The sequence below is a fragment of the Limanda limanda genome, chromosome 11, assembly GCF_963576545.1.
Source record: "Limanda limanda chromosome 11, fLimLim1.1, whole genome shotgun sequence".
Taxonomy (NCBI): Eukaryota; Metazoa; Chordata; class Actinopteri; order Pleuronectiformes; family Pleuronectidae; genus Limanda; species Limanda limanda.
In genome coordinates, this window is record NC_083646.1 from 28,877,050 (window position 1) to 28,949,138 (window position 72,089).

A 72,089-nucleotide genomic window follows, 5' to 3' on the forward strand; every position below is an offset into this window, starting at 1 on the left:
TGTCCATTCACCCATTCTAACAGCACATCCATGAATGGCTAGAATTGCTGTCACTCTTTGTATTACACCTAGCCATTAAAATGCATTGGTTGGTCCTTTATCCATAACCTGACCTTTGTTACTGCTCAAAGAGAGAATGGAGAATCTTTGGAATTTAGCACTATTCTCCTGTACAGATATCACATAATACAACATTATATACATAATATTACATTACATTTCATTAAGCTGACGCTTTTATCCGAAGCGACTTACAACAAGTGCATTCAACCCTGAGGGTACAGACCCAGGACAACAAGAATCAAGAAAGCACAATTTCTTCAAAATAAAGCAAAACTACAAAGTGCTATAAGTAAGTGCCATTTAAGTGCTACTCAATTGTTAGTTTCAATAATTGTTAGTATTTTTTTATTTTTTTTTATTCAAGGTATTGTCGGAAGAGGTATGTTTTTAGTTTGCGGCGGAAGATGTGTAAACTTTCTGATGTCCGGTCGTCGATTGGGAGCTCATTCCACCATTTAGGAGCCAGGACAGCAAACAGTCGTGATTTTGATGAGTGTTTAGCTCGCAGTGAGGGAGCAACAAGCCGATTGGTCGAAGCAGAGCGGAGTGAACGTGCTGGGGTGTAACGTTTGACCATGTCCTGGATATAGACTGGACCTGATCCATTCCGGATGCGGGCAGCCACTGGTAGCCAGTGAAGGGAGCGGAAGAGCGGAGTAGTGTGAGTGAATTTAGGTTAGTTAAAAACCAGTCGGACTGCTCCATTTTGGATGAGCTACAAGGGTCAGATGGCAGTAGCAGGTAGACCTGCCCAGAGGGAGTTACAGTAGTCTAGGCGAGAGATGACCAGAACCTGGACCAGAACCTGCACCGCCTTCTGAGTGAGAAGGGGGCGTATTCTCTGGATGTTGTACAGCATGAATCTACAGGAGCGTGTTGTTACAGTAATTTTGGCAGTAAGGGAGAGTTGGTTATCGAGTGTGTCGTCGCTGTGTACTTACAGAGTCTCTGGGTTACTGCCGGACACGTCACCAATCTTCTTGGATCATGTCAAGGAGAAGCCCAGAGTCACAAATTACAACACATGTCGACTTCATAACATGGGTAGAATTTCTCTCTTGGAGGATTTCTTCGACTGAAATGATCAGTGTTTGGTACCTAAAGTGTTCACAGTAAAATCAAGGAATAATTGCATTTTGTTGACTTTAATGTCAATATTAAGTAGTATAAGTGAAATGTCAATAGTTTGAAGAAACTGGATGAAGCCTGAAAGGAGGGAAGGTTTGAGTCCGTCAATGGGAGAAGTGCACTTGAAGCCCAATCTTTTGGGGATTTTTGTATATCCATAAATGGACTTGTTATCTTCCGATTTAAATGTTAACCTTTGAGATGTGGCAGCACTACCTTCATGTAAACTCCGGAGCGCAAGTTCAACAGGTGCTTTCCTCTAGGGAAAAGAAGCGGTTGAACTCCTGCCAGAGGTGTGAAAACAACAAAGTAGCACCTGTAGGTCAACTGTGGGTGAGCCTGCAGGTGCGCCTTCCTCTCAGACATGCAGAACCCAGTTGCAGAATACATGTTATATTTTTCCATTAACATTATCATTCCATTAATGCAATGATAGCAGTTTGACCATTGTCTAGCAGGCTTCTGCCCTATTAGGCAATACTAAAGGTTACATTAGTTCACTGCACATCCTGTATGTGTGTGCGTTAATGCAGCATATATGAGCGCACAAGCAAATGACATTTTGATATAATCACAACAAGTGTCACACCCAGGTTCCTAGCAGTCTGAGAGAGAGCAGGGAGAGAGCAGAGCCTGAGACACACAGGTCCTGAATGGAGGAAATAAGGATCTGGTGGTTCACAGTGTCAAATGCAGCAGAGAGGTCTAGAAGGATAAGGACAGAGGAGAGAGCGGCTGCTCTAGCAGTGTGAAGTTGCTCAGAGACAGCAAGGAGGGCAGTCTCAGTTGAGTGACCTGCCTAGAACCCAGACTAGTGAGGCTCAAGAAGGTTATTGTGGTTAAGATCGGAGGAGAGTTGATTAAAGATAGTGTGCTTCAGAGTTTTGGAAACAAAGGGAAGAAGAGAGACAGGTAAATAACTATAGAGTTATTTACTTCAAAAGGGTCGAGGGTGGGTTTCTTCAGGGGAGGACTTACTCTTGACTCCTTCAGAGAATTAGGGAAACAGACAGTTGACAGGGAAGAGTTGATAAGATGGGTGAGAAAAGGAAGAAGGTCAGGAGCGATAGACTGGAGAATATGAGAGGGGAAGGGGGCAGGTTGTCAGGCTGGCAGAGGTTACCAAGGGTAAGGGAAAGAGGAAAGCGAAGGTGATGAAGTTGATGGAAGTGTAGTTATAAAAGGAGAATTAGAAAATGAGGAGTGTATGTCCTCTATCTTTTTTGTAATGTAGTTGACAAAGTGGCTTGGTAGAAGGGAGGAGGGGGACTGGGGGGTCAAGGAGGTTGGAAAAGATGGAGAAGAGATTTTTGGGGTTAGAAAATGAGGATTGAATTGCAGTTTGGTAAAACGTGCTTTTGGCTTTGGAGAAAGAGGCAGAAAAGAGGAGAGAATAGACTGATAAGCGATCAGGTCGTCCAAGTGTTTAGATTTCCGCCATTTCCTTACTGATGCTCGCATAGTGGCTCTGTCGGCACGCACCAAGTCAGACAACCACGGAACTGGGGAGGACTTGCGGACCTGTCGTGACGTAAGAGGACAGAGAGAGTCAAGAGAGGAGGACAGATTAGAAAGGAGAATGTTTGTGGCAGAGTTAGGATGCATCAGTGAGAATGTTGCGACGGACAGGTACAGAGTCTGTTGATGTGGTAGCTTGAGATAAAGAATTGGTCAGAGACATACATTTATTTATTTGTCCCAAACGGAAGCACAGACATGCACAAGCACACTCATGCAATTGTAGGAGAATGTAACCTCTACTTTTAACCCATCTGGTGTAGGACACACAGAGCAGTGAGCAGCCATGTGCGGCGGCCGGGGAGCAGATGTTGGGGGAGTAAGGTGCCTTGCTCAGGGGCACTAGACAGGGTAGGGAGAATCCTCTTGGATTTTTGGACGGATCAATCCAGGTTTGTCTTTTTGTTTTTTCTCCGTGGAGTCGAACCAGAGACTAACCAGAGACCTTTTCTGCCCATAGTCCAAGTTCGCCTCTCCACATGAAGTGATGTTACAGTGTGGTCAGATGTTGAACAGTTTCTGGTGAAAATATAGTCAAGGTGGTTACCTGCTTTATGAGTAGGAGGGGAAGGACTGAGTGAGAGAGCAAAAGAAGACAGTAAAAGTAAAAGGTCAGATGATTTCTCTAGAGAACAACAATAGTTAAATGTACCGGATGAGTAACTGTCACAGCATGAAATTCAAAAGAGACGTTGGGGTAAAAAGTCGAAGTGGGTAGAGAGAAAAACTCCATTTGCGGGAGATGAGTAAACCTGTGCCACCACCCCTACCAGTGTGTGTGTGGGTGAAATATATAATATTATAGTGGTATATACAGTCATTTAATGTGAGAATGGTAAAAAATTCCTCAATACTGCTCACCTTGCTTTATTGCAGTTACCTGTGTATTCACTCACTTATTCACTTAATAAGGCTGGGATATTTGACAAGATAATGACATCTCTTAAGTGAAAGTTCAGAGGAAGATTTAGCTGGTTTACTGTCAATATCAATCCTGAAAGCTTGGTTATTTCTTCTGGTAGCAATATGCAAAATAGCCATCTAAAATCAACATTCAAGCTACTTCCACAATCACATTAACTGATAATGTTGCATTAGCTTACCTTCTTTACCTTCTTATCTGTTGATAAAGTTTGTTCTTGTTGTTGATGAAGACCGTAGTACAGTACATTACTAAAGGCTCCATTATGCTTCTACGTATCCGTTTCGCGGAGAGGGACGCACGGAGACCAGAGAGTCTTTTTGATTTTTGCTTCTACGACGACAGTCCGTCTGAAAACAATTCACCGCCAAACCCATAGGTGGCGCAACGGAAGATGAGCTCAGAGAAGCCTACCCCATTTCTGGGAAGAAGAAGTCCACTTGTGTTTATTTACCTCTGTCGGCTTGCCTCCCACACACTGAACCATGGCAACTAACAGAACTAAATAAAGTGACACCCAGCGGGTCAAAATGCTGATGTTATCGTTTCTTAGCGCAGCGGTTCCCCGGTCTTGTTTCCCAACTGTGTTGCTGATTCCACAGCTTGAATCTGCTTGAGGCTACACGGAGCTAGCTAGCTTCCCCCCCAGCTTCCACACACAGTCAGCAGGGACTCCTGACACTAACTACTGCCCAGTGTTTGCTTCTAACCTGACGGTATTGTAGAAACAGTGTCATGATAGCAGTGGAATTAAAGTCATGACAGCGGGTTTTTGCAGTGTTACCACCGCAGTTAGCATGGTGGCTAGCCCGCTAGCCTAGCCCGCTAGAGCCGTTTTGAAAGCTCGTTATAACGGTATGTGACCGTGCACACATGCCGTCAGTGCTCTAACGAGCCACCGTCAGCCGGACAACTCTGCTGGCTTAACACACACGTCACATTAATCGTATAATCATAGTTGTGTTTGGGTTTGTTATGAGGGAAAGAAGCAGGAAGTTTGAGGTCCGGAAATTACGTTGTACGGAAATGACGTTGTACGGAAATGATGTCGTTAGCGGACCAATCACAGCCAAGGGCTGTGCGTGGGGTCTCCGAAATAAACACGGACAGTTAGAAAAATCAGAGGTGCACGAAAAGCTGTCAGAGGGCATTCCACGGCGGATAGGCCGGTCCTATCTGTCCGTGTCCGAAAAAACGGAGTAGATAAAATCAGCCTTAAAAGGTAACAGCAGAAGAGCCCCTCACACTATATCAGCAAGAGGTATTTTGGGGAGCTACTAAATGTTTATGAGTCCTTGTATCTATTTTTGGTTCATGGTTGAAAAATGGAAAAGATTTGATCTCAATAATTTTTTTAATTTAATTTTTAATTTTTATTTGGTTTTATTTTCGTCTTCATTGTAATAAATGTTGTAACTAATACAGTTTCCTTAAGGTTTTCACTTACACACATTGATTTGAAGATTAAAAGAAGATTGTATATTGGGAAATTCAAATTGTATTTCTGAGCTAATTCTTGATCTAATTAACTCTCCTCAATATCCTGACAGCTCTGGAACGTTTCCCTCTAAAAGAACTATGAACACGACCCCAGTATTCCAGACAGACTGCCCTGAAGTGAAAGTCCCAGTCCTTCTCTTCCTTACCATGGGATTAGTGAGCCTGGGTGAGAACTTTCTGGTTGTGTTAGCCGTCATACGAAATAGGGATCTTCACTCGCCCATGTACTGCTTCATCTGCAGCCTGGCAGCGTTCAACACCATCGCCAGCCTTACCAAAACCTGGGAGACCTTGATGATTGTGTTGGCCGACGTGGGGCAGCTGGAGAAAAGAGGCTCCTCTGAGACAAAGTTGGACGATGTGATGGACTCCCTGCTGTGTATGTCATTCGTTGGCTCCATCTCAAGTTTCCTGGCCATTGCTGTGGACCGGTATGTGGGTAGGGCTGGGATATGCACACCAAAGTGTTATAGAAGAATGTTTGATACTTTAAGACCAGTAGTGGTATGAATATAATCAACAAGAACAGTAATAATTAGGGCCCAAGCACTGACAATGCAAAAGCCCTATAGAACCTGATGACATTTATATAATTTTTCAGGCAAATTACTTTTGTTTTTCAAGGCCTAGACATGCTCAAAAACTCACCAAATTTTACAGAAAATTTAAAAGTGGTGAAAATTGACATATTCTGGAGTAATTTGAAATAAGCATGGTTAAATGGCTGAACAGTACCACCTAGAACTCGGCCCCTGAGTTTGCTTTCAATGATTTCCACATGTATCATGACGGGGTGAACAAAAAAGTCTCAAGGAGCATTATGAAATACAGGAAGTCGGACCTTTTGGATTTAGTGGCCATTATGGCCATTTATACATGTTTTTTAACCAAATCCTCCTAGAGCTTTCATCAGATCAAATTCAAATACGGTGAGTGTTATCTAAAAAAAATGGGGATTAACACTACCTTGATTTTTGAGTTTTCGTCACACAGTGTGACAGTGGCGTGGCGCCAAATATTGATTACTTGCCATCAAAACACAAGGTTGTTGTATCACAGACATACATGGTCCAATCTAATCCAAACTGGATATGTATGACAAGAGTCACGGCCTGATGACATCTACACAGGAATCATGACTTAAAATCACAGGGTGCACTGGTGTCAACAGGAAATGTCTTGTTTTTGGCACGTCTTAGACTTTGATGTATTCCAAATTTCAGCAAGTCGGACATTTTGAATTGACTGGCCATTTTAGACCATTTCCACATGTTGTATTTGAACAAACAACTCCTAGAGCTTTCATCAGATCAACTTTAACTTCAATGATTGTCACCTCAACAGCATTGAGATTAAAAATGATTCAAAGTTTTAGTGTATGTCACATTTCACGATGTGACCGTGGCGTCAAAGTTTGGTGATTCACCAAAAAAAAGGGATTTGTGATAACTCCTCTTTGCATAATCCAATCAGACACAAAAATCTTTTACACGATTACAGTCCCGCCCTGATCAGAACAATATGTCAATATTGATTCATGATTACTGCTGGCGACAGGAAGTGACATACTTTTATACTTTGATGCACTGCTCTTGGCTGCTTTACAATATACAGCTCAAATGAGCTTATACAAGTCATACGTCCATGGTCAGAATTGTGACATTTCCTCAAAAATTTATGTTTAGGGAAGGTTGATCCTTTGCCACTCCACTATGCATTTTCCAAACACGTACAAAATCTGTCACATAATCGGATTCCGGGCATGAACAGCTCCATGTGTCAATTTTTATTCTGGGTCAAAGCGCCATCTACTGATTCACTGTGAAAAACAAGGTTTGTTTGAAACTCCACTGTGCATTTTCCAATCAGCCCAAAATTCTGTCACATGATCAGAGTCCAGGCATGAACAGCTCTATATGTCAATTTTAACTCAGGGTCATAGCACCACCTACTGATTCACTGTAAAACAGGAATTTTCTTTAAATCCACGGTGTATTGTCCAATCGGCCCCAAAATTCTGTCACATGATCAGAGTCTGGGCCTGAACAGATATATTAGTCTGTATGTAGGGATAGTGATAGCGCCACACACTAGCACAAGTAAGCCTGGTTTTACAACTTTAATTAGATTTACATAACATTTTCACCGTGGGGTCTGTACTGGACCATAATGCATGATTAGTGGGCGTGGGTAGGCGTTGCGAGATGGACACAGGAAGTGGAGCGTTTATTATTCCCGGGGTGCTCAAAACGGGCTCGCTCAGTGATGCTTCGCAGCCCTATTTTCAATCATGATGCTTTAAACTGTGTAAATCAAAGAGAATATGGATTAATTGACTGTTAAGGAAACCAGAATGAATGTGGTCCTACTGTCTATTTTGGTCCCTGAAAATAGTTAACCTTTGCTTCTATTATTTTTTTTTTTACATAAACATTAATTCATAACATCAGGTCTATGTAAAAGGCATTTTTTAGCAGAAAACAGTTCTATATATCAGCTTAAAAGAAAAAAAAAAAGTCTGTTTTGTGTTTTCATTTTTCTTCCACTACAACACATGGCCACAAAAGTCAGTTACTGAAGGTTTAAAGCTTCCACATGACACTCAATGTAACAATCATGATTTAGGAAGACTTAAATCTTTGTTTTCATTTTCAGTTACATCACCATCTTCCATGCACTGCAATATCACAACATTATGACAATGCAACGCACCAGGGCAGTCTTGGGTGTCATCTGGACAATGTGTGGGGTTTCAGCCGTACTCATGGTGAGGTTCTTTGCCGCCAAGTTCACCATGATCTGCTTTGTCGTCTTCTTCGTCGTCTCCTTGGTGATTATCTGCTTCCTCTATGTCTACATGTTCATGCTGGCTCGCATCCATGCCCTGAAGATTGCAGCTCTGCCCACCAGTGGCGTGGGGAAGCGTCGTTGGAGGTGCTGCAGCATGAGAGGGGCACTGACTCTCACAATCCTGTTTGGGACATTCATAGTGTGTTGGGCGCCGTTTTTTGTCCACCTTATCATCATCATGGTGTGCCCGACGAACCCATACTGCGAGTGCTACCGATCACTATTCCAGCTGCACATGGTGCTGGTGATGAGTCACGCCCTGATTGACCCAGGCATCTATGCCTTCCGCAGTGCAGAGCTCAGACAAACCTTCAGGAAGATGCTGCTTTGTTCAAATTGGAAGCCATGCTCATAGAGAACATTTGTCTCTGTTCTCTATGTTGTCTGTACATGCAGATCACTTTATGTTAACTGTTTTGTATGTATTTATATAACATAACATGTCGTTTATTATCCAAAGCAACTTACAATTAGTGTATATGTGTAAAATATATCTAACACAGTGAATGTAAAGTATACAAATATACTAAATGTACATATTCAAGCAACATTTACAACTAAACAATGTCAGTTTGTTCCAAAAGTCATCTCATTGTCCTGTTTTTGTGTATGCATTAAAATGCTTTTGACCAGTCTGAAAATACAAATAATACAAATGACTTGCTTTTCTTTGCAATAACTTATATATATATATATATAAATATATATATATATAAATATATATATATATATATAAAAACACTGCAAAAATGGAACATAGTGTAAATAGTGACCACACAGCAGTGATACAATGTATACCAAAAAAGAGTTTAATGATAAAGTTCAGTCTAGCTTCTCAGTTGAGTCAGGAACCAGACCCACACACACATAGCACTACATCTATTTATACATTCACTTTGTTAAATTCCAAGTGTAAACTTGACATCTTTACTTACATTAGTTTAACATAGTGTGGGCGGGAAGGCAGCACAAGGGGTTAGGGTTAGATACAGAATACAACAGATTTAATTGATAGCAAAGAAGACAGAGCAAGTGACTACATTCACATTCTGCTGGGCTTCTGAGCTTTGGCAGATGTCAGGAATGTTATTGTAAAAAAAATGTTGCATTTGTGGTGCAGAGGGATGGGGGTAGGTTACAGCAGCAGCAGAAAATAAAAGTTAAAAAAAACAGCCATCAACAGTTGAAGCTATCAAAATGTTCAGCCATAACCTACTTTATTTCCCTACAAACAAATAACAAATTAGGTGACATACTGTACATCTGAGGCTATGGACAAATAATGTGTGACTTGTTTCTCAGGTTGCATCAACTCTACGTTGACCAACCAGGCTGTTGTCCCTCTGAGCTTTGTACTGGTGCTCTAATTCCCATATATAGCTACTTTTAAAATCTGTAGAGTTCACACATTAAAGACATGATAAAAAAATGTTTGAAACTAAATTGTTGTTGACTCATGCCTTTGCGATCCGAGCTATACCAATGCTCCAAAGCTTCACTGGGTAGCCTTCATGTGTAATCATTGTTAAAACACAGTTTATGAGTACTTCTATCCAACAATGTCCAAGGTTTTCTTATGATAGTGGGAAAAAAATACAAATTAAAGGACAAGCCAATATAAAGCGTCTGAGGAGTTCGGTCAACATGTGTGCCTTATAAATGGGGGCATTGTCATCCGGCTTCTCCACTCTTTTTTCAGGTTAATATGTCACCTGTCTGTATATATACAGTGGGGTCCAAACAGTTGACCCCAGTATATAAAGATTCTTGAAAAATCATAACCAATCACTGAATTTTAAACAAAAGTTAAAACACAAGAATAAAGCTAGAATGAAAAGCAGAGCATATATATATTTATTTTTCATAACCTCCTTGGAGGGCCATACTAAATTATTTTTTCTCATTAACAAATAGGTCACACCAGGGCTCCAGACTAACTTTTTACATTGGTTGCAAGTGTGGACCAAGTTTTTTTTGGAATCCACCTATTAAACCTTTTCTTGACAGTTTCCATATATGGTATTTGACTTAATTAAGACTGGGTGTCGCCACTGATTTCCCAAATCGATTCGATTCAATATCGATTCAGTTCAAAATATTTCATTGTGCAATACCAAGTTTGGCTGGATATGTACAAGGAAACTTCTATTTGGTGCATTATTACAAATATTAAGGTAGGCCTGTCACAATAACACATTTTTTTGGACATTATATTGTCCAAGAAAATGTTTTGATTAATTATTGTCATACATTTTAAGCCATTTTGTGCCACTGATAATGCAGAAGCACAATCATGCAAGCTGGCTACACCCTTAAACAGAGCACTTAACTTAATTCTTAAGAATATTCAGTTTGACATTTCAATTAGAATAAAATATATTAAACTATCCTAAATACATACTTTAAAACATAGGATAAACCACACATAACCAAAACAATAAATAAAAATGGACTCTCTGGCTCTGTTAACAAAAATGGCTTTGAAGAAATAATTGGCACCGGATATACAGTACCAGTCAAAAGTTTGGACACACCTTCTCATTCAATGGTTTTCCCTCTTTTTTTTTACTTTCTACATTGCAAATTAATATTGAAGACATCAAAACTATGAAGGAACACATGGAATTATGTGGTAAACAAAAAAGTGTTAAACAAACCAGAATATGTTTTTTATTTATAAATGTTTGATTCTTCAGCTTTGCACACTCTTGGCCTTCTTTCAATCAGCTTCATGCGGTAGTCACCTGGAATTGTTTTCAATTAACAGGTTTGCCATGTCAAGAGTTAATTTGTGGAATTTCTTGCCTTCTTGATGTGTTTGAGACCATCAGTTGTGTTGTGCAGAGTAAGGGTTGGTGCACAGCTCTATACAGTGAATAGGCCTATTCGACTACAGTTCTAATCCATATTATGGCAAGAAACACTCAACTAAGTAAAGAGAAACGACATTCCATCATTAATTGAATACAGGAATGTCAGTAAATCTGGGAAATTTAAAGAACTTTGAATGTTATCTCAAGTTCAGTTGCTAAAACCATCAAACGCTATGATGAAACTGTCTCTCATGAGGATCGCCCCAGGACAGGAAGACCAAGAATTACCTCTGATGCTAAACAAACCAGAATATGTTTTATATATTAGATTCTTCGAAGTAGCCACCTTGTGCTTCGATGTTCGAAGTGTTCCCAGAGGTGCTGAGCACTTGTTGGCTGCTTTGCCTTCACTCTGTGGTCCAACTCATCCCAGACCATCTCATTTAGGTTTAGGTCGGGTGGTTGTGGAGGCCAAGTCATCTGATGCAGCACTCCATCACTCTCCTTCTTGGTCAAATAGCCCTTACATAGCCTTGAGGTGTGTTTGGGGTCATTGTCCTGTTGAAATACAAATGCTGGTCCCACTAAGCGCAAACAAGATGGGATGGCATGTCTCTGCAGAATGCTGTGGTAGCCATGCTGGTTAAATATGCCTTGAATTTTGAATAAATCACCAACAGTATCAGCAGCAAAGCACCCCCACACCATCACACCTCCTCCTCCATGCTTCACGGTGGGAACCACACATGAAGAGACCATCCGCTCACCTTTTGTGCGTCTTACAAAGACATGGCGGTTGGTACCAAAAATCTCAAATTTTGAGTCATCAGACCAAAGTACAGATTTCCACTGCTTTAATATCCTTTCCTTGTGTTTCTTGGCCCGAGCAAGTCTCTTCTTCTTGTTTTTCTTCCTCAGTAGTGTTTGCTACTTTGCAGCAATTCAACATGAAGGCCTGATTCACGCAGTCTCCCCTGGACAGCTGATGTTGAGATGTGTCTGCTACTTGAACTCTATGAAGCATTTATGATGCCTCTAATCTGAGGTGCTGTTAATTTGTGGTTTCTGAGGCTGGTAACTCTAATGAACTTATCCTCGGCAGCAGAAGTAATTCTTGGTCTTCCTGTCCTGGGGCGATCCTCATGAGAGCCAGTTTCATCATAGCGTTTGATGGTTTTACGCACTGATTTTGAGGATACATTCAAAGTTTTTTAAATTTCCCATATTTACTGACCTTCCTGTATTAAAGTTATGATGGAATGTCGTTTCTCTATACTTAGTTGAGTGGTTCTTGCCATAATATGGAATAGAACTGTAGTCGAATAGGCCTATTCACTGTATAGAGCTGTGCACCAACCCTGCCTCTGCACAACACAACTGATGGTCTCAAACACATTAAGAAGGCAAGAAATTCCACAAATTAACTCTTGACAAGGCAAAGCTGTTAATTGAAAACGATTCCAGGTGACTACCGCATGATGCTGATTGAGAGAAGGCCAAGACTGTGCAAAGCTGAAGAATCTAAAATATATAAATATAAAACATATTCTGGTTTTTGTATCACTTTTTTGTTTACCACATAATTCCGTGTGTTCCTTCATAATTATGATGTATTCAATATTAATTTGCAATGTAGAAAGAAGGAAAAATAAAGAAAAAACCCATTAGTGAGAAGGTGTGTCCAAACTTTTGACTGGTACTGTATGTTACCAGTTTGGTAACAGGATAACTATGATTAACATGAGCATAAGTTTAAGTTAGTATTTCATCGTATCCAAATGGCATAAAAATTTGAATTTTCTCAATCAGACAAAATAACTATAACAATCATACAACAAAAAGATACATTACCTGATCGCGATGCATCCTGCTAACAGCTGTGTGTCTTTTTTTCATTCATTCCAAAATAAATGCATATGATGGGTGCACAAAGCGGGCGGCTCTGGCTCAGGGGTTATATCAGTCATCCTCTAACCAGAATGTCTGAACCCCAAATTGCCCTTTCTCATAGAGAAAAGTCCTACTCATAGATGCACGGTGTGAATATGTATGTGAATGGATGAATGTAAAAGCTGTACTGTGAAGCACTTTCAGTGGGCATCACAATAGCGCTATAAAAATAAAAAACATTTACCGAGGTTTATTAACAGGAGACAGCGGAAACAGTACCGCTTTTGTCTAGGGGCACCAAAATCAACAAAATCAAAAAATTCTTTGTTGGAGCCGAAATGAAAATTTCCATGTAGCTGCTTTAAATTACATACCTGATTAAGAAGCCTTTCTTTCAGTGACGGTGAATTAGTTATTAGTTAAATTGATTTCTACATAATGTGAACATCCTCTTTCCCGTTCCATAAGGGTTAGGAAAAAAAATGTTTTAACTTTGTACTGTTTTTGCTGAAAAGTGCAATTAACTTTTTTGTTGTTGACAGAATCTCCCTAACTTAAGGTACAGTGTCAGTTTCAGTCAGTGCATCTTACCCATCTTGTCACTGGTGCTCTCAGTCTGTGTCTCTTAGTACTTTAGAGTGCAGATGCTGCTGCATGCGTTCCTCAGGCTGCAACAGCAGATTATCTCTTTAAAAGTTTTCCTCATCTCCTGACTTCTGAAGGCATAAATGAGTGGGTCAATCACAGAATTGCACATGATAAGTATGAGGTACATGTTGAAGTGGGACATGAAGCACACACAGTAGAGGTTACGCGGACAGGAGATCATTAGGATCAGGTGGAGAAAGAAGGGTGCCCAGCAGACAATGAAGATCCCCAACAGTATGGTCAGTGTGATGGCCCCCTTCATGCTGGCCCGCTGGTGGATGGAGTTGTAGCCAGGCAGGGCGGCGATGCGCTTCACGTGCGAGCGGGCCAGCATGAACATGTGGCTGTAGAGGGAGGCCATGATGAGTAGCATTGCAAAGAACATGGAGACCAGGCAGACGATGACGGGGGTGGAGTCTGAGTAGATGATGAAGATGATACCACAGCCTGTGCAGAAGGTCCATATTCCCCCGATGATGCAGCCAGCTCTCTTCACTGTCATTATGTTGTGGTACCTCAGTGCATAGAAGATAGTGACGTACCTGCAGATATTAACATTGATATTGATAATATTGATATCTGAAGTGACCTATAATTTAAAAGCATCTTTAACAAGCCACTGAAGAATTACAGAAACCAATTGACATAGATGAATAGACCTTTGACATGTCTAGAGAACTGAAATGTTAATCTTGTGGACAATAACACTGCTTTATTATTTGCTTTTAATTATTGTTTTTTGTCACCTTTCTGCATAAATATCTCAAATTCTATAACAACTGTCAGATATAGAAAGCAGAAACTTTCTCTGTAATGGTTAAATTAAGGAGTGAATCTCTCAAAAGACATTGCAGGAAGGCTAAGCGAAAATTTAAGAACAACAAAAACAGTGTTTCACTTGCCTCTCTAAAAAACCTGATGCCTATCAGTGTACTTTTAAAGAGGCAAGGATGAATCATTTATCCAGCCAAATAGGGTTATAATCCCAGAAATATTTAAAAAACTTTTAATTCATCCACCTGTCAAACAGACTGCATTGCCACTTCATTTTTAAAATCTGTATTTCCGATGGATTCCAATTGTTTTAACCCAACATGTTTCTTTTATAAAAAAGCAATTAAATCAAATCCCAATCTGGCTTTCGTTTTCAACATAGCACATAGCTCTAGTTAATCACACACAGGCTGTTTCTCAATTTTAATCCTTTTATCCTCAATGACTTCAGCTCTGCCTTTGATACAGTTGACCATAATATCTTGATCAGCTGTCTGAAGAATGTTGTTGGTATCATGGCCATGGCACTGGATTGGTTTGTCTTCTATCTGTCTATTTGGTACATTTTAGTTTATCTTATCTTGCTTTTTATGTTAAAATTACATTTTTTGATTCTGGAAATTCTGTTATATTGTAAATTACTTTATCACTTTGTTTTTGAAAGTTGCTATATAAGTAAAATGTATTATCATTATAATAAGCTGTAGTCACTGAAGACATAATATTCAGCTTAATTTTTTAATAAAGTTAAGTAGAGGTTCAATAACATAAAATCTACATTTGGGATAGGAAACCAAAAACAAGGGTTGCTACTCTTCCAAAATAGACAGATAAGATACATGATTGGCACAGCTGATTATTCAGATGGAGCTGGCCAAAGGGGTGCAATGATAACCCGGCATACAAGAACCAATTAACAGGATTTCCTTTGCCTCCACATTCTCAGAGAGATGTGCTTATCTTCAGGAGATATCACAGACTAAGACCGTAAAACCTACTTTCCACTCTATACTGAAAACCAACCCATTTTATTGAGTGTCTGAAACAAACAGAGAATACAGTTCAACCTTACTGTAACTTGTTAAATATTGTTTTCCAATGGATTTCAATCTGAAAAAATCTCTCCACTGTTCAATGACAAAGAACGTTTAATTTAGAATCTTGAGGTCTGAGATATTTATCTTACTTGCAACTATATTGTGCTTTGAGTGTTCATCAAGACTAGAAAAAGCACTTTATAAATACAAACCATTTACCATTTCCATCAATGATTCCCTACAACCTATACTTAACTGAATTCACCATATTTTTTACATTTGACTATCTCTCATTTTAAGTTTATCTTTCAAATTCGTTTTTTTGCTTTGTTTTTCAGATAGCCAAATCAACATCCTGCTAATCCAAAGAATATTGCATCAAGTTTTTGTATTGTTTATCTATTTTTAAATATTTTATTGCCGAATCACCAACGCCAGTTTTTTCTACAGTTTGTATTAAGAAGTCAAGCATAAAAATGTATTAATCATCCCTGGTCAAGAAGCCAACCTGTTACTAATTCGCGGACTGCAAGCCTGCACCAAATCTCTTTCAGTCGAGAGATGCGCAGGCGAGCCCTCACTCACATCAAGTTGAGACCCCCCCCCCGCAGAACTCCCTGCTGAACAACTGAGGTGATCTCAAAGACACACCATCTAGACCCGATGTGATGTTACCAGCTGCTGAACCATGGTCTGAGTTCCAGCCAAGAAGTTAACAGCAGCACTCATTCAACTAGGCTCCGTCCAATCATCTGATTCTGTACTAATGATTGAGTTTATGTTGTTACTAGAAGTATAATCTCTATTATCACATTCAGCATATTTCTTGTTTTATTATCCTTGTTTATATTCCATTCCCAGTAGATATTAGTAAGTCAATGTCATACTTTCGTATCTGCTTGATGCAGTGTTATTTTAACATAGAGAACGGATATCTAGTGAATCGTGAATTTATGACTGCTCATTCATTCAATTAATATCATCATAACATTTTATTTGTAAAGCCCATATTAGGGTTGTCAAAAAAACCAATACTCACATATTAATCAATTGACACAAAGGCCCAATCCCATTTCACCCCTTAGCCCCTTCCTCTTCATTTTGCACATTCACGTGTAGGGGTAGTCTTTCCCAATAACTGTTTGGACGGAGGGGTAGAGCCAAGGCGTATGGCTTTATACCCCTCCAAACGGAGATTTTTTCAGACCCTCACTTCAAACGGAGGTGTACCCAGAATGCCTTGCGAATCACCAGCAAGCTGGGAGAAAGACCCACAAGGATTTTAAAATTATGATATTGTTTGTGATATCTTTGTTTAAAATCATTTTAATGCATTATTACTTTTTTCACAATAACCCCCAAAAAATAGATCTCGAATGCTTTAGCGTTAGCATACCAACATTAGCATGCACGCAATCTTTTTTTTTTACATGATTATCCCGAATTTTACATAATGTTATGTCGCATTGCCCCTCTTTGAAGACAAACGATGCACTTGATTGAACCCGTGTATGGCAGTGATGTTACTGAATTACCCCTCAAAATACAAAGCAACGTGGCAGGGTTGCCTACAGACCACAGCTAGCAGCCTGAAGCTGTGTGCTTTTGATTCATACATGTATGAGGCAGAGCATCCAAACTTTTCAATTTCTATTGAAAATGCAATTGATTCACCTGCATTAGCACAGATGTTATTTGAATATTAAAGGTTTGACACTTTAATAACTGCAAACAATAGCATTGGTTTATTTAAGATCTCAACAATGTTATTACAGTGACATCCCTGTCAAAACTGTCTCTTCTGTTTAAATCAACGACTTCTGATGTGTGACGATTACTAATCATGTCACGGCTTCCTGAAGGGTTGTCCCAATTCGTACGTGAAGATTTACGGGTAGGGGTAGGGTCAAGGGGTGAAATGGGATTGGGCAAAAACTTCACACAGCAATGCTGCAGACATGCAGGCACACTGCCAGCTGTCCCTCAGACACTGCCGCCACGCACCCCCCGCACTGAGCGAAGCTTCTGGCATACTGACAACAATCCGCCCCGGTCATCAGTCACAACGCGGCCGTGGTTACCGACATGAACGTAATTTACCTGCATTTGATTGATTTTGCCAATAGTAGTGAATTAGAAGTGAGGCGGTATACCTCACGTTTAGTGAGTGGCCCAGTCCTTCATATATTTTTCTGCATGTGGCCCTTGGGAAAAAAACTTGGGACACCCCTGCGTTCACGTTAGCCATTTAACTATTAGCAATTGGCCGATCACCACATTAGCAGTCGTTTAAACTATCATTAAGCTAGCGGATAGCAGCTATGGATAATAATAAAACAACTAACGTAAATGTGGAAGCTAGGCCTCAAACTTTATCAGTCCTGACCATCTGTAACATTAATAGACATTGTTAATTTAACCGGATAACCCAATTGTTTGTGTCTTAAAAGTGTCATGATTCTCTTTAAGTCCCAGATTGAAGCTGAGAAGAGTCGACCAGGAACTGGACAAAAACAGTGATGTTGATGATATTGTCTGTATTTTTCTAAACTTTAGTAGAAAAATTGTTATGCCTCGAATTTTTTTGTAATTTTTCCTCCTTTCATATTGAAAGCTTGTATTTTCCTGGAAATTGGTATAGAGTTTGAAATCGTGAGAACCCAACCCTATATTCATTATTCCCAACTTGTCTCATTTGGCTTAACAAGGTGCAACATCCCCTGTCCTTTACCTCTTATCAAATTATTTAAATTTGCTCTGAGAAGAGTTGGTGCCCCTTTTCATAGCAAGTGCATCAGCCCGCGTTGTCCTCCAGGTGGGCTGTTTAAGCCGATTAGCGTAGAATATTGTTATTTATAGAACTGCGTCGTACAGCTAGGTACTGAAGCAACATATCGTTAGAAAGCTATTCTTTTGATTCGACTGATGTAAACCATTTCAAGATCTGATCACCACAGCTGGTACAATCAACGTCTCAGTCAGACCGGAAATAAAATCAAAACAATCACAAAGTCGATGTCACTCACCTAAGAAGCGTCATACTAAGATCGATAACATCCCAACAAAAACGGTCTTGGTAGATTGCAAAAGGTCCAGACGATCCAATCAAGTGACATAATCAGTCCAAAACACACTATTACATCAAAGAATAGCCACAGTCAGCTGTTGCGTAATCTCAGAGCAGCCAGCAGCTCCGTGTAAACTTTGATTTACTTTCATTTGTAACTTTTGTTCGTATGTAAACAAAGCCGGTATCTTGCTATCAAAATGGTGGCTAGCAGCTCCTATTGGGTTAAGTGAGCTGTCAATCCAAACTTGACCCAATCGGAGCTGGCATGGGATGTTCACAGCCTACAATAGCCAACGAGGCACCTTGTTGACGGACAGAGCTTGCCCCTCTTCTGACGTGTAAAGACTCAGCCAATTGCAACCGATTGCTCTGATGACTGGCCTATCGTGCATGCAGATGTTCTTTTTCACGGGAAAAATATAAGGAGACACCAAGCAAGTCACTGTGCAACAGTGTCCAACTGGTCCCAGAGCATCGTGCGTCTGTGTTTCGTCCCCGGTCGTGACTGCTACATGTTGCTAAAAATATGAAAGATGTTTATTTGTATAAATTTTAAACCATATGACCGGTTTTGTCTCCTTTATATAAAAGTATGAAATTTGCCTTTTTAGCCTGGTTGGTTACCATGGTTACAAAGGGTCCTTTGGAGTCTCCAAAAGGCCTTTGTGGAAAACACCTAGACATGCACTTAGGAAAAAATCTGTAAAATATTAATTTTCTGTGGTATCGTTATCAAATTTGAACCTAGGCTAGTCAAGGCTTCTTGCTGGGCTCCCACTGTGTTTTCAGCTCATAAGTCCCAGCTAGAGTCATCTGCAGGCATCTGTTCACCAAAAAATATTCAGGCTGAAAAAAAAACCTTCTACTTCACTGGGTTCCAACTGCTATCACTCAATGCCAGTAGCACTTAGAGTGATTCTGAGTCACTCTAAGTGGGGGGAGTTCAGAATGATACCTTTCAAAATAGACCAAGACCATGCATGTACTCCAAATGGTTCAAGAACAGCTTACAATTTACTTTGGGTATTCCTCAGACAGGCGTTTTAGGTGAATCTCACCCGCCTCTTAAAAGGTTAAAGCAGCGGTCCCCAACCATTTTGTGCTACGGACCGGTTGGATGTCAGACAATATTTTCACGTACCGGCCTTTAAGGTGTGGCTACGGTGCCTCACTACGGAGGCCCTCTGGTACGGCCTCTGGTGACATCGGTAGGGATGGGTATCGTTTGGTTTTTATCCGATACCGGTTCCTAACCGATACTTTTAAAACGATACCGGTGCCTAAACGGTGCCTGAACCGTTACTTTTTTCAAAAAAGTGCACAAAACGAGGCTTGACTAAGAAAGGCTTTTTTATTGCCAAATATATTAACTGTTTAAAGTAGATTATAAATATAAATAAATACAAAACCCTTTTTAACTTAAAACTATGAATAACATACGAACTGTTAACAAAAGTTTACACTATACTTAAATAAATAAAAATAAATACAAAACACACACACTCTGACACGTGACTCTGACTTCGGTGCCTGAGCCAAATGAAGACTGAGGGTCGCTTTCCTGTCACGCGGAGACCCCCGTGTCTCCGCGGCGGGGGCTGTCGCAGGGGGGCTTCGGCCCCCCGCCTTCGCCCCCCTAAAATGCAAACGCTTTTATGAAACATTTCTCGGCGTGGTCTTCGCTCCTCCCGCCCCGAGCCTTTCCAAGCCGACCCGGAGCCGGTCGTGGCGCACCGCCACGGAGGAAATGCGCACGGCGGGGGCCAGCCGGCGCCGGGGAGAGGTCTCACGAGGAGATCCTCCCCCCCCCCACCACCACCTGCACGGGAGCCCTGACGCACACGGGGCGCGGGCAGCGCGGGGACAAGATTTTGTCCACCGGCAGCCGCGCCTGTGGGGGCCCAGCGGCCGGCGGGAGCCGCCGCTTCCCGTGAAGGAAGGAGAGGAAGTGTGAGGAGGCGGGACGAGCGGAGACCTCAGTCTTCCATTGGCTCAGGCACCGAAATGAAGCACCGAAATCTCCGTTGCATTTCGGTCCGGGTAGGTACCGGTTGTATTGGAACCGGTTCCATATTGGACATCGGTAGATTTTTTTTTATTCAACGAAATTAACAAATTGTTAATACGCGGCCTCAAATTAATTATTGCTGTTTTTTTGGTTATTTAAATTAAAAATGATTTTGTTAATTTAAAAAAATTCCACCGATGTCCCTACAGATATGATGTTGGAAATGGCAACTTTTAGTGCTGTTGTGGCGATCTCAGGGTATTCTGCCGTGAATTTAATCCAGAACACAAGCAGAGTTGTTTTCTCGAACATACTTTTAAGGCCGCCGTCATTTGCGATCTCCACCAGCTGATCTTCTTCTTACACAAACATGCTGGATTCACCTTGTTTGTTGACAAATGGTTCCGACAAATGCCGTGTGGGTTTGTGTTCAGCGAAAAAGTCACGTGACCGACACAAGCGTCTTGACATGCGTAAAGCATGAGTCATAATTGAGAGGATCCGGTCATTTTTCAAAATAAAACGCCGTTCAGAATCAGATAATAAATAAAACGGAAATAATGTTGTTTAAGTTGTTTAGTCTTTCTGTGCGCCCCCGTACCAAATGACCCACGGCCCGGTACCGGTCCCCGGCACAGGGGTTGGGGACCGCTGTCTTAAAGTACTCAGGAAGGTATGTGGCTCACTTACGCTCACATGTGTATCATGAAGAGACACAGAAAAGATCATCTTCCCACTCTTCGCCAAACCTAACAGAAAGTTAGTCATTTTTGATTGAACATTCATATTAGGCATGATTTTGGGCGTTTTCACACATACAGGTATATTGTCCAAACAGCGTCACACTTCACATGTACAACAAAGGTCCTTCTGTGAACAGATCTTATGATAATATTTAATAATAGTCAAAGCACCCTCAAGCTGTAAAAAGAATTGTCATGGTTTACATTTTGGTGTCCTGCGACTAGCCCGTTTACCTGATACATGTGTAACTTGGTCGGAAGAGACTAACGAGTTGATGAGCCGATTGATGAGTTTTTGTCAGGGGGCGTGTCCATTGCAATTTGGATGTCTCTGCATGAACCTTCAGGTAGGCCTTACATGTCAAGGTTAGGCTATTGTTATTGTTAGGCCCATACAGACAATCATTATTACTATTTTATCACTAGGCATTTCTGATATTCTCCTCCCCCTCCCCCTGACCTCTCTCCGCACTGCTCTACGAACTAAAAATTATGGATTTGATCAGTTGGTCTCTCAACACAATTGACACCATCTTCTCGACGAGAAACTCAGGTTTGGGGGAACCTGTCTGTCCTGCCGGGACGTTCGCAGCTGGTTACTCGAGGGACGCGTGGGAGAAGTGGCGTGTCGTGTGCCTAGCTGCCCTTTCCGTGGAGGACGTTGAAGACATCTACCTATTCGGAACCATGATTACAGGCTTTCTGCTGATTGGATTAAGCGCTGCCCTGGTTTATCGATAAATAAATGAAACGGTGACAGCTGTCAAAAGCCCCCTAAAGCTGCCCATGATGATTGATGCGCTGGGCAGAGCTGTTGGCACTCAGACCGCGGCTTTTAACCGCTAGATAGATAACAACATGGAGAAGCTCATGGCTCTGCAAAGGAAATTGGATCGATTCGGAGACCTGTTGGAAAAATTGGAGAAAGTGAAGAAAGAGTAGACGCTCAAATTGGAATGCGGCTACTTGGAATTCCAAACACTCCCAATCTTATCTGCTTTCGGCCCCCCCCAGCCAGCACGGGCCTGGCCAAGGTCGTTGCTGGAACAACAACTCCCCTGAAGAGCGCTGCAGTGAGACTCTCTTACATTCCCTTCCCCCTTCCCACAGACACCTGTGGATTGTTGTCCCTGTCTAGGACCTTATCAAGGCTGTCTCCATGGCAACGACAATCTTGCGAACTGAGAATCTGTCTGATGTGGCCTAGGGGAAGGCGACAACCCAGGCCTACTTATACACAAACTTTACATACATACACACGTACATACTACACACAGATATACACCCCCCACAACCCCCATCCCACGCCTTCGTCTGCTTCGTACCCCCAGTGTGACAGGCGGGTCTGTGACCAGCAGAGGTGTAAAAAGTACTGAAATATTGTACTCAAGTAAAAGTACCTTTACTTTGATGAAATTTTACTTAAGTACAAGTAAAAGTACCCATCTAAAAATCTACTCAAGTAAAAGTAAAAAGTAGTTCATTTAAAATGTACTTTAAGTAAAAGTTACTTAGTTTCTTCCAACAACTTGATGGGGGTCGCTCCTATACAGTGCAAAAAAAGGACAAGGGGTCATAAATCCTATCCAACAACAGTTATTTTTAATTAAAGGAGAATCTTTACAAATATAAGTGCAATGACATTAAACATGTCAAACATTAAACATTTAACATGTCAACACAACATTTAAGAAATTTTGGGAGGACATGTCAAGTTCAGTTCATTTCATAGTTTTAAGGTGGAAAGTGAGAATGAAAGACTTAACTTGTTTTTTGGAGAAAACTTTATCCATCCATATATATCAATCATGTTTTTTTTTTAAATTTTATTATTGCTAATTTTGTGTGTTTATTTATTCATACTCTGCACACAAAAGGCACAACAAATCAAAGTTTTGATACATTTATTTTGAAATGGTTTCTCTTTTAGTTTGAAGAGGCACTTCCTGAAAAATACGGAAAAGATCGCTACTGGCAGGTGTGCCTGGCTGTTGGAATGGACGCGTTCACTGTCTACCACTGCAGTGAGAATTGCCTTGCGCCTTGAACTATGTTTTTTTTTTACTCAGTAACGGATGTCATTTCCAATGTAGCGAAGTACAATACTTTAGTCAGAATCTACTTAAGTAAAAGTAAAATTACCCATTTCAAAAACTACTCAAAAAATTACAAAGTACACAAAAAAACTACTCAATTACAGTAACTTGAGTAAATGTAATTCGTTACTTTACACCTCTGGTGACCAGCGCCTATGGCTGCAGGACCGGATGGCTGCTTATCAGGCTGGCTTACCTCCATCCCCACACTGGCTGGGTTCAGAACACCCAGTCACTGGCTTACCTCCATCCCCCCTTCCCGTTGCAAGTCATGTTCAAAATGTATGTGCTGTGCTGTATGTGCTGAGGTGTTTTTTTCCTGTTCCCACACTGTACTCCTCTAGGAGCATAGTCTGGGGGTTGTTTTTTTTCTCTCCTCTCTCCCCTCATGTTATGCTGTAATCTTTCTGTAACCATTCTGGCATTTCATTGCCTCTGTTCTTGTACTCTGCTATATGACAATAAATTTGACTTTGACTTTGATATTCGGCGTGACACAGTGTCATTTGACATAGGTATTGCGTTAAGTTTAGCAGCTGCACTCTCTACTATCACTATTCTACACATGTCTTGCGCGGCCGGCAAAATCAGTGTTTCTGCAATTGTATGGGGTTTGCTAAGCTTAGCAATTCTATGAGCAACTACATACGATGCCTCCAGACACTGCTTGGAGATGGTGGCTTGTTGTTGCTGGAGGCCATCAGGTTTAAGTTTAAAGAAGTCCATAGGCTTCTCTTTCAAGTCAGGGTGTTTGGTGTCGAGGGGCCTTTTTAATTTGCACGGCTTCATGCTGTCATTTGCCAGCACCTCAGCACACAAAACACACTGAGGACATTGCTCAGTTATGAATCGAAATTGTCCATAGTACAGTTTGTGTGAAGTTAATAAAGTTTTAATTGCAACGTTGTGGTCTCGTGAGTGTGTTTGTATGTGTGGCTGTGAGCACACGAATAATGAATAAGGCTGTGCTAGGAAATGGTTCCAAACAAAACTAACAGTACACAATGTAGACAGGGACAGCACAGAATAGTATTCAAGTGCTGGTGTTTTATTTGTTGCAACACGGTGGATGATTGAAGATGTAAAGGTAGGTGTTAAGGAGAAAATGGCTAGCTGCAGTTGGAAGACGTTAGCTAGAAGGCTAGCTCTTGGGGCTACGAGCTTTCTAAAAAGACTGTAGAGCAAATTACTCCTTAGATTAGGCTACGAATAGGCCTACTGCACGTGCAGGAAGGTATTACTAAGGAAGGAGTGAGTCTTTTAAAAGACTGTTTATATTAATTTTTTTTTTTTTCTCCGTCTGTGACATCGCGCCCCCCCTGGAGAGTGTTCGCGCCCCCCACTTTGAGAACCACTGATCTACAGAAACCTTGTTACTACTTTTACTTCCTCTAGAATAGGTTTGATCGTCTTTTGGTGCTCCGCCAGGGCAGTGACCGGCTCCGGCAGGGCTGAGCACATTCCCAATCCATTAATTCCCTGTGGACAATAAACAAGGTGCTCATGCAGGACCTCGGTTCAGTTCAGTCTTTATTATTCTGTCTTAAATTTGGCATCATGTATAATTTAAAAAAATGTCTTTTGACTTTTGTACTTTTCATTTCAGAGCCTTTACTTAGATACTTTTTCTTGAGTAAAGGAGTTGTATCTGAACTTCTACTAAGGTAAAACATTTTTTTACTTTTGCCACCTCTTGACCTTCAATAGATGTAACTTTATCTGTTTAACCATCTATATTATCTGTATCCGTACTCGGACGTGGGCTTAAACCGGAAACGGGCGAAACCTTACCAAAAGTTGGTATTTTAAGCCTAACATGGATATGGGTTGATCATAAGTTGCAATATTTACTTGTTTATTAGACAATTTTTTACAGAACAGCCTTAGAATTGAGCTTCAGGTCAATGTTATTTTTTCACAAGATTAGGAGAACTATTCAGAACAAGTTTTTTATAAACTTCATTGAATAAACTCCAGTGAATCAATGAACACATCACATGCAGTATTAAGAAGTATTAAGTAAAATGCAGGTTTTCATACTCAACTCAACGAGTTTCATACTTACGACCTGTTAAAGTAAAACACAATGTTAATTATGTGGGGTCTGTGTGTGGTGTGGCTGTGACAACAATATTGTGTTGTGTGGCGCTGCTGGTCTAGCAGCAGTGAACTTTTTATATGCTCTGTGTAGGGGAGGAGCTCTGTGTGTTGCTGGCCTATAATGGAATGATGTGGACACAGCTATCCAAAGGGGATTTTCATTCATCACGAGTACACATTTTACAGGGTTAGGGTTAGGAAAATTGGCACATTCATTGGTAATGATGTAAAAGTAATGCCCAACAAATATGACCCCAATGGGTCTATTGCCAATGGTGGCGCTATTACATTTGACAGGCCACCTTCCTCACACAGTGAGTGTGATTAACTTAAAATTTAGCATACATTCCTAATCAAGATGTGCTAAAAAAAAAACTTTTTAACCATAACTGTCTACCGTGATGGATTTTTTTATAATTTGCTAAACATTAGCAAAAGCATTGTGAGACTGAGATGCACATTTCTATTGGAATTGAGCGGGATTGGTCAAAATTGCTTTTAGCCAAGGGCGGGGCTTAGCGGGAAATTGGCTCTTTTAATATATGTCCAATCATCATGAAACTAATTAAATATGTTTATATTGTATTGGAAAATAGAAGTGATAACGCATTTTGAATTATGCACAGGAAGCAACAAAAATACCCAAAACATGTACAGCAGGAACCAAAATCTAAAGTGCAACATTGATCAGAGGGTGGCTGGAGGAACACAATGGTATATTTTTGCTAAAAGGACAAACACTGCATGCTGCTATCTGTTTAAATTTGTTCACTTGATTTGTCACTCTGATAAATCGTGTTTTGTTCTAACAATTTGTTGTCAAATGTGCATTAAGGCTTAATTCCCATATGATTACCTGAGAAAATGTGAAATTTATGTAACAGGTGCACTTTTGAACACACAGAACGACTCTTGCAGGTTTCCAGTGTTGTTACAAAGTGGTGTTAAGTCTTTACAATGAGCAGGACACACACACCCGAAAAACATTTAATTTTGTCCTACCATCAAATCTAATCAGAACTAGGGCTACGTTGTAACACTGGTGGGCCCTAGCACCCGCAGGTTGAAGCCTTTATCGGTCGGTGGAGAGAATGATCGCTGACCAAGCGCACGTCTCCGCGTTGCATGCGTGTTGTGCACTGCGGCAAGGATAAATGCTTCACTTCCTGTGTCCGTCACGCGATGTCGATCATGGCCTGCTAATTGCTCATTACGGTTTAAGCTATCAAATAGCATATCACACTGTGAAAATTTAATGTCAACCGAATGATAGTTGTAAAACAAAGCTTACTTCCTGTTGCCAGTAGGTGGTGCAATCACTATTATTACGTACAGATATACAGATCTGTTCAAGTAGGCGCTCTGATGTAGCATGAGCAAGTAAGTGGCGCTATGTCATAATTTCTGTGTAAATGTCATCAGGCCGGGACTGTTGTCTTACATGTCTAGTTTGGACTCGATTGGACAATATATGTCTGAGATCCAGAACCTTGTGATTTGATGGCGTTTAATCAAACTTCGACGCCACGCCACGGTCACACGGCCTTAAAACAATATGAATATCTTCAGGGAGGGGGGGCTGTTGATACACACATGTAGTTTGAGTGAGATAGAACCATGAACACTGAAGTTACAGCAATTTCGTGTGTCACGGCGAGTTGATGAACTTTGATGCCACGCCATTAATATGCCGTTTGACGAAAAGTCACAGTAATCTTATTCCTACATTATCAATTTCTTGAGACCAATTTGATGAACCATTTGGTGCTTGGGCCCTAATTAAAGTAAATAAGCTGCAAATAAAGAAGGTGGGATAGTAAGAATGAGCATAAGCATATGTTTTTACAATATTATCTGCCACTGCAAGCATTTAACAGCCAGTTGTTGTTGTTGTTGTGTTTTGTTTGCTTTCATAATTTTTTTTTCTGTTTGTGTATCAAATTGCTTTAGTTGTATATTTGTTTTGGGAAGGGGAGGGGGTGGGGGGCTGTATTGTGTATCCTCACCATTTGGCTGTCTGATATGTTATCATCTCATTTCTTATCTATGAGGACTATTGTACAGTCTTGTACAGTCTTGTTTTGAAATTTCTACAAATAAATCATACATAATAAAAAAAAATAGCTGCAAATGTCAACAGCATTCCAACGGGTGCCCCTAAATTATTTTTCCACATTCACACACTTTTAATATGCATTGTCCTCCGCAAACCACAGAAAACCATTCTTCCAATTGTTTTCAGAAGCTGAGTACTTCTTCTCATGAACTGAATGTACAAAACTAGTGGAACACCCCTTTAAAACCGGAGGATTATATTGTAGTTAGATATTTTGGTAGAGATGTTCTTGATATCCAGGGGAATTCTAGTGTTACAATTCAATCTTAAATGTACATGGTTTAAAGAAATCATCAAGTAATTATACATTTATTTAACTCATTTAAAGATGAATCTGAAATTTTTGTAATCCTCAGTTTAAAGCCTGTCCACTGATTAAAAGGACAGATTTGATTACGGAGCATTTTGCAACATCATTCAAATATTGGATTTTACAGAAATAGTAGCAGTTGTGCAATGCATTTGTGTTCCTGGTGATTAGTGCAAAATTTCAGTATACTCTCTTAAAATAAACTTTGTTCTAAGCAATTGTTATACAACGGGAGAACTGAAGACCCAGTTTATGCTGAACACCAGTATGCACAGTTGGTAGCTAATTACATTGCACAACCTCTATTATTAGAGAAGCTCATTTAAGTCATTTTTTTCAAATTCTTTACACATTTACTGGATTAAAAGCACAACCTTGTGCCATGTTTCAGGACAAAGTAGAGCAATTCAGTTATGCACTGTGCTTTTCATTAAAGATTATATAACACACAAAAGCCTTGGAGAGGATCTCTTGCAGAAATAATAAGAGAAAAGTATTAGTGTGTATGCATTAACTGAGGTGACCTGGATTTTATAACAATACTAACACCAATAATGATTAAATAACTAAATCTATACTTTATACATTAGAGTTTACGTGCTTTCCAATTGTATTCTTTAATTGTATTATGTTACACAAATATTTCAAAATGAAGATGGCAGTGATATCTACCGCATACATCCTTCCATACACACCTCTCTCCCTCCCTCCCTGATTACCTGTCCACAGCGATGGCCAGTAAGCTGCACATCGACGCAACAACAGAGATGCAGATCATGGAGTCAAACACATTGTCCATCTGCCGGATGAAGTGGTCTTCCACCACCAGCTGTCTGTTGTTCAGAAGGTAAATGATGATGGTCTCCCAGGCATTGGACACACTCACCAGCATGTCTGCTACTGCCAAACTGCAACAACCACACAGGGTTACATCAAACTTTGATCACAGAGATAGATGTTCACAAGTCTGTACATGTGCTTTCTCCCTGTGAATGCAAGATTCTGCATGGTGGTCCTCGCCCTCCCCCTGTGAAATTACACAATTATGTAGGGTATATTACTCAACATATGAGATGCAGTATTTTTTTGTCCAACATAGAATCTTGCTCTGATGCAACAGTGTAAACAATGAAGTGATCGATCCATTTAATCACCTATCTTTTCACCCATCCATCCATCCGTCCCTCCATCCATTTGACTGTGCATCCATCTCCACTTATCCAGGGTCAGGTTTTGGTGGTAGCAGGCTAAGCTGGGTATTCTAAACATCCCCCCCGCTGCACTATCTAGCTCTAACTCAACTATAATCCATCCAAATCCAGATGAAATATATGATCTTTCAGCAAGTTCTGGGTCTACCCTGGATTCTCCACCCAGTAACATAAATTTATGCTGGAACCTCCTCAACTGGCTCCTCTCAATCACTCAAAACCCAAAGGGTTTACTTTCTTAGGTGACTCAGATGAAAATTAGAGAAAGATAAAGAGATAGAAGGTGATAAAGAGGAGAAATGAAAAGCAGGTTGAATTGGACTAACATTAAGTCCCTGTTATGTTCAACACAAATATAAACTGACTCACCTCATTGCAATAAAAGAGTATAATGTATCCATTACTACAGAGATATACAGTGGGTACGGAGAGCATTCAGACCCCTTTAAATGTTTCACTCTTTGTTTCATTGCAGCTATTTGCTAAAATCAAAAAAGTTCATTTTATTTCTCAATGTACACTCAGCACCCCATCTTGACAGAAAAAAACTGAAATGTAGCAATTTTTGCAAATTTATTAAAAAAGAAAAACTGAAATATCACATGGTCATAAGTATTCAGACCCTTTGTCTAGATAAGACCTTACAGCTCACAGTGCATGTCAGAGCAAATGAGAATCATGAGGTCGAAGGAACTGCCCAAGGAGCTCAGAGACAGAATTGTGGCAAGGCACAGATCTGGCCAAGGTTACAAAATAATTTCTGCAGCACTCAAGGTTCCTAAAAGCACAGTGGCCTCCATAATCCTTAAATAGAAGAAGTTTGGGATGACCAGAACTCTTCCTAGACCTGGCCGTCCAGCCAAACTGAGCAATCGTGGGAGAAGAGCCTTGGTAAGAGAGGTAAAGAAGAACCCAAAGATCACTGTGGCTGAGCTCCAGAGATGCAGTAGGGAGATGGGAGAAAGTTCCACAAAGTCAACTATCACTGCAGCCCTCCACCAGTCAGGGCTTTATGGCAGAGTGGCCCGATGGAAGCCTCTCCTCAGTGCAAGACATACAGTATGAAAGCCCGCATAAAACACATGAATGACTCCCAGACTATGAGAAATTCTCTGGTCTCTGGTCTGATGAGACCAAGATTGAACTTGTTGGCGTTAATTCTAAGCAGTAAGTGTGGAGAGCACCAGGCACTGCTCATCACCTGCCCAATACAATTGGACGACTGGTTGCAATTGAAGGAAAGATGAATGCGGCCAAGTACAGAGATATCCTGGAAGAAAACCTCTTCCAGAGTGCTCTGGACATCAGACTGGGCCGAAGGTTCACCTTCCAACAAGACAATGACCCTAGGCACACAGCTAAAATAACAAAGGAGTGGCTTCGGAGTGGCTTCAACTCTGTGACCATTCTTGACTGGCCCAGCCAGAACCCTGACCTAAACCCAATTGAGCATCTCTGGAGAGACCTGAAAATGGCTGTCCACCAACATTCACCATACAACCTGACGGAACTGGAGAGGATCTGCAAAGAAGAATGGCAGAGGATCCCCAAATCCAGGTGTGAAAAACTTGTTGCATCATTCCCAAGAAGACTCATGGCTGTACTAGCTCAAAAGGGTGCTTCTACTCAATACTGAGCAAAGGGTCTGAATACTTATGACCATGTGATATTTCAGTTTTTCTATTTTAATAAATTTGCAAAAATTTCTACATTTCTGTTTTTTTCTGTCAAGATGGGGTGTCGAGTGTTCAATAATGAGAAATAAAATGAACTTTTTTGATTTTAGCAAATGGCTGCAATGAAACAAAGAGTGAAAAATTTAAAGGGGTCTGAACACTTTCCGTACCCACTGTACATGTATATCATCACAGTGAAAACTGAGGCTCCATTGAATCACCAATTAACATAATACAACATATTAAATTAAATAATTATCATCTTGTAATATAGTTGTATAAAACTTGCCTATTATTATGTACTGTTTGAGACACATTTCATTGATTCAAATTCAAACACAATTTTTTTTAATATAATCTTACACAATTTAAGTTACAGAGAAAGGTAGACAGTGAAAACAGAGGGAGCAAGATGATAAATAAGAAGGAAATTAATTATGTAAAGTGAAGAGACTGTGAAACACACATAAATGCATCTCCCTTCTAAAAAATAAAAAAATGTTCTATGGACTTCTGCCCCATAGAGGGCAACTTAATGTGAATTTAAAGTTGACTTAATAACTACATATGAAAATTAAATTTTTTCACTAAAACTGCAACCTTTGAGAACTCAGCTCTATCATCACTGGTTTTGGTGCCAATATTTTATGTTGCATGTTTAACTCACCTGCAGACAAAGAAGTACATGGGTGAGTGGAGGTTCTTGTTCTTTACTATGGCTGTGATAACGAGGATATTCTCCAGCAGGGAGATAATACCCAGGATTAGAAAGACCTGAGGAAGAAAAAACACAATGCAACAATGAGAATAGTAAACATTAACAGATTGTGTAGCAGAAGTGTAGCAGTAGTGCTTTTCAACCTGAGAGCTGGGGTCACCATCAGGGTCACAAGAAAAGAAAGGGAAAAGAAAAAATATAGGGGAGAAAAAGAATAAAAACATGCTACTATGGAGAGTATTATTTTTTAATTCTTCCTGAGATGTACTGGAGTGTTTTACCTTATACCTGAACTAATTTAAATTATTCAAATCAATCTGAGAAGGGAAATGTTGCTCTTTTGTTACACTGCTTCCAGGTAACAGACACATTGAACATGCAAGGTGGGATCACAAGAAAGAATTGCTTGGCTATAATGGGTAACAAGTCAAAAACAAACAAAAAACAGTTGATGAGAGTATTAAAGTAATAGCTGTAGCAGAAAAGCAAAAGTAATAGTAACAGTTAAAGTGCTAGCGTGTACGATTTTGGTGAAAGGGATGTACTTGCAGAAATTGAATATAAAATCACCCCAGTTATGTTGTCAATAATGTGTAATCATCTAAAGTGTATGAATTGTTGTCTCCTTTACCCTAGAATTATATTTAAACACTTCAAATGCACATTGGGCTAGCGGATCCTCTCTGCGGATGGCTACCACAGGTTTTCTTTCATGTTTGTAATGGGAGGAGGTATTCTTCTGCAACATACAACTTCACCACTAGATGAAGTTACATGTCACTAAATTTCACACACTAATTGACTGAAGCATATAATATAATGCAGTGGTTCTCAACTGGTCTGGCTTCAGGACCCACCATTACCCCTTGATGGCAAGCCGCGACCCAAATTCGAGGACAATGTTCAACTACTCAAATTTATTGAGCAAAAAGATGGTGCAGTTTGAACCTTAGATAGTACAGAATATCACAGAATGCCAAGACATAAAAAAACAAGTTTAATGATAAACCAAAACGACAAGCAGGTGGCGATGCTAGAGAGGGAAATATTCCATTTTACACTCAATTAGTTGCATTTTAATTAAAAAACAAAAGGGCCATCTTAAGGACACAATGTAATACAACATACATAACAATTCAGTAACTTCAGCCTTTTTTAACACACTCAACAATGCTTTCATGCACAAACGAGAAATAAAAAGTCCAACTACTGAAAAGTAGTTTCAAAGAGACTGATTCTATTCACACACTACTCACACTCCAAAAAAATACTATTGTAAGCTATTTTATTCAGTGGCTTTATTATGGAAGGTTGATGTGTAGTTCCTGTTATAAGCAGGGTGTTGGTTGGGACTCTTGTTTTGAAGCAATTCTAACAGAAGGGGGTGCTGTCGAGAGTAAAGTTTGGAGGTGTGAAGGAAAATAAACGGGTGTGATGACCCGATTCAATAACCATCTCTTGTATTCTTTTTCGGCTGAGGCCTGACAGTATAAAGGAACAAAACGCTCGGCTACGCTATTAAGGAGTGTGAGTAGATAGCACTCCGCTGCATAGAAAATCCCCTTAAAAATAAAAGCAAAGGATTGTTTTCTTAACATTTTTTTTTGCCCAAAGTGGGAATTACTGATATAATGGAGTGCTGTAGGGTACAGATTATTTTAAGTATAATTATTAAAATGAATGTACAAAAAACATTCTTTACCAAACAAAAATACACACCTCTACAGCAATGTGGACCTGCTCGCATGCTGCAGGTTTAGAGGTGCTCCTCTCGTCTGATAGCAGGGGAGGGGGCAGGGTGTAGTTTTGGTGATAGTAAGTGTATGCCCATGTGGAGTTACCCATCACCACCTCCTCCTGAACGAAAAGCTCATGAGACTCATCCATCTTTACTGTGGCTCTGGTCCAGGTCACTGCTATTCTATTTTGAAAGCCATTTTTCAAGCAGGCTGCAAAGAGAAACAAATGTCAAAGTTAGTGGCATCATAGTTCAAATAATCAGAATCTGAATCAGAATTCTTTTATTTGCCAGGTATGTTTGCACATATAGGAAATTGACTTGGTGTCATTGGTGCACTGAACATAAAACAACAATATAAGAAAAACAACAATATATAAGAAATAGAATAAAATAAAATAGAATAAAGTATATACATATATACAGTAACAGAGTTATGGGCACGTGCTGTGCGAAGGTGCAGAGATTGGTGATAGTGCCAGTAATATATAAGTTATAAATTATAAATTATGTGCAGGGGGGGGGGCTGGTGGAGTCAGTGTGGTGCAGAGTCAGTGTGGTGCAGGGGGCTTGTTTGTGAGCCCCACTGCCACGGGGAAAAAACTGTTCAGATGGCGAGACGTTTTGGTCCTGATAGCCCGGAACCTTTTTCCGGAGGGAAGTCTCTGGAACAGGTGGTGACCGGGATGTGAAGGATCAGCAATGATCTTGCCTGCCCTCTTACTGGTCCTGGAGTGGAAAACAGGTGTAGGAGAGCCGGCAGGTCACAGCCGATCTCAGCTGACCTTATGATCCGCTGCAGTCTGCCCTTGTCCTTGGCAGTGGAGGCAGCGAACCAGACCGTAATTGATGCGGTGAGGATGGACTCGATGATGGCTGTGTAAAACTGAACCATCACTTTCCGCGGCATGTTGAATTTCCTCAGTTGCCGCAGGAAGAACATCCTCTGCTGGGCCTTTTTGATGATGGAGGTGATGTTCTCTGCCCACCTCAGGTCCTGTGCAATGATGGTCCCCAGGAATCTGAAGGACTCCACTGTTTTAACTGGGGAGTCGCACAGGCTGAGGGGGGCGGTTTGGGCTGGGCTCCTCCTGAAGTCTGCTACCATCTCTACAGTTTTTAAAGCGTTCAGCTCCAGGTGGTTCTGGCTGCACCAGGAAGCCAGGCTGTTAACTTCCTCTCTGTAGGCGGCTTTGTCCCCATTGGTGATTAATCCGATGAGGGTCGTGTCGTCAGCAAACTTCAGGAGTTTGACAGAGGGATGGCTGGAGGTGCAGTTGTTGGTGTAGAGGGAGAAGAGAAGAGGGGAGAGCACACAACCTTGTGGGGCTCCAGTGCTGATGGACCGGGACTCAGAGACAAGCTTGCCCAGCCTCACGCGCTGCTTCCTGTCAGTCAGGAAGTTAGAGATCCACCTGCAGGTGGGCTCAGGCACGCTCAGCTGTGTCAGCTTGTCACGGAGAAGAGTTGGGGCGATGGTATTGAATGCGGAGCTGAAGTCCACAAACAGGATCCTGGCGTAGGTGCTGGGGGAGTCGAGGTGCTGGAGGATGAAGTGGAGTCCCATGTTGACTGCGTCGTCTACGGACCTGTTGGCTCTGTAGGCAAACTGCAGTGGGTCGATGAGGTGGTTGGTTATTGTCTTGATGTGGGTCAGCACGAGGCGCTCAAAGGTCTTCATTACTACAGAGGTCAGGGCGACAGGTCTGTAGTCATTAAGGCCTGTGATCCTCTGCTTCTTGGGAACGGGGATGATGGTGGATGTTTTGAGGAAGGCGGGTACAACACATTCAGCCAGTGAGGTGTTGAAGATGTCCGTGAACACTGGCGAAAGCTGGTCTGCACAGTGCCTCAGTGTGGAGGGGGAGACAGCGTCGGGTCCAGGTGCCTTGCGGGGGTTCAGTTTCTTTAGAAGCTTGTTTACATCTCTCTCCTGAATTGAGAGAGGTGTGATGGGGGGGAGGGGGCAGTCAGGGGCCATATTGTGGGGGGGGGGTTGAGTCTATGTCCAGGCTTGGGTGAAGAGGTGTAATAGCTATGTGGGGGGGCTGGGAATATGGGTTAGAACTGGTCCATTGTCTTTCAAATCTACAGTAAAAGTCATTCAGTTCGTTTGCAAGTTTCAGGTCTTCCACAGAGTGGGGGGATTTGGTTTTGCAGCCGGTGATCACCCGCAGCCCCTTCCAGACTGACGAGGAGTCGTTGGCTGCAAACTGTTGTTCCAGCTTCTTTGAATACTGTCGTTTGGCCTCCTTAATCTCCTTGCCAAACGAGTATTTTGCCAGTCTGAAACTATCCATGTCCCCACTCTTGAAGGCTGCCTCCTTCTCCAAACGAAGCTGTTTGAGTTTTGCAGTGAACCAGGGCTTGTCGTTGTTATAGCTCACCCTGGTGCTTGTTGGAATACATCTGTCTTCACAGAAGCTGATGTATGACGTCACAGCATCTGTGTATTCGTCAAGGCTGTTGGAAGCAGTTCTAAAAATGTCCCAGTCAGTGTTATCCAGGCAGTCACGCAGCTCCTCCACAGCTTCTCTGTTGCTCCAGTTCTTTGATCTCAGCACAGCAGGTTTAGAAAGTTTGAGTTTCTGCCTGTAAACTGGGATCAGGTGAATGAGAGCGTGGTCGGACAGGCTCCCCCCTGGTCGGGCATTTGATCAACTGTTTGTATTTTGGGAGTTCCTGAGATAAGTTCCCCTTATTAAAGTCCCCGAGGACAATAACAGGGGAATAAGTGTTCTCTCTCCTCCTCTCCACCCCCAGTACCTGCTCGACGAGTTGTCGTTGTGCCTCGTGCACGTCAGCTTGCGGGGGGATGTACAGGCCGGCCAGGATGAAAGAGGTGAATTCACGGGGAGAGTAGAACGGTCTGCAGGTGATGAAAAAAGTTTCCAGGTCCGGAGAACAGGACTGTAAAATCACTTTCACGTCGCTGCACCAGCCGTGGTTTATATAAAAACAAATCCCTCCGCCTTTTGCCTTGCGTGAGAGGATCGGGTCGCGGTCCGCGCGTAACAGCTGGAAGCCGGTCAGCTGTGCGGCGGAGTCCGGTGTGGCTTCGGTCAGCCATGATTCCGTGAAACACAAGACAGAAGTAAGGGAAAAGTCTCTATTTGTCCGGATGAGGAGGCGCAGTTCGTCCATCTTATTGCACAGCGAGCGGACATTGGAGAGGAGGATGCTCGGGAGAGGTGAGCGTAACCACCGCTCCCTGAAGCGCAGCAGGGCCCCAGCGCGCTTCCCTCGTCGTCTCCGCCGGAGTCTCGCTGCGTGTCCGAGGACCACCGCACCTTTGATGAGTAAGTCCACTAAATCCACGGAAGAGGCAATAAAGTTGGGACATAAATCGGATGGTGTTGTGTCCCTGATGGAAAGAAGCTCGTCCATCGTGAAAGTAATCCAAGTAGGGTCGCAGTAAACAGAATTTAATACTAAAAACAAACACAAAAGTGCGCACCAACACACCGAGGCGACCGTTCGTGGCGCCATCTTGATGTAATGGTTTTCATGTGGAATGTGTGATCTGAGTTTTGACTCAAAAGCTCCGATATTATGTTTTTGTCCCTCCCCACTTAAGATGTCAACCAAGTTCAATACAACATGAAAGCTTCACTCACTAATTACTTACAAAAATACTTCTAAGTTGTCATGGTGAACTTGTGTCTTGTGCCCCTCTAGGGTCACATAAAGTGACTCTTTGGACTTGTGTGATTCTTATCATTTCCTGTTTTATTTTGATATCACTTACTTTAGGAACTCTTGGTTATTTTGCTTGCTATCTTAGTTTTGTTTCCTGTCTTTTGTGATTGTCTGCCCCACCCTGATGTGTTTCACCAGTGTTTTTATCCCTGCAAAATACACAAGGGGGTTGTGTATTAAATCTCGTCTGTGTCCCAAGTCAGGGGGCAGAGGCCATGTTCTACTCCAACCACGAAGGCTGAACAGTCTATGGACGATCTCCTTTAACAGATTGTTTGTTATTATGAGATCTATCTAGGTTGATTCAAACTGACTGCTCTTCTTCAGTCGTGTAGAACTATGGATCAATCCTCTCTTTTGTTTTACTGTCAGTGCATAATCAGACAGATTTATTTCCATAAATCCAGTCCAAGTTATATAAATGGTTCCTAATATTTAAGTGTATAATCAAGTGACAATGCCCTTATCATTATTTATTTTGGGTGGCTGTAGGGCATTAATGGCCTTTACAAGATTGTTCAAAACGGAACAGCAGTGAGAAGAATTTAGTCTCAGCTGATCAAACATGATGACATCAAAGATGTGTTTTGACCATTCCGATATGGTTATGAAAGAAAAGGGTTAAAAAGGCCCTGACACCACTATGGAAAGTGAGAGGGACACAAAAAAGCATCAGTGTTGAGGACCAACAACTGATAATAATGAGTGTTAACACTCCCCTGCAGGCAAATGCCTGCCATCAAACCCACCCCTACCAAACTAAACTCATGATCAGGCTAATGAACACACACTCCAGTGATCTCAAATGACTATATTCTAGTTGCATTTGTAATTGCATATCATTTTACAAAATTGAGACATTTCAAGGATGAGGTGGATAAAAAGTGTCTATTGGATGGAATTGGAAAAGTAATTAGAAAAAAACCACTGACAACAAAATGAAACCATTCAATCAAAGTGAAATCATTATACCCACCAGCCTAAATTAAAATGCTGATTATGTTTAAGTAGACAGGGATAATCTTAAACTGTTCAAAAACGGTCACTCTGTTATTATGAGTTTCTTTCGATAAAGAATTTTCTTTCAATAAATATTTCTAAACAGTCTATGATAACAGCAGAACTTCATCCAAATTCTTGCCGGTGTGAGGATTGTGTTTTGATGTTGTGTTGTTTTTGTTGGGTCTCCGCTTTCCCTTCTGTTTTCTCCTTGAGTGTTGTGTGTGGCAGGGGGCGTGGCCTGCTCCCAATCATCTAATCACCTCCTCCATAAATGCCTGGCTTGCTCACCACTTCAGTGCCAGATTATTCCGTCTACTCCGGTAGCTGTTACGCTGCAGTAATCTCGACCCGCTTGTCTTTTGGATGTCTACTAATCCTTTTGCTTCCTTCAACCCAGAACCTTGGTGTGCCTTCCCGCTCGGCTCCTCATCCTCGTCTCGTCCAGGATCGCCAAGCCAGCCAACACCCTGCTGCCCCAGCCTGCATCCTCTCCTGCAAATAAACTCTGTTCATTTCACTACTAACATCTCGTTCGTGTCTGCTTTGGGGTCCAAACCTAACTCAAACCTTAACAGCCGGAATGCCATTGGCTTTGCAGTTTGAAGTAACAAGCGTATCACTCTAAGCTATCCAATAGAAAACTCCTATAAACTATTTACTTGTGCCAAACTCTTGAAACAGTTGAGTAACGAAGAAAGAGTAGTTCAACCTGAAAGAAAATAGTTCAGAAGAGGTTTTTGTCTCAATCTTGACTAAAACTAAAATTGCTTCTCCAGATTTAAAAACTCTTGATGGCCACAGCTTATATAAGGCTCAAACTACATACATAAAACAAAGAAGATGTCCCCTGAAAAGACTCCAGTGCTTCAGCTCTGCTGTGGTTTACTTTAAAAAATCCTGCATTCTTTCAGTGACCATAGTAAGGGTCTGGATAGCACACTGTATCTGTATATAAAATATACAGTACCTATACCTGTACATTGGGGAAACAAAACAACCACTACATATGCAGATGGGGCAACACGGGAGAGACAGTTCCTCTGGCCAGAACTCAGCAGTTCACTTACACCTCAAAGACAAGGTACACTCTTTTGAGGATGTTAATGTGCGGAATTTGGCCAAAGGGGACAGATTTCTTGAAAGAGGAGTGAAAGATACTTTTGAATTTTTTCACCACTAAATATAAGACACCTACAATGTGGTCCTAATTTATCTCCCCAGACAGGTCAACATCCAACCATACCCCAACTCCAGTGACCCTAATGACTCACACAATAGCAGGGTGGGTGTATAACTTACAGGTATCAACAGCCATTCACACCTTGATTTAGTGGACCCCAATGAGCCACAACCAATTTAACAGATCAACTCTTAACAAAGGTACAGACTCACAGAGGTTAAATGCCTAAAACCTCCCATTAGTCAGTTAGAAATGAAGAAGCCTCTTGGATGAGTGGTGAAACATCTTCAAGAAAAAGAGCATATACAGCACCCATAAATAATAAATCAATAAGAACACATTAGCAATAAAACAAAGACTTGGTATAAAAGTATAAAACTATTAAAATGTATAAAACTCGGCCCACTGTCAGAGCTCTTAAAAATACACAGAGAAGAACTGGACAGCCATGAGAAGCGGATAACCGAGGCCGAGCAGAGGATTTCAGCGCTGGAGGACGTCACTGACCCGGTGGACGGAAAGTTGAAAGCTCTGGAGAAGTTGGTGTGTGAATTAAGCGACCTCCGACGACCTGGAGAACAGAGGACGAGGCAAAAACATCCATATCATCGGACTCCCAGAGGAGGCTGAAGGAGATGAGCCGACTCAGTTCTTTGAGGCTTGGCTCCCTAAAATCCTTCACATTGAAACGAAGTCGGGCCGCGTGAAGTTGGAGAGAGCAAACCGCTCGCTGGCCCCGAAGCCCCCCTCCACCCAGAGACCCGGTCGGTGCTGGTCAGGTTCCACAACTATCAGGATAAACAGCGTGTGATGAATGCGTCGTGGGAGATGGGAAGGAGAAATCAAGCGCTGAAACATGAGGACGCGACGGTGATGATATTTCAGGCCTTTTCAGCTTCCGTTCTCCGCAGGAGAAAGGGATACGATGGAGTGAAGAAACAGCTGAGAGCGCTCGGTGCTGATTACAGGCAGGTGTAACCCGCATCACTGAGTCACCTGTCGCGGATCCACCAAGATGTTTCACGACCCAGCCGCGGTGGAGAAATACATCCAGTCACTGAAGGATGCCCCCTGTGATGATGATGTGTGAACATTAATCTAAGTTTTCATGCTGAGCAGCGGATCTGTCAGACCTTTAGTAAGGTTTGCAGTTGGATATGTATTACACTTGATTTGGAGCACTGATGATGTCTTTTAGCTTTGTAGGATCACTATAAGCAATGCCTCCGGATTTCCCGGATAGATATCTTTCTTTTGTTGCTAGAGAAGCCTTTCGCTCGAGCTCCTCCAAGTTTAGGAGAAGGACAGTGTGTACATTATGCCAGTGTTAGGCAGAGGGTGCCTTAGATGCACTATTTTTTGTTATAACCTTTATAATGTTCTGTTTTTGGTTTTGTTCTGTTCGGCTCACATCATTATGGATTACATTACAGGCAATGTGTTCAGGCAATATATTAGTCCATAGCCCATGATCACGTCAGCTTTGAAGCTATGCACTTGGAACGTAAACGGTGTTCATACACCTGTCAAACGGAAAAAGGTTCTAATTTATCTTAAAAAGGAATGCCTTGACATAGCGCTATTGCATGAGACACATTTAAACGACAGTGAACATCTGAAATTACAACAAGGAGGTTTTGGACAGGTTTATTTTTCATCTTTAACTTCAAGGAGTCGAGGCGTGGCCATTTTAATCCAGAGGAATGTACCATTTAAACTTCTAGACTGTACAAAAGACACAGCAGGTTGTTACGTGATTGTGAGAGGCATGCTACATGGGGAAGAAATTGCTATAATGAATATTTACAACCCACCTGGATATCCAAGTGACCTTCTTACTTCTTCTTTCTCTAAAGTGATAGATCTTAATGTCAGAAACACGTTTATTGGCGATTTTAATTGCCATTCAAATCCTATCATGGACAAATCTCCACCTGGTAAATTATCTCTTTTACCTCAAGCCAAAACGATCTCAGCACTTTGTGAGGACCTAGACTATGCAGATGTGTGGAGAGCCCAACATATTGCTGAGAAAGAATATACCTTTTTCTCAAATGTTCACAAATCCTATACCAGGATCGACTATTTCTTTCTCCCGAGAACTCTACTGCTGTCAGTTATCTCCAGCTCTATAGGAAATATAGTTATTTCTGATCATGCTGCTGTGTTCATACAATATAATTTAGAGAACCCAGTCAACCAAACCAGACATTGGAAGTTCAACCCTTCTATCCTAACAGACAGCAAGTTCTTATCTTATTTTAGAGAACAATTTCAGTCATTTTTTTCTGTTAATTCAGCCTCCACTAATGACTCCTCATTGTTGTGGGAAACTTCTAAAGCTTTCTCCAGAGGTATTATTATATCCTATATGTCCACTAGGAGGCGAAGGCAGGATGGACAAAGAAAAATCTTAGAGTCCAAACTTAAACATGCTAAGAAAGAATATGTCAAAAACTCATCTGTACAGAAACTTAAGGAGATTTCTGCACTTCGGTGTGCTTTAAATTTACTATGGACAAAAGATGCAGAAGGTAAAATCAGACTTGCCAAACAAAAAATGTACGAACATGGAGATAAAGCTGGGAAATATCTGTCATATTTGACGAAGAAGAAGGCTGACTCCCGAGTTATCTCTTCAATCATAGACAGTCGGGGTAAAAAGACATTTAACACTGTAGCCATTAATGATGCATTTAGAACTTACTATGAAAGTTTGTATAAATCTGAACTACAAACTGATACAACTGAAAAAATATCAGTTTTTAAGATAAATTAGAACCTTTCTCCTCTCTTAACCTTCCTAGTATAGCTTATCTGAGGACCAGAAAGCATCTCTTGAAGCTCCTATATCTAAGGAGGTACTCATTAGTCTGGTAAAGCCCCAGGTCCAGACGGATTCAGTAGTGAATTCTACAAAGACTTCTCTGATTTACTGATTGACCCACTTCTAAATATGTTTAATGACTCTTTTAAGAGAGGCGTTTTGCCACAGTCTCTGAGAGAAGCGCACATCTCTCTAATTTTAAAAAATGGTAAAATCCCCGGAGACTGTGTGTCATACAGGCCTATCTCCTTATTGAATACTGATCTGAAACTCCTCTCCAAAATACTAGCAACAAGACTAGAAGGCCTACTCCCTATTCTTATGAATGATGACCAAACTGGATTCATTAAAGGTCCTAATTCATACAATAATATGCGCAGATTATTAAACACAATTCAGGTTTTTCAACAGCAGTCTTTGAATGGTGTAGTGCTTTCTCTGGACGCTGAGAAGGCGTTCGATCGCGTAAAGATGCCATACCTGTTTTTTACACTACACAAATTTGGCCCGAGTGAAAATTTTATAAACTGGATAAAGTTACTTTATACAAATCCCCTGTCTGCAGTGCTTACCAATGGGTTGCAATCTTCTAACTTTCAAATTTTTAGAGGTACAAGGCAAGGGTGTCCTCTGTCACGCCTGCTCTTTGCCTTAGCAATTGAGCCACTTGCTGAGGCTATCAGGATAAATGAAAACATACATGGTCTCACCTTGGCCACTAGACAACACAAGATTACTCTTTATGCTGACAACGTCTTAATTGTTTTGACGGAACCTGAGGTATCTGTTCCAACCCTTATTGAGACCATTAATATGTTCAGTACTTTTTCTGGTTACAGAATACATTTTAATAAATCAGAAGTGATGCCATTAGGCTGTCTGAAACAGATACCTAAAACCCCATCTCCCTTCCCGTTTAAATGGTCGCCAGAAGGTTTTGTCTATTTGGGAATACGTGTAACACCCTCGTTTGAACAGCTATACAAAGCAAATTTCCCACCCATATTTGAGCGTATAAGGCTAGACCTAGAAAGATGGAATAACCTCCCAATTTCCTGGTTAGGCCGTTTCGCACTTCTAAAAATGAACGTTCTCCCTAGGTTACTTTACCCCATACAAATGATCCCAGTCATGTTCCTCCATAAGACTATCAAACAGTTAAATAGTTGGTTTAGCTCCTTTATATGGTCTAAGAAAAAAGCACGCCTGAAAATAGCTACGCTAGGTCTTCCATCCTCAGAGGGGGATCTCAATCTCCTGGACATTATTTCAGCTTAGTGTTCATTTGCGTATCATAGCTGACTGGCTGCATAATAAGTCCACGTCTCTCTGGTTGGATGTAGAAAGTTCAATGTCTAAACACCCTTTAGTTAATCTTCTGTTTATTAGGAAAAATAAATTTTTGAAGTCTGCTTGTACTAACCCTATTACAATCTCCACAGTTAAGGCATGGTATGCCATTAGAAAATTAGAGGGCAGATCTCGATTCACATCTGTATTCACTCCAAAATGTGACAATCCTGACTTTCCCCCTGGACTAATGGACTAGGGGGGAAGTCAGGACTTTCGGATTTGGGAAAATAAAACAATATCTACTTTACACAAACTATTGGAAGGCTCTACCATGATGTCTTTTAGTCAGTTGAAAACGGAATAGGATATTCCAAAACAGGATTTCTTTCGAAATCTGCAAAAATGTGGCAGTTCGATTAGCCTATTCTATAATATCCTTAAGGAATATAACATCACAAACACCTCCTCTCTGAAGGGCTTATGGGAAAGGGAACTTAATGTTAGGATAACAGATGATGACTGGAATGATGCTTGGAAAAATGCTAAAATACTGAATGTCTGTAACCGAGTGAGAGCTATGCAACTGAAGCTCCTACACAGGGTTCATATCTCTCCCTCTCAAAGTCAAAAATACAACCCTAATACATCTCCACTGTGCCCCAAGTGTAAGATAGAATCTGGTGGTCTGACACATTGTTTGTGGGATTGTAGAAAAATACAGCAGTTTTGGCAGGTCATAGGGCAGGAAATTAATAAGATTCTGTCTATTAACAGTAATAATTACCCTTTATACCTGCTACTTGGTATATCTGACATGTCCATCACTGACAAATTTAAAAGAAGACTTTATCAGACACTTGCTTTTTGTACTAGAAAGTGTATTCTTTTGAATTGGATCACAGATAAAGCTCCATCTAAGGCTCAGTGGCAAAGGGTTGTATTTGAATATGTTGTGTTGGACCATTTGACATGTAAACTTCACAGCAATGATGATGCCTTTCTTAAAACATGGGAACCCTTTCTGTCATATGTTGGTCTGAATGTTTCCTCCATTCTCACAAGAGGGTTTGTATCATAGCTCAGAATGCTCTGCCTCAAAAGAGGCACACTGTTTTACCATTTAATTGATTTACTTTTATTTCTGTATACTTTTATTTTACTTATCTGTTTTAAATTTTTTCTTACTTGTATAGGACGTGACCCCTGAATCTTTTGCCTGTATGGATTTGAATATGTGTGTGAGCCAAATGTTTGTCTTGTTTTTGTTTTGTTTTGTGTTGTATTACCTGTTGGAAAACTAATAAACATTTATGTAAAAAAAAAAAAAAAAAAGAAAAAAAAAGAAATCCACTGACAGCCACTGACATCAAGCTGGTGGGATTATTGACCAAAGGCCCTGCTGGTCACCAGAGGGCGATAGAGATGATTGGCTTAATGTCACTTTAATGTGGGGTTGTTATGTCAGCCATCATAATTCTATGATACCGCAAAATAAATGTGTGTAACATAAGCTAAAGTTAGGTAGCTAATGCACAATTTTTGGTTTAGTTTTTAATTTAATGTAGGCCTTTGGCTTACTTGACATGAAACAACAAAATGATGCAGAAGACTCCCTTTTTCAAATTCTACTGGTAACTCTGACTCCACTATTAAAAAAAAAGAACTTTTATTATTCTGCTGCATTAGACACACTTTTACAGTGGTCACAGGAAATGGAAATGCTACCTGAGGAAAAAAAGGAAATATCTAATGATTAAATGCACCATAATGAAAATCGAGATGGTTTGAATTTGAGCTAGTGGAAGATAAATAGAAGATCACTTTGAATGTTATTCTCTTAGTATATAATTGGAGGTTAAATTCAAATTATAAAGCTTTATATTTATTTTTACACCTTTTAAAAGAGGACCTTTTTCCGAACAGTAGAATTTGAAAGTAAAATCTATTGACGTATTATTTTTTTCTGACTCTAATAATAAACTTTAATTGACATTAACCAGATTTTTGCATTTTATTGATTGTAACATTTTATTCTCATGCTGAATGCCTGTCATCAGCGCCTGCATCCTCTTGCTCTGATCTGCATGGACTGCATGAACTGTGAACAACACTGAGATCTCAGTTTGCAGTTGATCCCATGATGTGACTGACTCCAATGAGAATGACATGGATGATAGCAAAAAGGGAAGGTCATGGGTAATTAAAGCTTGCCATTGGTAATCTATCAAAGACATTGGATTCTATTGATTGAGTGTATGGTCTTAATCGCATTGGTACAAGTGCATTTCGGGCATGTCCAGACGCACTTTTTCTAGTTTAATGCTAGGGACAAAAGGGTTGTTTTTAGTCTCTTATTCGTGTTTGTGTTTTGGGTGTAACATGCAATAAACCTCCCACAGTGCTATAAGCCCCTTTAAAAGATAGGTACACTTCCACCTTGGTGGATTGACAGTATAAAGGCTCCATTATGCTTCTACGTATCCGTGTGGCGGAGAGGGACGGACGGAGACCACGGACTCTTTTTGATTTTTGCTTTTCCGACGACAGTCCGTCTGAAAAACAATTCACCGCCAAACAGTAGGTGGCGCAACGGAAGACAAGCTCAGAGAAGCCTACCCCATTTCTGGGAAGAAGAAGTCCACGTGTGTTTATTTACCTCTGTCGGCTTACACACTGAACCATGGCAACTAACAGAACTAAATAAAGTGACACCCAGCGGGTCAAAATGCTGATGTTATCGTTTTTCTTAGCGCAGTGGTTCCCCGGTCTTGTTTCCCAACTGTGTTGCTGATTCCACAGCTTGAATCTGCTTGAGGCTACACGGAGCTAGCTAGCTTCCCCCCCAGCTTCCACACACAGTCAGCAGGGACTCCCGACACTAACTACTACCCAGTGTTTGCTTCTAACCTGACGGTATTATAGAAACAGTGTCATGATTAGGGATGGGTATCGTTTGGTTTTTATCCGATACCGGTTCCTAACCGATACTTTTAAAAAACCCTAAAATGCGGTCGCTTTTATGAAACATTTCTCGGCGTGGTCTTCGTTCCTTCCGCCGCGGAGGAAATGCGCCCGGCGGGGGGGCAGCCAGCGCCGGGGAGAGGTCTCACGAGGAGATCCTCCCCCCCCCACACACCTGCACGGAAGCCCTGACGCACGCGAGGCGCGGGCAGCGCGGAGACAAGAGTCTGTCCACCGGCCCGGCAGGAGCCGCCGCTTCCCGTGAAGGAAAGAGCGAAAGTGTGAGGAGGCGGGACGAGCGGAGACCTCAGTCTTCAATTGGCTCAGGCACCGAAATGAGGCACCGAAATCTCCGTTGCATTTCGGTCCGGGTAGGTACCGGTTGTATTGGAACCAGTTCCATATTGGAACCGGTTCTCGGTACCCAACCCTAGTCATGATAGAAGTGGAATTAAAGTGGTGACAGCCGGTTTTTGCACCGTTACCACCCCAGTTAGCATGGTGGCTAGCCCGCTAGCCTAGCCCGCTAGCGCCGTTATGAAAGCTCGTTATAACCGTATGTGACCGTGCACACATGCCGTCAGTGCTCTAACGAGCCACCGTCAGCCGGACAACTCCGCTGGCTAAACACACACGTCACATTAATCGTAGAATCATAGTTGTGTTTGGGTTTGTTGTGATAGGAAGCAGGAAGTTTGAGGTCCGGAAATGACGTCGTACAGAAATGACGTCGTACGGAAATGATGACGTTCGCGGACCAATCACAGCCAAGGGCTGTCCGTAGGCTATCCGAAATATCCACGGATAGTTAGAAAAATCAGAGGTGCATGAAAAGCTGTCCGAGGCGCTCGGAGAGGGCGTTCCACGGCAGATAGGGCGGTCCTATCTGTCCGTTTTAGAAAAAATTGAGAAGCATAAAGGAGCCTTAAGGATGCATTTTAAAGATCGTAAGAGATAACACTTCTCTACAATGCAAACAAAAAAGATCTGGCACAAAGTGTCAAAATTCATGTGTGTGTTACAGAGTAAATGGTCTGCATTTATAAAATGCTTTTCTGGTCTTGATAATCACTTGATGCACTTTACAGTACAGTTCTGCCATTCACCAATTAACACACAGTTCATGTATGTGCAACACTTTCTCTATCATACATCAGTCCCACAGGGTTCAGTATATTGCTCAAAGACACGCAGAATGGAAGAGACGGGGACCAAACTGCCAGCATCCTGGTTAGTAAATGATCCTTTCTGTCACCTGAGCCACTGATCTGTCTTCTAAAACTTAGCCCTGCTGTAGGCATTTTTTGTACCTGCTTAAGTTGTATGTTGTAGGCACATTGTGCACTTACCTGAGTTCATACTGCTTTGATAATGTGCCTTTAATGAGCCTCCCACACCTCGTTTTAGGACTAGCTTGCATTACATTTCACCTCCAACTCCTGGGTATAAGATAGGGCCTGTTAGTCTTTAATGGTAAACAGCATTAACACAAGTTACAACCATATATTAATTTTTGTCCACAGTGAAACACGATGAAACATTTGTGTATATATATATATATATATATAAACACACACTATGGACTAATACATAGCGCTTGGTAGATAATGGACTGCAAAAAATACAAACCATTTAGGTTTGTATTGTTTGCTTTTGAACCTTCCTTACAGAGCCAAAGTCACTCTCATAGGATATTAATTTCGAAATTTAATTGCAAGTTAGTTGTTTGATTTATATTCTGGGGCAATTAAGTTTCTGATATAAAACAACATCAATAACACCAAATATACAAAGCTTAACATTGATGAGAGACGTGCAGAACTTGTCATAACACAAACACAATATGAATACAAGATATGTTTCCCAGGAGCCAAGACTATTGAGTCAGTCAGTGAAAAGACATTTTCTCTCAAACTGAGTAGTGCCCACTGCTGCTGCACTACAGAGGCGAATCTTTGTAGGAAACATTTATTTTCTCCAGACCATTATTACAGCTTTTATAATTGACAAAAAGAGAGCATTTCCTGTCAATGACAGTGGCATCTGTTAAGTCTTCTCATTGCTTATCAATCAGGATTATTTTTTCTCTGCTTTTGTGACACATTGAGCTGAAATGTAACGTCCCTCTCCTCAGTTCTTAGCCAAAATACTGCTAATGCACAGTTTTACTTGGCAAGATGTAATAAGACTGAACAGCATCTGAACCTCCCTTTGTTTGTGCTTCCATAGGAAATGGATCAAGGGTGGGAAGTCTGTCCTGCACATTTCAAGACAAATCATAGCCAAAGCAAAGAGAATGAAAGCATATAACCATTGGCCCCCTTTTCAATGGACACTGTTGGGATCTGTAGAATGAGGTACTGACACAACATTACAAGCAAAATACATTTGCAACAAATCCATCATGAGAGACAAGATATTAAAAAAAAAATTACTCACCTCTCAGTGGAGCTGTGACTTAAATCGTTTCCACAAGTGGCTCAGATGGAATGGATAATGGTTCTGTGGAACACCAGACCTGTAGATTTACTCATCGTGATGCTGAGCTGTAAAAAGGGAGGGGAGAGAGAGAGAGAGAGAGAGAGAGAGAAAAAAGGGTTAACTCCCTCCCACTCCCTTCTTTAGATCTGACAGTATGGACACGACATGCAGCTATTTGCACCTTGCTCATCTGGTTAAAAGAAGCAGCAGCCGGAAGCACACAGGCTTTTCCACTTTAAAAATATTCTGTCTGTAAGGAGGAGCTCCATCTTAAAATAATTTCTCCTATGTCTGACTTGGTGCAGAGATCCAGGCTGCAATATTTAATGAGATAAACCACGACGCAAGTGAACCTGTGTGTGTGTGAGCTTATAGTGGTAGCTTGTACTAAGAGACACAATCTGTGCAAGCTATTATTAATAGACAGTTCATGACATTGTGCAGTCAAACGGCAACAGAGCAGCATATGACAACTCACATTATTTAGCAGCATTATCACTGGTGCCAGGCACTTATTAGTCGAAGAGTAACAAAGCTAAACTGCGAAATGCAGGACTTAACGCGCCCGTGTTATCTTTAGGTATAGTAGGTCTTACAAAATAAATTACTAAGACATAATGCTATTGTTACTGTGGGTTCAGCGGTATTTACAGCTAATCAGGAAGCCTCTTGGTAGGTGGCATAACATTTCTGGCATGTGCTTGGCCAGTCCCAAAAGAGTGTGCACTGCATGAAAAGAAGAGTTTGTGTCAGTAAGTGTCGCAGAAAATTTTGGGAGAATTTTCAGACACACCTGCCTTCCATCAAATCATTAGTCCCCCAGTATATCTACCTGCCTGTTTCCTTTGTTCCCTGCCAGATCATTTAGTGTGTTTCTAACTAGCTTTCCAGCGTATCCCTGTTTTGCTTGATCTTCACCTTGACCTGCTTTCTCGTCCCTGGATTCCCTTTTGCCTGCTACAAAAAAGATTAGTTTGTTACCTGACAGACTGCCTGGCTTCTGACCCCTGTTTTTTTATTAAACCAAGAACTTTGCTTAAATCCAAGACTGCTTCATTGTCGTGCTTTTGGGTTCACGCCTGCCATGGGCTCCAGTATGCTACACCGAATCCGTTACAGGCGGACGGATCCGACGGACTCTTTTTTCATTTATGCTTCTCCGACGCTGTGGTACTGAAAACAATTTACCGCCAGAACAGTAGGTGGCGCAACGGAAGACGAGCTTAGAGAAGCTACCTCATGAGTTCTCAAAAGAAGTCCACGTTGTTTATTAACCTCCTCCCAGCTTTCCTCACACACAGTGCACTTTATATAATATAACAACATAACATCAAATAATACTCCTGATACTTTATTTTCACAATATGAACATTAAATATACACATTTTGCATTAAGGTACTTAGTATTTGGATCATGTTATTCCGGACGGAAACAAAATCGAAAATAATAATAAAAACCCTTAATACTGTAAAAATTGTCCTTCCAAAGCAAACTATTGCAGTGGCCCACACACTGGCACCAACTTTCACTGAACGAAAGCATTTGCATCTCCGGTTGCAGCCTTTCTTGCAAGAACACTGGGTCAGTTCCTGACAGCTGGCCGCAATAAGTGGAAGCGTGGTCCAACAGATCTGCCACATGTCTCCCTTCCGATTCCATCCCCAGTCGGCAGGACTGATGACTTCTGGATTGGTTACTGTTGCTTGATCTTATATGATACCAGCCTTGTAAGCAACGCGTTTTGCGTGTTCCATGAGGGCTGCAGTGGTTGGTGGGATCTCATCATAGGACCTCTGCTTACGGGCAAAGAGATTCAGCCTTGCCTCGTCAACACCGGTGGCTGCACTTGATCTGTCATACATTACGACAACAAAGTTCTCCAGCTTCATCAGGTCATCTTCAGAAACCTCTGTTGGACAGTTGCTGAGTTTTGTAAAGGTTTCAGAAACCTCATCACAGACTTCCCAAGTCAGCCATGCAGATTTCTTTCCCTTCCCATGGAAAGACGAGATCGCATCACAGCCTGTGAATGCATGGAAATACAGGATCCCACTGGCTTTCTCAGGTCCTATTGCAGAAACTACCTCATGGATTGGTATCCATCGAGCATTGGCTCCCTGCCCAAAGACAATCCACATTTTTTGAAGACCAAGCCTCTGCAGGGATGGCAGCTTAGACACTGCTATGACGAGCACATCAGTGTCATTGGCTTTGATGACAAGTGACTTGCTACCCTCTGCAGTTGCATCTCTTCCATGTACAAATATACGAGTATCAGCTTCTTCATGACAGCATGGGGCCACAGCATCAAGGGATTTGTTCTTTTTGCTGATGACATCTTCTCCTTTCACGATGACCATACTTGTGGTTCCAGCCTGACATATTTTCTCTGGTTTTAGATTTCAGACTAGACCTCTTGTACACATCAAAGATGACCTTGACTCACTTGAATTTGGTGCCAAAGGATTCCACTTTTTGAAGGATGTCTTCTTTTGCATAGTCATCAAAAGTTTTTAGGCTGCGTGGAGGCTGCGAATTGATGAGCGCTGATCCATCAAAGATGATGATGTCTCCCTCTGGCAATGTCACCAGTGCCTGATGAATTTCAGATAGCTGTGACTTCTGGCACGTACGAAGTCTGCCGTTGTCACTGATAGATGCAGGTGCTGACTGGTTCTCATACTTGAAGAATTCTTGCAAGTCAAACTGTCTATTTTGGCAGGAGATGCCTCTGTCTGTTTGACAGAGGCAACACTTGGTCCAGTCGGTCTGCCATGATGCAGTCTAACATTTGGTGTTTGAAACCATTCTGATGACCGGTGTAAAACTGACGGCGGTAGATCTGATCTGATTTATTTGCCTCTGACCACACCCAGACCATTACAGCCAGTACACTAAACACCTTTGAGTTTCCTAGAGTGGACGGGGAGCTGGTGGAGAATCTAGCCAATCCAGTTTCAGCAGCTGAGATTATGAGTGCTGTTGGTACTTTACAGAGTGGCAAGTCGCTGGGCCCAGATGGATTTACAGTAGAATTTTATAAGTAATTTACCCCACTTGTCTCCACAGTCTTTTGCGATGTGTATAATGAGGCCCTGTCTCTTGGCCAGCTTCCTCCAACCCTGACAAATGCCACAATTACTCTTCTCTTAAAAAAAGATAAAGATCCTTTACTTTGCAGTAGTTTAAGACCTATATCTCTGTTGAATGTGGATTACAAAATTCTTGCTAAGATTTTAGCCCTCCGTCTTCAGGGGATGCTTCCACAGATCATCTCATCAGATCAAACTGGCTTCATGCTGGGGAGGCACTCATTCCAAAACACCAGAAGACTGTTTAACATACTGAACATGCCCAGCTCCAGGACCCCAGAGGTAGTTGTGTCGCTGGACGCTGAAAAAGCTTTTGATAGGGTGGAGTGGCACTTTCTATTTGAGGTGATGGAGAGGTTTGGCCTAGGTTCAGGTTTTATTTCATGGGTGAAATTGATATACTCCACACCAGTAGCTTCTGCTCAAACAAACAGTACAGTATCACCCCCCTTCCAGCTCCACCGCGGCACAAGGCAGGGGTGTCCACTATACCCTTTTTTATTTGCCATAGCCATTGAGCCCTTGGCCATCTGGCTGAGATCTGAAAAGGGACACACTTTGTCCCGTATTACTGTGAGATTTAAAAAATGGTCAGTATAATGCCAATGGAAAATGAATAACAGGGCGCTTTAAATGAAAATTTACGGTAAACTTGTTCCTGGGCAATGTCCTGCTCTGGGATCAATGAGCTGACAGCATATTCACACACAAGTACCATGATACAGAATACGCTCATCCCATTGGTCGACGAGGTACTGTTGCTCGCGGAGAAGATAGACGAAGATAAGTAAGTATAAGGAGATGATAGTGGAAGACAACAAAGCAGCATGGGTGACAGTGACACAGACGCCGACACTGCTTTACGGGGCGGTACAGCTTCGAGCAGTAATACGACTCGTACTCCTCCGAGAAAAAAGCAGAAAAGGATGCAAAAATACCGGGAGGAATGGGAAAAAGCAAACACCAGGGTGGAAAATGTGCGCAAAAATATCTATAAAGCGCACTGCAGGGTGTGCCGGCACACTAAAAACTAAAACTAAAAATGTTCAGGGTGGATGTTCTGCTTTCTTTCTATTGTTTTATTTTAATGTATACAGTTTTAAGTTAAGCAAGACAGGTTTCTGTTTAAGAAAGATTATTTTTTTATTCAGTTAATTTTGTTTATTATTAAAGTGAATTACTGGATAAAAATTTGTTTTCCATGTGTTCATGTCACTCAAAAATATGCATCTAATTCAAAAAGGGGCTAAAAAAATTCACCACGCCAGGAAGGGTGAAGGATATCGGGTCGGCTGGCCCTGCCAATGAGGTGTCCCCTATTTATTTTTCAGGGAGTTGGCAACCCTAGCCTGACATGTCAAGGTTGGGCTATTGTTATTGTTAGGCCCATACAGACAATTATTATTATATTATACAGTGTGTGTGAAGTTAATAAAGTTCTAATTGCAACATCGTGGTCTTGTGAGTGTGTTTGTATGTGTGGCTGTGAGCCACTTGCACACTAATAATGAATAAGGCTGTGCTAGGCAAGACGAACAGTACACAATGTAGACAGGGACAGCACAGAATAGTATTCAAGTGCTGGTGTTTTATTTGTTGCAACACGGTTGATGATTGAAGATGTAAAGGTAGGTGTGAAGGAGAAAAGGGCTAGCTACAGTTGGAAGAAGTAAGCTAGCTAGAAGGCTAGCTCTTGGGGCTACGAGCTTTCTAAAAAGACTGTGGAGCAAATTACTACTTAGATTAGGCTACGAATAGGCCTACTGCAAGTGCAGGAAGGTATTACTAAGGAAGGAGTGAGTCTTTATAAAGACTGTTTATAAAGCAAAGAATATCTGAATGATACAGGAAACAAGAGCAATCGCACAAACTCTGCAGGGTGTCGTCTCAGTGAGGGTGAGCGCTGACCATACCTGCGGTGACTTTTATACTGGGAAGCGTACGTGCAACTCACGTTCAAATGATAACACTCCTCTTTTGATTGGTGGATCAGAAACGAAACAGTATTTGATTTGTTTGTGTCAGTCCCACCCCTTGCATTTCGCCACTGAGGGAGCTTTCACTAACCAGTGACAGGTCGGCGGTCATTTTTTTTCTGAGGAAATTTGACAAAATCTGGAACCCCTTGTTGTTCATTATAGACTCATTAGATATTACACCTGAGGAGTCAGATATCTGAGTTCTGATGATGTACCACTAAAACTTAAATTCCCAAAATGTTAGTTTTTCTTTAATTTACTCTCTGTGTGTTTTTTTTCTCTTTTTTTCTCTCTTTTCCCTTCACCTAGAGACAGGCAGGGCTGCAACCTCTACAGGGGAAGGAGGTGTGGGTGGGTGGTCACTGTAATTTGTAAAATTTGGAAAATGTGAGCATTGTACAGTATCTCTTTTATGTCCTCATTTTGTATTGTCGATGCTCAATAAACATACTATAAAAAAAAGAATACAAAGTATGGGGTAGTTGGCATTTATCTTGCACAGCAGTCACAACAATTAACTTGGGACTTTGGCATAAAACAGCACAGATGATAATGTTATAATAAGGCAAAACAGGTAAGTCAGGTCAGTTTTACAATTATTATCACCCTAGTCGACCCATTTAGTCACATTAGTTTACTAGATAAGTAGTTGTGGCCAGAGCTTTGGATGTTTCTTCTCTAAAAATGCAGGAATAAACTGCAGTTTCATGGTAGGACAGATCGCACTATTAAGGCTGCTTTTCGAACTGCTTATCATTAGTTAAAGTTTTGTCTCTGTTGCACTCTTTGATGTGTGTTAGGACTTTCGCTTTGGGAATCAGTAACACCAAATTAAAGAATGGCTGCCTTTGATGGAAATTATGTCACGTTGTAAGTTTATAATTTCCCGTGATAAAAAAAAAATGTGACTTTTTGTGATCTTCTCAGGGTTGATTTATATTGCTGTATCATCACAGTTCATCAGGAGTAAACCTTTGCCTGTTTACACTGTAGTCTGGTGGAGTTTCATGGTGGAGAGTGTTTGAAGAGTCTTTGTAAAAGACAAACTCTTGTTTTGTCTTTTTTCTGTCCTTTTGCTCTTTAAGTTCTTGCACCTCATTTATCAGAGTAGCTGAGTATTGTTCAGCTTGTCTCCAGTGGATCCAGTAGAGAGCATAGGTATGGCCACACGCTCTAGCTCCAGCTTGGACAGATTGACTCGCCAGCCTGCTGTCAAACTTTCCCCTGCAGTTATTTGCCCGGTACAGGAGTAGAGTGGGGCAGGTGGTGGGCTATGATTGTGTGAAATCAGCCTCCAGGATGAACAGTGCGGCGTTGATCTTTGTGCACAACACCAACTATAAGAAACTGGCTGCTGGAGGGCGGAGTTAAGCTGTAGGAGAGCCATCCGGACGTGACCTACAGGATATATAGGAGGTATTGCCGGCTGCCAGTTCCCTCTGCCTGTTTGAAAAGGTCAAACCATCTCTTGGTTTGGCTGACGTTTGGTTCCAAGCAAGACCTGTCCCACCAATCCACAAACTCCTGTAGAACTTGGGTCTCATTTATAACCGTTTCGTACACACAAAACGTGGCCTGCAACGTGCGTATGCCACTTCTCACGAAAACGTTGGGATTTATAAAAACAAACTTGACGGGAAAATGTGCGCATTTCCACGCAAATTTGACCCATAAGTACGAACGTTTTGGAGACGGGAAAGTGGCGATGCAGACGTGAGGTGGTGAACCGACGCCAGATTATTGACTCAGTTCATCATTTACATTAAAACAAACAGCTTTAGTTTTGCTCGCGCAACATATCTGTTCCACACAAACCTTTTAATTGAAAAATATATAAAACAACTTACAGCAAATCACATTCAGATTCCATTAAACAGCGGAGTTGCAGAGCCGAGTCATTAACAGTTTTTAATATTATCTTCTAACACTGTGCGCGTATCGTCAAATCACTGCAGTGAACGCCATCAGGCGCACACTCCAATCCCAGAGTCGAGGTTTGGATCAACTGATGTGAGGTAATCGGTCCGGTTGCTCTAAATAAATAAATACTTTTGTGGCACCGGTGCGTGATCGATGCACGGAATTGGAAGGATGAGAAGAATGCGAGGGTTCAGCGAAGTCGGATCAGCTAATATAGATTCTAGTGATCTGTGATCTTTGTGGTGAACTGAGTACTGTATCACACAGATCGGCCAACAGAACCAAACCATTCACGTACAAATATGAGCATATAATAATAATTCTGTAAAATTATACAGATTGAGGACATCACAGCTGTCTCTGAATTTAATAATCCTGCAGTTTTGGATGATTAAAATACGAACATAAGATACAAAAAGGTCCCTCAAATTCTGAGGCTGTGTTTTTTTTGCCTCAACCTTTGAATTGGATCTTTTTTTATATCAGGCTCAATTCTTTCTATCATCCTCTCTCTCACTCACTGTATTATCCAAAGCCGCAGCAGAATATCTGTATTTTCTTTATTATTGACAGCACTGCTTACCCATAAAATAGCTCTTCACCTCCCCCTCATTAATAAACACCACGATGTCAGTGTCAGTGTAACAGCCTTATTCCAAAATGGATTAAATCATTTTTTTCCCTCAAAATTCTACACACAATACCCCATAATGACAAAGTGGAAAAGATTTTTTAAGATATTTTTGCAAATTCTGCAGACAGAAAAATGTCTGCAGAATTAAAGGTCCCAATGAGCTGGAGTTGGCCAAAAGCGACCTGAAGGACTCTCAGACCAAGGGAAACAAAATTCTCTGGTCTGATGAAACAAAGATTGAACTCTTTGGCCTGAATGCCAAGCAGCATGTCTGGAGGAAACCAGTCACCGCTTATCACCTGGCCAATACATCATTACAGTGAAGCATGGAGGCGGCAGTATCATGCTGTGGGGGTGTTTTTCAGCGGCAGGAACTGGGAGACAAGTCAGGATCAAGGGAAAGATGAATGCCGCAATGTACAGGGACATCCTTGACGAAAACCTGCTCCAGAGCGCTCTTGACCTCAGACTGGGGCAAAGGTTCATCTTCCAACAGGACAACCACCCTAAGCACACAGTCAAGATAACAAAGGAGTGGCAACTCTGTCAATGTCCTTGAGTGGCCAAGCCAGACCCCAGACTTGAACCGATTGATCATCTCTGGAGAGATCTGAAAATGGCTGTGCACCGACACTCCCCATCCAACCTGATGGAGCTTGAGATGCCTGCAAAGAAGGATGGGTAAAAATAGGTGTGCCAAGCTTGTAGCTTCATACTCAAAAAGACTTGAGTGCTGTAATTGCTGCCAAAGGTGCTTCAACAAAGTATTGAGCAAAGGCTGTGAATACTTATGTACATGTGATTTTTTCGTTGTTTTTTTTTATGAATTTGCAAAAATTTCAAAAAACTTCTTTTCACTTTGTCATTATGGGGAATTGTGTGTAGACTTTTGAGAAAGAATATGAATTTAATTAATTTTGTAATAAGGTTGTAACATAACAAAATGTGGAAAAAGTGAAGCGCTGTGAATACTTTACGGATCCACTGTATGTTCTCACACACTAACAATATTGACTTATACTATGTGTCCACTTTTTCATCTGGTTCTTTCTGCTCAATCTCTTTCCCCTCTCCATCTTCCTTTGCCCTCTTTGCCCTGACAATAATACATAAATATAATGTATGGAAATACAAAACAACATATAATGTGATATTAAATGAAGCCAACACACAGAGCATTTATAATATAAATATATGTAAGAAGTGTCTGGGAAGAATCCACATTAGCTGACAGTTTATCATTACACTGCTTAGTATTGTAAAAATTATTGTGATATCCACTGCAAAGAATGTAGGGACAACAGTAGCTAACGTTTCTTTATAATAATGTGGTCTTGACTACCGGTCCACTTTCTTACCTGGTTCAAGCTCTCTTTTTCTCTGTCCATTCTGCTCTCTTTCCATTCTCCCTTCCTCCTCTTTGCTCTGACAATAACACATAAACATATTGCATGGAAATAGAAAAAAATATATACCAGTAGTCTGGTCATGAATAAAGCAGACACAATATTTATGAAGTAAATAAATGTAAGAAGACATTGGGGAGAAGCCAAAGTGTATATTAACATAAAATCATTGATAAGTCCACTGTAATGACTGTAGGTAAAACAATGGCTAACAGGGATTTATAACTGTGTGGTCTTGACTATATGTTCACCTGGCTATGCTCTCTTTTTCTCTGTCCATTCATAACCCATATCCATCTCTGTCTCTCTATCATCCTCTGTCCCTCTTTGTACTATCAACCATATGGGAGACATAAGAACCAAAGAATTTACAGTATGATATGAGGTATGAAGATGTGAATCTATGTGAATCTTCTGCATTCTAATTAAGTATTGGGTTGCTGTGCTCAATGCAACAGGTAACATCATTTTGACCTTAATTTTTCACCTGAACCTGGCTGTTTTCTTAAAAAAAAACATGTGGGTATCCATCTATGAAAAAACAGACTTTTTTTTAGGGTCATATTAATACCATTTTTTGGTTAAAGGCTATTTCCCACAGCTTACCTCTTTACTGCCTTAGCAAGTTCATGTTGCATTTTTAACAAAACAGAAAGATGCGTAAAGATTTGATGCTTCAGTTAACTGCCGATAAATGTACTTCATATTTGTATAGGGTTTTTAGATCCATATAAATGGTTGATTACTATATCCATGATCACTATAAGCGGTTTACACTGTATTTGAGATATTAGTAGGATTTTCATACCTGCTAATATTATGAAGTAATAAACAAATTGAGGTAACTTGTGCAAGATCAAAGAGCACAACAACGTGGGTTGTTGTGGTCTTGGCATAGGCCAAGACACAACAATGAAGGAGCCTCCTTTTACCAAGTCCAAAGTAAGCACTGAATCAGATTTCTACAACTAGATTGTTATGTTTAATTACAATGTGGTATTGAAAAGGAAAAACATGGAACATACTTTCTTTATAAATTATACTTAAGCAGCCTGAAGATGTTACTATCTATTATCAGCAGTGCAAGACTGGACAAAAGTTGCTGCGGTACCGTCGGCCAGACGGCAGCAGACAAAACAATTTATGGCTGGGCTGATAAGGTTCTATGATGATCCGGTTGGCCTTCTTCCTACACTGATGGGTGAAGAGGTCCTCCATGGATGGTAGCGGTATCCTGGTGATGTGTTGGGCATGTGACGTTATGTCATTTTAGTTGGTAGATTTCGGTCTCTTGGTGTTTTCTGTTTCCTGTTTTATTTTGTAGTCTCATTTCCTTGTGTGTTTTCAGCTTCTCGTGTGTGTTCACTTCCTGTCTTGGTGATTGTCTTCCCCAGTCCTCATGTGTTGCACCTGTGGCTAATTACCCCTGCCTTCCCTGTGTCTCTTTATAAGCCTCTGTGTTCCACTTTGTCCTTTGTCGGTTCGTACACGTTGTCATATAAGGTTTGTCGTGTCTCGTCGTCCTGATCTTCCGTGTTCCTCGTGCACCTTACCGCTCAGCTTCTGCTCCTCTGTTTCGGCAGAGTAGGCACCTGTGTTTTTCGTCCTCGTGATTTTGACTCTCCAGTAGTCACCTGTTAGTGTTTATGTTTTGTTTTTGTCTAGTTTGAGTTGCTCTTTATATCAAAATTATATTTTCTATTAAACCTCTGCATCCTGGGTTCATCTCCTTCCACAAACCCTGACAGAACGAACCGACCAAAATATGGACTCAGCAGAGGTACGTTTTTTTTCAAGAAAGAGTTTATTATTTTGATTGTCTGGTGGAGGAGCTGTCGGTACCGGGACTCCCAAATAAAGCAGAGACCCTGGAGGCGATCTTGGTCATGGAGGCATGGCTTAAGGATCGCCCCTGGGTGAGCCACTACATCCTGTACCTCGTGGAGGTGCAGGAGAGGTTGAGGAAGATGCGCAGCACCTTCCGACGTCAGAGGTCCTCACAGCGCCATTTATACGTTATTCAATGTCTTAATATCCAAAGACTATAGATAATAATATGAAATAATACGATGCTGAGGTCAGCTGGGCAGCCATATAATACAATCTTAGATTGGGAAGCTGAAGCCCCCCTCTCATACAGAAAATACAATAGCTTAAGGCTGAGTCCAGCTTTCACGTGAATTGACTGAATTATTTGTTAAGTTTGTCATAGAATATGTTTATAAGCGCCAGTGGAATTGTTTGGAAAAAATATATCCATTTTCGTAAAATAGTCATTTTGGAAAAGCCCTTTTAATGCTCATGTTAATGATGATGCATTTCTCAATTTCTTAATTACAATTTTTTTATTTTCACCTGGCCTCACAACTGAGATTTGTCCAAAATAGATTAAAGATGGTCACTTCTTTTGTTACATTTTAGAAAGTATGGGTCTACATGGAAGTTAATATTATAGTAACAAATGTAAGTCTTTTAATTGTACACATAAATACTTTGGACTTAGCCGCTGTTGCTAATAACCTTGACTAATATATTTGTGGGTTTTTTGTTACTCATTTTGCTTGTGTGTTTATTCTGTGTCTTTATATAAAGTCTATGGTCACGACAGAGCAATGAGTTCCTTCCAAAGTCCAACAAACCATACTTAGTTCTAACGTTCTTTCTTCCTTCTGGTTTCCTTGAATGTAAGTGCTCTTTGTACCAGCTATATTTAAATGTGACAGTCAGGTTTTCCAGTAAATTATGGCATAGCCCAGTGGACGCAAATATTCTTGAGATGGAAATGTGCTCTTGTCTTGTGACTGAATATAGTCCATAAACATAAACTGTATTTTCCCAAAGCAAAGCCCTGCAGTATCGCACAATTATTTGTAAGCCCCTTGACGATACTCTTTTGTTTCACTGAACAATACGTTTTTATTTACTCTTAACAGCTATCTCTACACTAAATTTAACTTCTCTAAACACAATCCTATGCACTCTCAGTGGTGGCCCAGAGGCAACATAGGGGGTACCACAAAATTAGGGAAGGGTACCAGCACCCTCTATTAAATTAGCTAAATTATTATCAATTAAATTGGATTTGTATAGCCCACTTTATATAAAAATAAAGGACATAAATATATATAACATATATTTCATATTTGTAAATGCTGAATAAAAGTTTACAGCGGGAGAAGAGGGGCTGCTACACACTTAAAAATCAACTACACAAAGAAAACTGCTTCTTGTTCAAAAGGTGTGGTAACACTTTAGAAAGGTCGAAGATGACAATGTTTGTTGCCACAAGTGCTTTTACTAATGAGGGCAGAAACACAGCAATGGACCTAAAGCAAGAACTCAGAATCAGAATCAGAAGTATTTTATTGCCAAGTACGTTCACACATACAAGGAATTTGCTCTGGTAATTGGTGCAAACAATGAACATAGAACATAAAGACGCAATAAATACAGCATGCATGGAGAGCAATAAAAAATGGGAAACCAGTATATATTTACTCACTGTTTACTTCTAATTTACTCACTTTTTATCAATATTTATACAAAGTAACATTTATTTTGAGAAACATTTCTGAATAAAAATATATAAAAAATATAAAAAGTGAAGTAAAAAGTGAAATGCTAAATGCAAAACAGTTAACAGTGTCATATTGCAATATGCAATGTAATGCAGTATAATATAATATGATATGATATAATGAGTTAATTTAACACATCCTAGAGGTGTGGGGGTGGAATAAAAGTCCGAGTCAGGTGGGGGTCCCGGGCCTTGTTGATAAGGCCCACTGCAGTCGGGAAGAAGCTGGTCTTGTGGCGGGAGGTTTTGGTCCTGATGGCCCGCAGCCTCCTGCCCGAGGGAAGAACCTCAAAGGAAAAGTCCCCCATTCAATTTTTTACTAAAAAGTAAATTTGAGAGATAATGTGTGACAGCTTTTCTGTGACGTTTCTGTTTTTCTCATTTCCTTGTTTTGTCTCCCCTCTGCAGGTGTGTGCCAGCTCCTTCTGATGACTCAGCGATGGTGCAGCCACGGACCGCTCACCACCTCACCTGCAGATCATTCGGCAGGATATCTACCCTGGTCGTTCTCAACGCTATAGTCAGTGGCGTTTCTACATAAGATGGCGCTGGTGTGCAGAAAGCTAAATACTGCATATCTGAACTTTGTGGCAAAAATATATTTTATTTTATTTTATATGCAAAGAAGCGTGAATGTGTGTGTGAATAAACAAGACTCACAAGCATTATAGTCTTGTTTTGGAGTCATTTGATTCGTGTGTGTTTCTGTCTGTGTGCTTGCTTTGTGAAACGCTTCCCTCTTGCCGTCCGTCTCTGCTCCGGGCTTTGTGAAACGCTTTTCGCTTGCCGTACTTCTCAGCTCTGGGCACAACAGGGCAAGCGGCAGACCAGTGCCATGGGAGCACCAATCAGCGTGAACCACACAGGCCACTGTTAACATTGGAAGGTAGTGATTATTTAGATGGGCCCTACGACGTCTCCCAGAGAGCTACTCGACTCCAGCGTCAGCGTCACCCGGAAACAGGCTGACGCTCCGGTTCCGCGTCACCTGAGCTCACAGGCTACCCCCGTCAGTGGACACCACCCGAGTCTGTGGAGAGGTTCACTCACATCGGATGAATAATACGTTTTGAAGTTCTGCTTGTTCTCCTGGCAGAGAGGCTAAAGACGTGTGAGCTCCCGTTTCTGAGGTTTGTCAAGTTTAGTATTGTATTTATCTGTAACGTAGTGCTTCGCAGGTACCTGTACCTGGTTGTTAGCCTAGCTTAGCTAGCCCGCAGGCTAGCAGCAGTAATAGCGATGCTAACGGGACTGTAGGCTACGGAGTTATTGACCCGACATGAAGCCACATGATCCGGGCCACCCAGCAGAGAGAAGCGTTAGTTTATGAGGATGAGTGTGTTTGGAGAATAAGCTCCCCCACGTAAGATATCTAATTGAATGTGAAGTTATTTCACTCGCCAACCCATTTGACTTGACTACGTACCACAGATTATTTTTCTGCAGAAACAGATTTACTGTGATCAACTGAAACGTGAGTGTAACAAGATCGCTCTGTCACCGGGGTTCTTAGTCAGGACTCAGGGGGACCACAGGTAAGTGTCTCAGTAGCTTCTTTATTCTTCAGACACTTCACACACAAATCTCACAAGCATACATAGATCACAGGTAGCTTTGCACTGAGCGTCCCTCGTCCGGGCGTGGACTGGCTTCTGTGAGGCTTGTCCCGAGCCCCAGCTCGCTACTGCTGATAAGGGGAGAGAGTCTTTAGTGGAACTGAAACACCTGAGTACAATTAGACTCCCTCCCAGGCACCGATCCCAGCACCCCATCTCCACTCCCTCCCTCCTGTAGCTGACGCTGACCATCCCCCACTACCACAGTGAGTATTTATAGTAGTACTATATTCAGTTTTTTACATGGTTAATCTTACCCACCACCTATTTCCTAAACTGAAATGATTATAATCTGATGAACTTTGAAGTAATAAACTTATTTTTACAATGTAAAAGTCTGTTAAGGAGTTAACATGGCAAGTGTATGACTTTCTATATCTGTTTATTTGTGTTGACTGATCCTCTAGGATGTCCAACATGAGACAACTGGAATCCAACCAGACTGAACACTGAGTCATCACTTCAACACTGACTCCAGGTACAGACATATTTTCATCACTTACAAACAGTCAAAGTAAAGTATTGTACATAATACATAATGTATTAAATAATATATGCAATACTAATCATGTGGAAGAACTCCATACATTACATTCATTGTCTTGGTAGTGCACAGTTTAATCCAAAACCATATTCAAAATCAGTAGTTGAATATCCACAGAAAATAAGGATACAAGCTTTGTTCATAAGTAACACTTCCTCTACAATAATGCCATACTTTTATGTTTCCTATCATTTTATTAGGTACGGACGAGCCTGAAGGACACAGCTGTGCTGACCGTGATTAGTCTTTTATGGCAAAGAAGAAAAATAAAACACTGGGTTCTTATCTAAAGTGTATCAAATCAGAAAGCAAAAGATAAACATTGTTCTAATAAGTGTTCATTTGAATATATAATATATAATGAATATATAAATTAACTATATTATCCATGACACTTAGCAATGATTGCCAAAACAGTTGCAGGTAATCTGCACAACTGGTGCAGGTCATCCTCATGTTGACCAGCCTGAAGCTTCCGATCTCCACCATGTTGCTGCTGAGGACATCAGGGGCTGCAGTGCATCATCTAATGAAAAGAAGAAACTCACTTTAAAAGAATGTTTTGTGTTGTGTATGTTCCAGCAAAGACTGGTTCTTACAGTTTATTCTATGTTCAGCAGGTGGAAGCACTACAGATTTAAGACAGAACCGATGTACTGGGCTCTGGGTTTGTACCCTTATGGTTGAATGCACATATTGTAAGTCGCTTTGGATAAAAGAATCAGCTAAATGAAATGTAATGTACTGAAAGAAACAAAACATTGTACAAATAGATAAAATGTATTTGTACCTCATCTTTAATATTCAAGGTGATAATCTCCCACAGAGCTGTTGAAAACAGTCCACATCAAGTCTCTACTTCTCTCAGAGAGAAATCATAATTATATAATAAATAGAACTGTTTACAACACTGGTGTGTGGAGATTATAATCTTATCTCAACTGTCTAATTTACATGTAGCGTATTGATATTAACTTAATTTATTATGATTAAAATCAAGACGCAACCAAACACACGACTCTAGTAATGAAGTTAATTTGCTTCAATCTGTTCATTACACATTAAATAAACGTTAACCTTTTTAACAATTACATATTAAAAACCACTTGAGGCATGTACGCATATGATTATTATAATTGATAAAGCAAAAGTTTTTTTTGTGTAGTTTCAAGGTTACTTACCTCTAGTGAGTTCGTTGTGAAGATCAGGACCATCCTGAAGCAGCAACACTGCAGCGCTAGCCGGTTAGCAGCCACGTCGGGTAGCATGCAGCCTCCTTTCAGTGTTCACTCAGCCGATGGGTGACGTCAAGTATCCTACGTTGATTATATATAGTCTATGGCTTTAATTCATAAAGGCAACATCTTTGTGTTGCGCTTACTGCTGGCACTCAAAATGCAGCCCACAATATATCTTAATGGTCTATATAGGCCTACTGCTTATAATAATCAGCTACCTCTATTTTTGTGACGGTGACATGACGTCATACAAAATTGCCCCACCAGAAATTTCAGGCCAAAATCGCCACTGGCTATAGTGGTAGTCACTCTTTCTTGGCCGCTCTGTATTGTGTATTCATTGTTATGTCCTTTTGTCACTCGATCCCATTACTGCCCGTTTTTTTCCTTGTGTCTCCAGGATTTGGTCGCGAGTGGTGTTGCTTTTCAGGGATCTAACAAGACAGGCTTGCCTTCAGCGACAGCACGTTCATTAATCTGCCGCTTGTGGCACTCACAGACTTCTGCGAAGAGTATCACATAAGAGGGGCGGAGACGGCCCTCTTATGTGATACTCTCCATTGGCCTCTGTGATTCGACTCAGACCCCCTAAGGAAGCCCCCTGTGACACCGCTCACAGGGTTGTCTTTGGTGCGGGCGTCCGAATGACTCACAGCCTGTCCCTGGTAATCTTTGACTAGAAGAAGACTGTACAGAAAACTCTCGCCTAAAAACCCCTCTTAACAGCTATAAAAAGGCCTATACGTACCTGGGGAGAGGTCCCTACAGCACTTCTCTACCCTGAGATGAGGTGTGTTTGTGCCCTAAGGTCGTCAGTAATTACACCGTGGTGTGGATGCGCTGGGAGCCTGTGTCCTCTGTTTGAAGAAAAACTATGCCTTGGTGCCTGGGGCGTTGCCACAGAAAACTAACCCTAACTCTAAGCAGGAACAGCCTTGTGTTAAAACCACAACGTTTTCGTTGAGAGGTGCGACGACAGAGGAACGTTAGGGGAACTCCAGTTAAAGAACTAGTTAGATATTGTTTTTAATCATTGGGCATATGACCTATGTACAAACTTCTTTTTGAACTCTAGATCAGGGGTTCCCAAAGTGGGGGTCGCGAGACACAGAGGCGGGGTCGCGAAATGCATTCCAAAAATACAATTATTTTTTTTTTTTATAAAAAAAAAAAATAATAATAATTTTTTGTAAGAGTCACTAAATAAAATAGCTTACACATCAGTTTTTTTCTTTTTTCTCCCCTTTTCTTCCTCCACAAAAAAAACAATTCCTTTTTTTATCTTACGACATAGGTTAGAGACAGTTCAATTTACAGCAGCACCAGTCACACGGTAGCTGGCCAAAACTCTTTTGGAAAGCAGCTGAAAATTATTGACAGTCACAATGAAACGTTGGTTAATACCAACCAAATCGAGGAGGCCACAGGAACAGGACAGGCTAGCGGAGAAGGAGAGGCTACCTGAGCAGACATGCACAAGCATGCACGCACGCACGCACAGTGCATGTGCGTGGCTGTGCGCAACATTATAAACCACCTCCAGTGTCGTTGGGGGTCCCCAGTCTCTGGCACCGTTATTTTGGGGGTTGCAGGCTGAAAAGTTTGGGAACCCCTGCTCTAGATGACAATGAGCCCCGTCCCTTTCTTATGATGTTGCAGCTGAGAGGTAAAAGTTTTTTCATGGGCTTTAAGTAGGGGTGTAACGATTCATCCACTAAATCGATTAATCGATTTATATTCCTGCGATCCAACTGAATCGATCTGTGCTCAGCAAATCCGCATTCCGGACGACATATATCGATTAAAAATCGATCGAAATGGTACATCATCGATTTGTATCGATACTTGGAAACTGCACATTGGATTTAAGCACAAAAACTGTATGGATGTGTGTTTGTTTGTGTGTTTTTTAGCACTTTAGACACGTTAAACGTTACTCGATTAAGTCTGCCTGTCTGTGACTTCATCGGTACGCACCGGCAGCCGCGCGGAACTCAGAACAACAACAAAACACAGCATGGCGGATGGCGGAGGAGACGGCGAGCAAGAAATTTACAAGCCAACTTATCAATCCAGTGTGTGGAAACATTTTGGCTTTTGCAAACACGGAGGTGTTCTAAATAAGTCGGTCGCTGTTTGTAGACTACCACGGAAACACAACGAATCTTTCCAGCCATCTACTAAGGCGCCATGGGATTAAACAAAACTCCGACAGTCCAGGCACCTCTAGCAGCGTTACCGCTGCAGCAGCAGCAGAAGGTAACTCCAACTCTGCAGAAACCTCAGGCCTCGACTGAAAATGCCATGAAGTGGTGGAGATCAAGGAGAAAGAGCTACCAATACTTTCAACACTTTCTAAACGGTACCTCTGTATCCCAGGCACCAGTGTGCCAGCAGAGCGAGTTTTTAGTACTGCTGGGGATATAGTAAACGCACAGAGAAGTGTTCTGCGACCAGATCATGTTGATCAGCTGATATTTTTGAAAAATATCTGTAGAGTCATTGAAGAGTAGTTGGTTACACCTGATCTTTTGTTAAATATTAGTGCACTGCTGTTTGTTTATTAAAATCAGAGTAGTAGCAGGTTCAACCACTGCTCATTTAACCTGAAAGAAGTTGGTTGCACTTTATTATTGTACTCTTTTTATGTTGAAAACCTCTGCAACAGCAGAAGTAGCAGGTAAACCCACTGTTAATTCAACCTGAAGAATGTTGGTTGCACTTTATTTTTGGTATTACTATTGTACTCTTTTTATGTTGAAAAGAACAGCAGAAGTAGCAGGTGGTTGCACTTTATTGTGTAATGTTTACATTCAAAATGGTTGCACTTCATTCAAATAAAAGGTATAATAAAAACATTTGCCATTTATTGTTGTTTGCTTGTTTATAATATCCATAATTAATTTAAACCTGATTTTCTTACAAGAAACAACAGGGATCTCGGAAACTTTGCCTGCACTGTCCAGTAAAGTTACTGAATCGATTTCAAGTCACTGAATCGAAATGGCGCTCCAACAACTGTGTGGAAAATCACCTCGCCTTGAAAAATAGTGTTAAAGAGTATAAGAAGGCCCTCCACAAAGCAAGAGCTGCTTACTACAACACATTAATAGAAAAAACATAAAAACAACCCCAGGTTTCACTTCAGCACTGTAGCCAGGCTGACAGAGAGTCACACCTCCACTGAACTCAGTATTGCTCGAACCCTGAATAGCAATATCTTGACGACCTTCTTTAATGATAAAATTCTAACTATTAGAAATAAAATCAACCTTCTCCTGATCAAGAACAGAAATCTCAGAAACAGCTGAGAATCTTAACAATTATTTAGATAGCTTCTCTCTGATCACCCTTGATCAGCTGACCAAAATAATACTAGTTATTACTCGGGAGTGATCTGACATGATCTGACATGTCCTTTCTCAAAAAGATGCAGAAGAACTAGTCCACGCCTTTGTTACATCCAAACTTGATTATAGTTATTCCTTATTATCAGGCTTCAGCAGTAAGTCATTAAAGACTCTGCAGCTTGTCAAAAATGCTGCACATGTATCCTGACAAGAGCCAGGAAAAGAGACCACATTTCTCCTGTATTAGCTTCGCTACACTGGCTTCGAATTAAATCTAGAATAGTATTTAAAATTCTCTTACTCACCTTCAAGACCCTTAATAATATAGTACCATATCAACCCACTAGAGCACTGCGCTCCCAGAATTCAGGCTTACTAAAGTCTCTAAAAGTAGAGTAGGAGCCAGAACTTTCAGCTAGCAAGCTCCTCCCCTGTGGAATCATCTCCCACTTTCAGTTCGGGAGGAAGACACCATCTGTACGTTAAAGATCACCCTTGGCTAATCACCCTTGCTTTATGATAAGGCTTATAGTTAGAGCCGGTCCAAGCTTGTCTTATACTTGCTCTTAGTTATGCTGCTATAGGTCTAGAACAGGGGTGCCCACACTTTATAGGCTTGTGAGCTACTCTCGAAATGACCAGCTCAACAAGATCTACCCCCCCCCCCCCCGTGCACGTACCCCCTCTTTTTTCGCGCCAGGAAACACACTGAAAAATGATTTTAAACGATATAGATAACATATTTTATATGATATATATGATTAAATATGCATCCCATAGTTTGTATTCCCCTTCTGTTGTTCTGGAGATTTAATTTTACCAATTTTACCAATCACATTATTAAATGTCCCCCTCTGCGCACAAGCAGTCATATAGATAAAAAGAGAGAGAGGGGGGGGCTACGTATTCTCCACATAGGTTTGAGTGGAGAATACGTAATTTACCCTCCACACCCGACATAGCAAACAGTGGAGAAGTTCTTGAAGATGGATGACATTAAATTAATAATTTAAGTGGAGAAGTACAGTGAGCTGTATGATCCTCCAGAGGTGGGACCAAGTCATTTTCTGGCAAGTCCCAAGTAAGTCTCAAGTCTTTGCCCTCAAGTCCCAGGTCAAGTCCCAAGTCAAGACAGGCAAGTCCCGAGTCAAGTCCAAAGTCAAGACTGACAAGTCTCAAGTCAAGTCCAAGTCTTGCAGTTTGAGTTTCGAGTCCTTTTGATTGCAGAGTAATAATATATTTATACAGATCTTGTATGCTTTTAAAAACTGTATTTATTTATTAAAACAAGTGCAATTGAAATTTTGGTCCACCTTTAGAGCACTAGTCTACAAACTTCTTGTTGAGCAGAGCTCATTCGGGTTCACTTTGCAGTGAACAGCGATCCAGCACAGCTGAAGAGTCACCTGCAGGCGGCCGAGGCAGGTAGGCCAGTCGGCTATTGAGTTTCAGGCAGTGTTGTCCATGAACGAGTTAAAAAGAACGCGTTCATTTTTATGAGAACGTTGAACTAAACGCAACTTAATGACAAATAATGAATTTGAACGGTAAACACGTTCATATTATCTGAGGTCAAGCTAAAACGTTACGTAATGTTTTCCTTCTCCTGAGGAGAGACGCTGTCTAAAACGAATGCTTGCACCATGTCGTTGTGATCGTTGTTGTGTTTATTTGAAATGAAATGCAGTCTTACAGGGCAAAATACCGTCCGAAAGTTGCAATTCCGTTTTTCAACTTTTTTTTGTTGAGGGGGGGGGGGGGGCTCTTGCATATAGCACCAAATGTGCTAGGGCCGCCCCTGTGTAGCGCAGTGATTCTCCCACCGGTGCGGCGCGGAGGCATAACAGGCGCGGGACCAGGAGGAGAGAATGCGAGGCGGATCTAATATTATAGCGAACTAATGTTTTGACGTCCGCATCTCTTTAACGGCGGAGCAGTAAACAAATCGCTCTTTTGCCGTCATCCACTCTATGCAGCTCTAGGGATTAGCGCTTCGGCGGCGCTTCGGCGGCGCTTCCGCGTCCGGTTTGAACCCGGCGTGACGAGCAGTCTGCCCCGGTTGACGTTCGCAACATCGTCCAGGGCGGGGGGCGTGGCAGTGGCGGCGGCGGCAGGGGCGGCGGCGGCAGGGGCGGCGGCGGCAAAAAAAAAAGAAAAGTGGGTACGTGCGCCGGAGCGTCCACGTGACTGCCTCTTGTCCAGTTGTGCGATCGACCCACACTGCCTTCGCGATCGACCGGTCGATCGACGTATTGGGCACCCCTGGTCTAGAATGTCAGGGTACACATGACACAGGGAGCTTCTCTTCCCAGCTTCTACTTCCTCTTCTCCCTCCTTATCACATCAAATAAATGAATACCTCATCAATACACGTTACTGACTTGACTTCTTCCCCGGAGTCCCTTTGCCTTATCGTCCGCAGATCCAGGGCCGCAGCTACTGCCACATCGTTAATTACAATGGTGGATTGCTTATCAGAGAGCGTGATCGTAATGGTGGATCCTGTATGGTGGATTCTGTATCGGGCTAGCTGATCGTGATAATCCTGATGGCGGAAGTAGACAATGACTGTGGACTGTAGTGGCATCAGATCTTGATGGTGGATCATAAGCGTGGTGGCTGCTGACCATGGACTATGATTACAACTAAACTGCTTGATATACAATATTTCTCTTCAGATACTCGAGCATTACAGACAATAATCCATCAATTCATTGACCTTCAGTTATGCTTCAAAATGTTTACCCTTTTCAATGCTGCTAAAACCTTTATCTTGATGATGTTCTCCTTAACACTTGACATATATTGCACTTCTGTCCGTCCTGGGAGAGGGATCCCTCACATGTGGCTCTCTCTGAGGTTTCTACGTTCTTTTTACCCTGTTAAAAGGGTTTTGTAGTAGTTTTTCCTTACTCTTGTTGAGGGTTAAGGGCAGAGGATTTCACACCATGTTCAAGCCCTATGAGACAAATTGTGATTTGGGAATATGGACTATACAAATAAAATTTGATTGATTGATTGATTGTATGATCAAAAAGGAGGAGTGTAATGGAAACTTATCACTGTATTGATACTGCTTATGTAACTGCCAAAACTGCCCTTTAATAACAGGGTTATCAGAGCTCAAGCTCTAGCTATCGTACTCGTCTCCTCCAGTTCAACCTTGTCGCACCCCCTCAGAATGTTTGTTATCTCCTGGGATTTCACTCCTGGGATTCCAGATTTCACCTTCTTCAAGACCTAGGATCCCGCTTAGATGCATAAATGAGCATGCCTGCAAAATGCTCGCCTTCGCATAGTGTATGGTTGTCTGACCCTCTTCGCAAATAAATTACACAGAAAGACTATTATTCCCAGTACTCTTTATTTCAGAAGCCTCACCAGGTCAAATTTACATCACAGATGTCATCCTGACATCATATAGTATAGTAATGCATTGACTTCTAGAACCCAGAAATCAAGACACAAGTTGAGAAAGATAAAACAATCATTTATCATTATGTAGTAGAAAGAACATCCTTATGTTTCATTATAAAATGGCATTACGACAGTACTTGAAAGCATAATTTACAGCAGTCACACATGTTGGCCTTGGGTCACTGGCTCATTATCCGTGTCCCAAAACAGGAGCTGCATCGTCATTCCTGTACTGGTGTGAAAGCTCACAGGCCTCAGCATCCCACGGTCCATTTTGTCCTTATATCTCACTAGAATTAAGTCGCATTCATGCAGTCCATGTCAACTTATGAATCTGGAAAATATCATGTGACATCATGGTATTTGACAGATATTTGCCTTTAGGTGGTCATGAGTTACTGGTAAGTATATCACATGAACTGAACCAATGAGAAAGCTGCTGCATGATATAAGTAATGGAAAACCAAGGCAACCTTACTATTGTAATCTATATCAAGTACAGCTTCAAATCTGGACACGTTTTTGATCCCTGGTACTGACCAATATTAGCTATTTGAAAGTAAACGTAGGTCAAACTCACCCAGGATGAGGCTGAACATACTGAGGAGCCTGAGGCGTGACAAATAGATTGTTACATGTCGCATCAATTTCCAAGAGGCTTTCAAAGCGACCAGCTATTAACATGACTTTATATGTATACAATAATTCATTCATTGTGGGCCACTAAGCCGTAAACAAAAAAACATGAGACGTAAAAACGTTATGTTGATACATTAAATGGCAAATCCTCCTACTATCACTGGTAATGTTAGAAGTTTATCTTCCAGTCACACAGACTTTTAAATCAAGGTGATAAGTCTAACAGTGGCAGCTTCTGTAAATTCTAGACTAGATGATGTGTAGGAAACCAGAGTAATGACGTGTTAACGTGCCTGGCATCACC

At 41.3% G+C, this 72,089-nt stretch overlaps 2 protein-coding genes and 1 pseudogene across 2 annotated transcripts; 1 reads left to right on the forward strand and 2 right to left on the reverse strand.

Annotated features, from left to right (window-relative positions):
• Window positions 1-442: 442 nt before the first annotated feature.
• Window positions 443-1,581, reverse strand: LOC133014616 (uncharacterized; annotated as a pseudogene).
• Window positions 1,582-5,209: 3,628 nt separating this feature from the next.
• On the forward strand, window positions 5,210-8,336 carry mc2r (melanocortin 2 receptor). The gene is made up of 2 exons (XM_061081259.1): window positions 5,210-5,562; window positions 7,787-8,336. Exons 1-2 carry the CDS (start codon window positions 5,210-5,212, stop codon window positions 8,334-8,336), a joined length of 903 nt encoding a protein of 300 aa, XP_060937242.1.
• Window positions 8,337-13,309: 4,973 nt separating this feature from the next.
• Window positions 13,310-33,078, reverse strand: LOC133014114 (melanocortin receptor 5-like). The gene is made up of 4 exons (XM_061081258.1): window positions 32,911-33,078; window positions 31,141-31,247; window positions 28,306-28,494; window positions 13,310-13,874 (listed from the first exon to the last, which is right to left on the reverse strand). The coding sequence occupies exons 1-4, from the start codon at window positions 33,076-33,078 to the stop codon at window positions 13,310-13,312; spliced, it is 1,029 nt and encodes a 342-aa protein (XP_060937241.1).
• Between the last annotated feature and the right edge of the window lie 39,011 nt (window positions 33,079-72,089).

Excerpts from the sequence above, each read along its gene's own strand:
- mc2r (XM_061081259.1), top strand. The coding sequence starts at position 5,210 with ATGAACACGACCCCAGTATTCCAGACAGACTGCCCTGAAGTGAAAGTC. Across the intron at positions 5,563-7,786 it reads CTGGCCATTGCTGTGGACCG|TTACATCACCATCTTCCATG; the intron begins GTATGTGGGTAG and ends TTTCATTTTCAG.
- LOC133014114 (XM_061081258.1), bottom strand. The coding sequence starts at position 33,078 with ATGGATGAGTCTCATGAGCTTTTCGTTCAGGAGGAGGTGGTGATGGGT. Across the intron at positions 31,248-32,910 it reads AGGTCCACATTGCTGTAGAG|GTCTTTCTAATCCTGGGTAT; the intron begins GTGTGTATTTTT and ends TTTCTTCCTCAG. Across the intron at positions 28,495-31,140 it reads ATGTACTTCTTTGTCTGCAG|TTTGGCAGTAGCAGACATGC; the intron begins GTGAGTTAAACA and ends TGGTTGTTGCAG.